At 46.9% G+C, this 72,089-nt stretch overlaps 2 protein-coding genes across 3 annotated transcripts; both read right to left on the bottom strand.

The window, feature by feature from the left end:
• Positions 1-10,062: 10,062 nt before the first annotated feature.
• LOC115464298 (oocyte zinc finger protein XlCOF6-like) lies at positions 10,063-11,786 on the bottom strand (the record flags this gene model as incomplete). The annotated part of the gene is made up of 2 exons (XM_030194718.1): positions 10,063-10,072; positions 10,786-11,786. Coding segments are annotated over 2 exons (1,011 nt in total), but the record flags the coding sequence as incomplete, so codon positions are not given.
• A 31,112-nt stretch (positions 11,787-42,898) lies between these two features.
• LOC115464605 (zinc finger protein 585A-like) lies at positions 42,899-71,799 on the bottom strand. 2 transcript variants are annotated; one of them, XM_030194968.1, is made up of 4 exons: positions 71,681-71,799; positions 63,925-64,051; positions 46,725-46,841; positions 42,899-46,450 (listed from the first exon to the last, which is right to left on the bottom strand). In XM_030194968.1, the coding sequence occupies exons 1-4, from the start codon at positions 71,723-71,725 to the stop codon at positions 43,542-43,544; spliced, it is 3,198 nt and encodes a 1,065-aa protein (XP_030050828.1). In that variant the 5' UTR covers positions 71,726-71,799; the 3' UTR covers positions 42,899-43,541. The 2 variants fall into 2 exon arrangements, with proteins under 2 accessions (XP_030050828.1, XP_030050835.1); XM_030194975.1 differs by lacking the exon at positions 71,681-71,799 and adding an exon at positions 71,326-71,356.
• Positions 71,800-72,089: the final 290 nt, after the last annotated feature.

Below are 72,089 nucleotides of genomic sequence, written 5' to 3'. Positions count from 1 at the left end.
GGGATTCACAATCTCCACTGTAATGTCAGATGAACCATCATTGAACTGAGCTAACTACTCAAACAGAGCAGGTCAGATCCAAACGCGTCCGATATGGAGGCGCGGTAAGTTCTACTACGGGGTCGAGAAGTTGCCCCAGTAGGGTGCGAACACCCATACCAGAGGCAGCATCGGTGAAGGAGACCAGGTGAAAAGCTAGATGCCGCAGGAGGCGGTAGCACCCATGGCATCCAATGGTACCCATGGTCCCGAAGCCAAGGACAAAATCTGGAAATGCAAGGGAATCGAAACCAGACTGCTAGACCATGGCACCGACGGTACCGATGATACACATGGTACCGATGGCCCCCGGTACCAATGGTACCCATGGTACTTGGTACCGATGATAGTCATGATATCTGGTATCGATGGTACCCATGATACCTGGTACCGATGGTACCCATGACATGTGGTACCGATGGTACCCATGATATCCGGCACCAACAGCACCGACGGTACCGATGGTACACATGGCACCGACGGTGCTCATGACACCTGGTACCAATGGCACCCATGGCACTGATGGTACCTGGTCATGATATCTGGTATCGATGGTACTCATGTGCCGACGGCATCCATGATACCTGATACCCATGTATCCACGGTACCGACGATACCTGATACTATGGTACCGATGGTACTCATGATACTCGGTACCGATGGGCGATGATACCTGGTACCGATAGTCGATGGTGCCCATGATACCTGGTGCCGATGGTGCCCATGATACCCGGTACCGACAGCACCCATGGCACCGATGACACTCGGTATCGACAGCACCCATGGTACCGATGATACCCGGTGCCGACGGGACCCATGGTACCGATGATACCTGGTACCGACGGGACCCATGGCACTGACCATGGTACCAATGTTCCTGGTACCGATACTCCTCGGTACCGACGCACCGATGATATTCGGTACCGACAGTACCCATGGCACCGATGATACTCGGTACCGACGGTACCGAAGATACTCGGTACCGACGGTACCCATGACACCCGGTACCGATGGTACCCACGGCACCGATGATACCCGGTACCGATGGCACTGATGATACCTGGTACCGGTGTATCGACGTCCAATGCCAGGATACCTCCATAACAGAGGGAGCAACGCTCTCGGCACCGACTGATGTCTGAAGCCCGGATACCTCCATAACAGAGGGAGCAAAGCTCTGGGCATCTCCTTTGGGCATCCCTGGCAGAGTAGAATACGTCTCGTCTTTGAGACACTACTTGCGCTTCACAGGGAGATGATCCGGCCCAAGACACATCCGCCGATGCGCCCGAATGACCTGCCAAGCAGGAGGCGCCGAGGCAGGTGGAGACCTATTCGATGCATAACTATACCCAGCGTGCATCGGTCTCTGTCGGACTCCAGAATGATCTCCTTTGGGCATCCCTGGCAGAGTAGAATACGTCTCGTCTTTGAGACACTACTTGCGCTTCACAGGGAGATGATCCGGCCCAAGACACATCCTCCGATGCGCCCGAATGACCTGCAGAGCAGGAGGCGCCGAGGCGGGTGGAGACTCACTTCAAAGGTTACACCACTGATATTGTGTCACCAGGTTGCCCATTCAGTGGCTGACCAGGGATGCACCTGCTTAGGTTCCTGTTTTTTCCTGTGACATACACCTTCACCACTTGTGGGGCTTAAAGACAGTGGTGTGCTGAAGCAGGCTCTCACAGCTCTGGAGAGCCATTTGTAAAGTTTTAATAAATGGATCCTAAAAATGTGGGCTTGTTTAGTTTGCTGGCGAGAGAGAGCCCACAGATAACAATATACCAGCACTTTTATAAGAAAAAAAGAAAAAGAGAAGCTTATATGCTTTGTTTTCCTTTCAGGCACAGCCCCTTGTGACTCTGGCAACTACTTAACTTTTCCTTGCCCCAGGTACAAAAAGTACCTGTATATATAAGCCACAATGAGCCTGCCATGAAAGAGTACAAATGAAAAAATAAAGAACACCCAAAAGGGTAAAATAAGAAAAGAGATTTTACTCCGAGGACCTGAAGAAAACACGAAGCACTAACGAACTCCGTGTCTCCTCAGACGCGGAAAAAGAAAAACTGAGGGGCGTGTCCGCACAGCGAGCGGGAAGAGGTGTGCGCACATGCGCAGTGCGATCGCTCGCGCGACGGAACGCCGTAGAAGAGATTTTTAGATTTTGCTTTAAAATCCTCCGGAGCCGACGTGGCGTCACCCACTTGTGAGAATATCAGCCTGCTTGTCTTTGGAGAATCACCCGCAAATGCGCAGTAGAGACCGAACGTTCAAGGAGCAACAATCCAAACCCCGCCTCCACCAGCAGCTCCTGTTCCTGTACCGAACGTAATGCAGCCAATAGGGAGGGGAGGGGAGGGGCGTGGAAATCGGAGGAGGACGTAATGCAGCCAATAGGGAGGGGAGGGGGCGTGGAAATCGGAGGAGGACGTAATGCAGCCAATAGGGAGGGAAGGAGGGGGCGTGGAAATCGAAGGAGGACATAATGCAGCCAATAGGGAGGGAAGGAGGGGGGGTGGAAATCGGAGGAGGACGTAATGCAGCCAATAGGGAAGGAGGGGGCATGGAAATCGGAGGAGGACATAATGCAGCCAATAGGGAGGGGAGGGGGCGTGGAAAACGGAGGAGGACGTAATGCAACCAATAGGGAGGGAAGGAGGGGGCGTGGAAATTGGAGGAGGACGTAATGCAGCCAATAGGGAGGGGAGGGGGCGTGGAAAACGAAGGAGGACGTAATGCAGCCAATAGGGAAGGAGGGGGCGTGGAAATCGGAAGAGGACATAATGCAGCCAATAGGGAGGGGAGGGGGCGTGGAAAACGGAGGAGGACGTAATGCAGCCAATAGGGAGGGAAGGAGGGGGCGTGGAAATTGGAGGAGGACGTAATGCAGCCAATAGGGAGGGGAGGGGGCGTGGAAAACGAAGGAGGACGTAATGCAGCCAATAGGGAAGGAGGGGGCGTGGAAATCGGAGGAGGTCGTAATGCAGCAAATAGGGAGGGAAGGAGGGGGCGTGGAAATCGAAGGAGGACGTAATGCAGCCAATAGGGAGGGGAGGGGAGGGAGCGTGGAAATTGAAGGAGGACGTAATGCAGCCAATAGGGAGGGGAGGGGGCGTGGACATCGGTGGGGGAGGGAGGGAGGATGGAGAAGAGAACCACCATGTACAAGGGCACAGCCGGAACAACCAAGTGGCCGAGGCAGCAAAAAAACCCACAGCAGAAACCAAGCAGGGATCAAAAAACGTTCTGGGGCCAACAGAAAAAGGTAAACAGGTGCATTCACTCGCAGCACACACACACACACACAAGTCCTGCTTTGCAGCAGAAGGGGCGGAACAACAACAACATGTATGGGGGGAGGGAGACCGGCACAAGACTGAAAAAACGAGCCTGCCTTTCAAACTGCTCTAACAACTGACTAAAAGGAGACACTGAACCTCCACTGCCACACAGATCCAACAACTGACTACAAGGAGACACTGAACCTCCACTGCCACACAGCTCCAACAACTGACTACAAGGAGACACTGAACCTCCACTGCCACACAGCTCCAACAACTGACTACAAGGAGACACTGAACCTCCACTGACACACAGCTCCAACAACTGACTACAAGGAGACACTGAACCTCCACTGCCACACAGCTCCAACAACTGACTACAAGAAGACACTGAACCTCCACTGCCACACAGCTCCAACAACTGACTACAAGGAGACACTGAACCTCTACTGCCACACAGCTCCAACAACTGACTACAAGGAGACACTGAACCTCCACTGACACACAGCTCTAACAACTGACTACAAAGAGACACTGAACCTCCACTGACACACAGCTCCAACAACTGACTACAAGGAGACACTGAACCTCCACTGCCACACAGCTCCAACAACTGACTACAAGGAGACACTGAACCTCCACTGCCACACAGCTCCAACAACTGACTACAAGGAGACACTGAACCTCCACTGCCACACAGCTCCAACTACTGACTACAAGGAGACACTGAACCTCCACTGCCACACAGCTCCAACAACTGACTACAAGGAGACACTGAACCTCCACTGCCACACAGCTCCAACAACTGACTACAAGGAGACACTGAACCTCCACTGCCACACAGCTCCAACAACTGACTACAAGGAGACACTGAACCTCCACTGACACACAGCTCCAACAACTGACTACAAGGAGACACTGAACCTCCAATGAGACAGGGAGTACTAACAGCTCACAAGCACTCTCTCTCACTCACTCACTCACACACAGAGACACACAAGCACACACACTAGCTGCTCACTCTCACACTCACTGTCTCTTTGGGAGGGCAGGGAACAGAGGACGGTGGCTTGACATGGGGTGAGAGAAGAGGACAGAGGAGGGTTGCTGGACATGGGGGGAGGACAGGGGACAGAGCAGACTTGCTGCACATGGAGGTGAAATTAAAAAAACTCGCCCGTTTTAACGGGCTTAACGGCTAGTGAAGAAATATACTGTCACTTGCTTGAAATACAGGACAATGGCTCAGGGCTCAGGCTAAGAGCTAGGCTTTTAAAAATCAGAGATCACCTTTGACACAGTTACATTTCACTGTGGCAAGTGCTGAAATGAGGTAATTGAGAGCTGGCAAGGGAGGGGGCATTTGCTCTTGTCCACAATCCTGAGACTGGCACCTACAGGACGTCACGAGCAAGATTGTTGTGGTTATATAGAGATAGTACTGGGTTAGCTGCACCCCGGGTGAGAACATCCAAAGGAGGGGGCTAGGGGAAGGTTTGGGGAACATGTGGAGTCATCTAACAAGATGCGCTCTGAGCATATCTTGTTTATACTTAGAGCTTGATAACATGTGAAGTCATTCTGATCAACTGATAAGGGCCAAAGAGCTCTGATGAGAAAACTGTGGTCCATTGGAATCAATGAGGTTGAAATAGTATATAAGGAGCAGTGGCGTACTAAGGGGGGGCGGTGGGTGCGGCTCGCCCCGGGTGCACGCTGCTGGGGGGGGTGCTGCGCGCCGGTCAGCTTCGTTGTTTCCATGCTCCCTCTGCCCCGGGGCAGAGGGAGCATGGAAACAACGAAGCTGACCGGCGCGCAGCACCCCCCAGCGGCGGCGTGCACCCGGTGGGGGGCTCCTTCGCTGGATTTGTCCACCTTTAGATTTTCAAGTTCATAAACACTCTCTTCCAAGAAATAAGCAGTGGATTTTCCCAAGTTCATCTTAATAATGGCTTATGGATATTTTTTTTAGGAAGATAGCCAAACCTTTTTTAAACCCTGCTAACTGCTTTTGCCACATTCTCTGGCAACAAATTCCAGAGTTTAATTACACGTTGAGTGAAGGTAATCAATAAAAATAAAATGTAGAAAAGAAAATAAGATGATACCTTTTTTATTGGACTAAACGTATCATCTTTCTTTTCTATGTTTTATTTTATTTCTATTGATTACCTTTAAAGGTGGACTAAAACAGCTACCACATCATTCTACGTTGAGTGTAGAAATATTTTCTCTGATTTGTTTTAAATTTACTACTTTGTAGTTTCATCGCATGCCCCCTAGTACTTGTCACGATTGTGGTCGTGACCCCTCTCAGACTCACCTTTTTTCCGGCGGTCAGCTTCTGAGCTGGCTTCTGTCTGTTCATCCTGAGTTAGCTCTGTCTCTGTGTGCTGGCTGCTTCCAGCGTGGCTCTGATTACTCCACTACACTGCACCTGTGTGTGTTAAGCCTCTCTGTGCTTCAGTATGCTTTCTGCCTGTGTCCTGTAATGGTGACATCATCAGTCAGAGTCTTTGCAATGCCAAAGGTTGAGGTTTGTGTGCTTGTGCACTTCTGCCTAGTCTTGCTTTGCCTTGTTTCTTGTCAGTATTCCTAGTCTTAGTCTGTGTTCCTAGCTTGTTTGAGTCTCCTGAGTCCTGTCTTGAATCCTGTTCTGGTTGCTCCTTCCCTGTCTGCTTTTGGCTTCCTTCCCTTTCTGTTTATGAACCTTGTATCTTGTCTGTTTGAGACCCTGTATCTTGAATCCTGCTCTAGCCAAGCTTGTGTTTGTATCCTACCCGTATGAGACCCTGTATCTTGAATCCTGCCCTAGCCAAGCTTGTGTCTGTATTCTTGTCTGTTTGAGACCCTGTATATTGTATCCTGCTCTAGCCAAGCTTGTGTCTGTTTCTTGTCTGTTTGAGACCCCATGTCTTGAATCCTGTTCAAGCCAAGCTTGTGTCTGTATTCTTGTCTGTTTGAGACCCTGTATCTTGAATCCTGCTCTAGCCAAACTTGTGTCTGTATCCTGCCTGTTTGAGACCCTGTATCTTGAATCCTGTTCTAGCCAAGCTTGTGTCTGTATTCTTGTCTGTTTGAGACCCTGCATCTTGAATCCTGTCTAGTCTAGCTTGTTTCTACCTACTTGGTCCAGTAAGTCCTGCCGGCTGCCCGCACCTAGGGGCTCAACCCCTAGGGAATGGCGGTCAAGCGCAGGTGAAGTCCTGTTCCAGTCATATTAGTTCCTGAATTCTGTTCTAGCCAAGCTTGACTGTCAATCCTGAATCCTGCTTGTGTTTCCTGAGTCCAGTCCCTGCCAAGCCAAGTCCATTCCGGTTCTGCTTATTCCTGCCTCGCCTGCCTACAGCTTCTATGGTCCAGTCCTGTGTGGAGGGCTTTTGCCTGCTGCTGCCACTCGTCAGCAGCCCAAGGGCTCACGTTGCTCCGGAGTCTGTGCCTGTTGGGTTCTCGAGGGCCTTTGCATTCTGTCAGGTCCCTCGAGGCAGGATCGGAATTTGTGAGCCCTTGGGCCACTGCAGATGAGCGGCAGCGGCAGGCAAGACCACCCTGGAACGGGATACACAGAAGAGAAGGACTGGAACTTTGGACTGGAGTAGTGCTGAGGCAGGCAACTAGAACAGGCAGAACAGGAACAGCTTCACCTGCGCTTAGCCACTGTTCCTCCGGAGTTGAGCTTCGGAGTGCGGGTGGCCGGCAGGACTTGCAGGATACAGCAGGAACTGAAGATCCAGAGGACCCACCCTGGGTCTGGGATACACAAGGGAGGCTGGGCACGGCACGAGACTAAGACTGAGAGCTGCACGCAGCCACTAAGCTAGAAACACCAGACAGACTAGGAGACAAGACGTACACAAGGCTAGGCGGGAGCAGGGGCAAGGAATACACTCAGGACAACACGCTAGCTAGGCAGAGACAGGTTTCAGGATATATACTCAGGATAAACACACTAGCTAGGCAGAAGCAGGGTTCAGGATATACACTCAGGATGTACACACTAGCTTGGCAGAAGCAGGGTTCAGGAGATACACAGTAGCTAGGCAGAAGCAGGGTTCAGGATATACACTCAGGATAAACACAGTTAGAAATTCATTTTATCATCTTCGAAGACTAAGTTCAATAAGAAACTCAATTGATAAAGCTTCACTATGTACGCTAACACATGCATATATCACAACACTCCTGGATTACTGTAATATCATCTATACAGGACTAACTACGACAAACATAAAACGTTTGCAGATGATACAGAATACTGCAGTGCGTGTCATCTGCAGGGCTTCAAAACACGATAGAATTATGCCATTTTTGTTCCAACTTCACTGGCTTCCAGTGGAAGCCAGAATAAAATTTAAAATCCTTACACTGACTCACAAAGCTCTATATTTACTAATTCCATCGTATCTTGCTCTGACCCGGAACAGGAAGTAACCTGTTCCAGGGCAGAGGGAGCTGCAGCGAACGCGCGAAGTCAGGGAACTCAGAGCAGGCGCACGCCGCGGCACCCCCCAGCGGCGTGCACCCGGGGCAGACCGCCCCCACCGCCCCCCCCCCCCTTGGTACGCCACTGGCATAAGGGGATCCTTCACATTCTCATCCTCAAATGTGCAAAAAATGTGAAGAAGGGAGGTATATTAGAGAAACAAGCCAGATGCTATAGAATCAATTTACATTTTTTGCATAAGGGTGGGATACAAGAATCCATAAATAAATACAGACATCATATTTATTTTCAACAGTTTTTATTGATGATTCAAGATATAATTTAACCATGAAATATGACATTTGAAATAAGACAGCATACTTATATACATATCCAGAACTGTATCATCAATATTTTATCATTTTCTCCCTCCCTTCCCTCCCGTCATTGTGCCATAACCAATAGACTTACATTTGTATTATTAAACGAGTAGAAAAAGAAATCCTATTAACAACATGACTCGACTAACATAGCTTCTAAAATTCTACAAGCAATTAGTTTAACAACTTAGCCTTCTTATGTGATTAAACCAGGAACGTGTTTCATCAATGTCCTGTATGATTTTCTCCTCCTCCTCTCTCAAATCAGTATCTCCAGAGCCTACATGGATGTATATTTTGTAAAATGGTCATTACCTAGAATATTAATTTCAATTAGAATCTCATATTATGCAGTATTTATATTGCTACTGATTCATATAAATATCGCGCCCACACATGTAAGTCTGGGAACCAAGAACTGAATTTCCTAACCAGGTATCCTATCCCACCATCTAAAACTCCCTCTCTCCCCCCTCCCCTTACTTCTATCCAACCCCCCCCCCCCTTCCCAAAGGAGAAAAGAAAAGGAGAAAAAAAATACAGACATCATATTAAACACAGTGCCAACCAGGATGTTACCAGTACACTGTATCAATGATGTTATGGTGAGAATACTAAAAGGAAACTTTAAGACAATCCAGGAATGTAAGAATTTTGAAGTCAAAATGAATAAATATTTTGACACCCACCAAACAGCACTTAAAAAAGATCTGGGTTTTCTAGCCCATTATAAACCATAAAATTATATTGCTTTGTCACTCTCTTTGTTACAAGAAATGATATATTTTGGGGAAAGAGCTCTAGAGAGCACTCGCTACAGTTTATAATTTAAGAGCAGGTGCTGTATTTATAAGTTTTAGGATATTAATTTCTCCACCAATCACCAAAGGTGATAATTGCAATAAATTAAATAAATTAAGTATATATAAAAGATACCATATACTCAGATAATCTGTGCTTAAGTAAGGCAAAGTAGCAGGTCTAGATCAAAAGTTATAACTTACAAAGCAGTCTGTTGCAAAGCATTTTGTGGTCCATTGAAGAGCCATGAGGCAGGTGAACTGCAGATCAGGAGCAAGGCATCTGGATTGGTGCTGAAGAGAGAATCTCCTGGAAGGAGAGTCTTGAAGAGAGAAGAGAGAGAGCCTCTGCAGTGAGTGGATCTGAGTTGCTTGCAGTTGAAGAGAATCTGACTCTTGGGAAACAGCTTGTCTTTTTATACTCTTATTTTGCAGGGAAGCAGGCCATGTGCATCTGGTTGCTGGCTTCCTGGTTTTTTGCACACGACCCCTGAGTCCTGGTCTCATGTTTGCACACGACCCCTGAGTCTTGGTCTCATGTCTTATGACATCACGAGACTTGCTGTCTGGATTTTGCTGACAAATGGTCTTTTGATGTACAGGGCTTCCTGCTTGATTCTCTGTGATACATAAGATTTGTCTGGGGCAGCCAGCAGGTGCCCTTTGTCTTTAAGTTGGATTTCACACCTTTCCCTGCCTGTCTCCTTGCATCCTCTGGTTAGGTCCAATCTTTGTTGTGTTGATCAGAGGAATAGAGTCAATTTAAAACTTTAAAGCAGTCTTAAGTCTTTTGTTTAAGGAATGAGAAAAGGCAAGGTGAGGTCCCTGCCACTGCAGCAGTACCTTTGTCTTGTAAATATTCCCCAAAGGGAGAGGGAAGAGGGCTTTTGGAATGAGACTATTTTCTCTGCTGCAGTGTCAAATATATATATATTTAAAAGCTGCACAAATATATTGGTGTATATATAATCCAGCAAAATATAATAAACTGATACCATTACATCTTAACTACATGCATCTCTCCCTGTTTCTCACTTAACCTACCCCACCTTCCTGTGGGACTGTCACTGGAATGCTTTATATGTATGTATGTATTTATTAGGATTTATTTACTGCCTTTTTGAAGGAATTCACTCAAAGCTGGTGTACAAGAAGAATAAATCAAACATAAGCAATAAACAATTACAGAAGTAGAAATATTTGAATTACAGTACAAAGTATGGCATAACATTCTGCATTACAATGTCAGTACAGTATGTAATAAAACATTTTAATAGACAGCATAGGATGTAAGCAAAGATGGAACATAGATAAGGCAGAAAGTTATTTATTTTATTTCATTTATTTATTCATACTTGTATTTAACGGTTGTTAGAGATCACATTGATTCAGTTACATTTGTATGATGCTGTGTTTTACAGCGGTTGGCAAGATAACTATTAGTACGCATGGAACAGTTCAATGGGTTTCTTATACACTCAGTGCAGATGAATGGTTTCATTCCTGTGTGGATTCTCTGTGTTCTGTGAGGTATTGCTTCCGACTGAAGCTTTTATTACACTCAGTGAAGATAAATGATTTCATTCCTGTGTGGATTCTCTGGTGTTTTGTGAGGTGTCCCTTCTGAATGAAACTTTTATTACATTCAGTGCAGATGAACGGTTTCACTCGTGTGGATTCTGTGGTGTTTTGTGAGGCTTGTTTTATGAGTGAAGCTTTTATTACACTCAGTGCAGATGAATGGTTTCATTCCTGTGTGGATTCTCTGATGTATTGTGAGGTCTCCCTTCTGCCTGAAGCTTTTATTACACTCACTACAGATGAATGGTTTCACTCCTGTGTGGCTTCTCTGGTGTATTGTGAGGCTTGTTTTCTGACTGAAGCTTTTATTACACTTAGTGCAAATAAATGGTTTGATGCCTTTGTGGATTCTCCAGTGTCTTCTGAGTGCGTCTTTCACAGTAAAGCTTCTACCACACTCAGTACATGCAAAAGGCTTTACTCCAGTGTGGATTCTCTGGTGTATTGTGAGGTTCACCTTCTGATTGAAGCTTTTATTACACTCAGTGCAGATGAACGGTTTCACTCCTGTGTGGATTCTCTGGTGTTTTGTGAGGTCTCCCTTCTGCCTGAAGCTTTTATTACACTCAGTGCAGATGAATGGTTTCACTCCTGTGTGGATTCTCTGGTGTATTGTGAGGTCTCCCTTCTGCCTGAAGCTTTTATTACACTCAGTGCAGATGAATGGTTTCACTCCTGTGTGGATTCTCTGGTGTACTGTGAGGTCTCCCTTCTGCCTGAAGCTTTTATTACACTCACTACAGATGAATGGTTTCACTCCTGTGTGGCTTCTCTGGTGTATTGTGAGGTTCACCTTCTGATTGAAGCTTTTATTACACTCACTGCAGATGAATGGTTTCACTCCTGTGTGAATTCTCTGGTGTTTTGTGAGGTCTCCCTTCTGCCTGAAGCTTTTATTACACTCACTGCAGATGAATGGTTTCACTCCTGTGTGGATTCTCTGGTGTATTGTGAGGTCTCCCTTCTGCCTGAAGCTTTTATTACACTCAGTGCAGATGAATGGTTTCACTCCTGTGTGGATTCTCTGGTGTATTGTGAGGTCTCCCTTCTGCCTGAAGCTTTTATTACACTCAGTGCAGATGAATGGTTTCACTCCTGTGTGGATTCTCTGGTGTATTGTGAGGCTTGTTTTCTGACTGAAGCTTTTATTACACTTAGTGCAAATAAATGGTTTGATGCCTTTGTGGATTCTCCAGTGTCTTCTGAGTGCGTCTTTCACAGTAAAGCTTCTACCACACTCAGTACATGCAAAAGGCTTTACTCCAGTGTGGATTCTCTGGTGTATTGTGAGGTTCACCTTCTGATTGAAGCTTTTATTACACTCAGTGCAGATGAACGGTTTCACTCCTGTGTGGATTCTCTGGTGTTTTGTGAGGTCTCCCTTCTGCCTGAAGCTTTTATTACACTCAGTGCAGATGAATGGTTTCACTCCTGTGTGGATTCTCTGGTGTTTTGTGAGGTCTCCCTTCTGCCTGAAGCTTTTATTACACTCAGTGCAGATGAATGGTTTCACTCCTGTGTGGATTCTCTGGTGTATTGTGAGGTCTCCCTTCTGCCTGAAGCTTTTATTACACTCAGTGCAGATGAATGGTTTCACTCCTGTGTGGATTATCTGGTGTACTGTGAGGTCTCCCTTCTGCCTGAAGCTTTTATTACACTCACTACAGATGAATGGTTTCACTCCTGTGTGGCTTCTCTGGTGTATTGTGAGGTTCACCTTCTGATTGAAGCTTTTATTACACTCACTGCAGATGAATGGTTTCACTCCTGTGTGAATTCTCTGGTGTTTTGTGAGGTCTCCCTTCTGCCTGAAGCTTTTATTACACTCACTGCGGATGAATGGTTTCACTCCTGTGTGAATTCTCTGGTGTTTTGTGAGGTCTCCCTTCTGCCTGAAGCTTTTATTACACTCAGTGCAGATGAATGGTTTCATTCCTGTGTGGATTCTCTGGTGTATTGTGAGGTCTCCCTTCTGCCTGAAGCTTTTATTACACTCAGTGCAGATGAATGGTTTCACTCCTGTGTGGATTCTCTGGTGTATTGTGAGGTTTCCCTTCTGACTGAAGCTTTTATTACACTCAGTACAGTTAACTGGTTTCATTCCTTTGTGGTTTCTCTTGTGCATTGGGAGGCTTCTTTTCCAGCAAGCACTTGTACCACTGTCCTCAAACGTCACCCGCATCTGAAACACAGTCAGGGACACGGGGAGGTGCTCAGAATGCATTAGATTTCAGCTCCTGCCTTTGTTTTTGGGGTTGTAACTGTGCAGATTTTTTTTTTTAATTCAGCTTTATCTATCTTTTTGTGTAGAATTCCCCTGGCATTAACACCCATCTCTTCTGTTCTCCAGGACTGACTCCGCCTAAGCTGTCTCCCAGCTCAGGCATGATTACCCCATCACCTCAGTAATCTCAGTCTCCAACTAGTATGAATCACTCCCTAAGAAGGCTGACCCCCCCTCCCACCCAGCAGTTTTCTCTGCCCCGAACTTTATTTCTTTTTTTTTTACTCATTCCAAGAATCCCACTTCCCCATTCCTCCCAGAGCACACAAATCCCATACCTCTGTCAATCTGCAGCTCCCCCCCCCCCCACCCCCAGCAGTAAAAATACCAAGAGCTCTCTCTCATACTGCATACACTGGTTCTCTTTCTGAAATCCCTCTTGCCCCCAGCACATATACTTCCACAGCTCTCTCAGAATACCCCCCAACCCAGATAGCCCCTAGCTCACACCCTCCACTGTTCTCTCAACATCCTCAGTACTCACGCAGTGTTGCCAGATGGAAAACATTTTCCATGCCCCAAACCAGCCCAAAAACCACACTCTGACATTCATCTCTCCTAGGAAGGACTACAGCTCCCAGAGTGCACATTGACTCGCCTACACAGTAATCTCTCCTAGGAAGGACTACAGCTCCCAGAGTGCACTCTGACACTCCTCCACAGTAATCCCTCCTAGGAAGGACTACAGCTCCCAGAGTGCACTTTGACCCTCCCACACACTAATCCCAACTAGTAAACTCAACTTCAGACTCCCCTCAATCACACTTTCTCTAAATAAAGTTCAAATCAATCCTTTCTCTCTCAGAGATCACCACGATACATCCTCTCACTCTCAGTGCTTTCACCTTGTCTCTCAACTGTCAGCACGGCACACCCATTGCTAGGGCAACCAGAACTTTGATAGCTCAGCTGAGCTCTCTCAGCCAATAGAAAAAGTTCTTGAGAACCTATTTTTTTCCTAATCCCTTAGAATGAATCTCCATTTTCTTTCTATCTTTTTCATAGAAATCAATGGAAAAACCCCCAATTACTGGATTTTAATGCCAAACATTAGTTAAATTGTCCCAGATTCACTACCCTTGTTGTACACTACAGTTCCCACCCAGCTATGGTTTCACTTTTTAAATTAAACCAAATTTAATAGGAGTCCCACAATTTTCTCCCATAAAATTTGTCAAAAATCCCAAAACACACTGAAATACCCACACCTTTCACACAGACACAGCTTTAACATTTTCTTTCCCAACTATTAAACTCACCTTCAGACTCCCTTCAATCACACTTTAAATCCTTTTACATTTTTTTCCCATTTAGTACATTTACCAACCAGAATGACAGTCCCTCACCAGTCACCCACAACCAGTGCCTCAACTATTCTCCTCCTCAGCAGGGTTGCCAGGTGGAAAATTTTTTTCCAGCCCACTGGAGCCCAAAAAACAGCCCAAAAACCGCCCAAACACAAACCCCGCCCCTGACACCCCCGCCCCCGCGTCATCACCCCCGCCCCCGCCGTCATCAACCCCACCCCCGCCGTCACCGGCCCCGCCTCCCACGTCACCGGCACCGCCTCCCCGTCATCGGCCCCGCCTCTCACGTCATCGACCCCGCCTCCCCGTCATCGGCCCCGCCTCCCACGTCATCGGCCCGCCTCCCACGTCACTAACCCCGCCCAAAACGTCATTAACCCCACCCAAAAACGTCATTAACCCCGCCCCCCCGCGGCCGAAAAAAACCGCCCGAAGCACAAAAACCAGCCCAAAAAACCGCAACCCGCCGCGGGCAAAAATTTCCCGCGGCGGGTCGCGGAAAACCGCCCAATTGGGCGGTAAAACCGCCCACCTGGCAACACTGCTCCTCAGCCAGGGTTGCCAGTTAAAAAAAAAAATTCACACACAAAACCACGCCCCCGTCGTCATCACCCCGCCCCACTGTCATCAGTCCCACCCCCGACGTAACCAACCCCACCCCCGACATCACTAACCACGCCCACTGCAACCCGCAACGGTCAAAAACATCACGCAGCGGGTCGCGGAAAGCCGCCCAATTGGGCGGGAAAACCGCAACCTTGGCAACACTAGTGTTGCCAGATGCAAAACATTTTCCATGCCCGAAACCAGCCCAAAAACCACACTGTGACATTTATCTCTCCTAGTAAAGACTACAGCTCCCAGAGTGCACTCTGACTCTCCTACACAGTAATCCCTCCTAGGAAGGACTACAGCTCCCAGAGTGCACTTTCACCCTCCCACACACTAATCCCAACTAGTAAACTCACCTTCAGACTCCCCTCAATCACACTTTAAATCCTTTTACATTTTTTCCCATTTAGTACAATTACCAATCAGAGTCACAGTCCCTCTCACTCTCACCAGTCACTCACAACCAGTGCCTCAACTATTCTCTTCAGCATTTATACTTTCTCTAAATAAACTTCAAATCAATCCTTTCTCTCTCACAGATCACCACAATACGTCCCCTCACTCTCAGTGCTTTCACCGTCTCTCTTAACCAGTGTTGCCAGATGGAAAACATTTTCCACGCCCCAAACCAGCCCAAAAACCGCACTGTGACACTCTTACACATTAATCTCTCCTAGGAAAGACTACAGCTCCCAGAGTGCACTCTGACACTCCTCCACAGTAATCCCTCCTAGGAAGGACTACAGCTTCCAGAGTGCACTGTGACATTCTTACACATTAATCTCTCCTAGGAGAACTACAGCTCCCAGAGTGCACTCTGACACTCCTCCACAGTAATCCCTCCTAGGAAGGACTACAGCTCCCAGAGTGCACTTTGACCCTCCCACACACTAATCCCAACTAGTAAACTCACCTTCAGACTCCCCTCAATCACACTTTAAATCCTTTTACATTTTTTCCCATTTAGTACAATTACCAATCAGAGTCACAGTCCCTCTCACTCTCACCAGTCACCCACAGGGCCGTGCCAACACAGTAAGCGAGGTAAGCACTGCAGGGGGGTGCCGACCTCTGGAGGGCGCCTGAGGTCTGCTCAGTTGCAAAATCTTTTACCTGAAGTTGTGATTCTCCTCTCGCCCCTGCCCTCCCCTCTTCAGGTAGCAGTGCTCACTGAGGCAGGCAGGCTCTGCTAAAGTTGTTTGAAAGAATACAACTAGTGCTATATATGTCTTTGGTGTAGGAAAAACTCCTTAGTCAGAGTGAGCTTGAACAACATTCAAATTAAAGAGAACAGGTTTGGAGGGAGGTGTGCAAGTGAGACTGGGGAGAGATAAAAAATAAATAGTGTAATTGTTAAAATCTGTAAGTGGTTCAAAGTTTTTCTGAGCATGTACACCGAGAGGAGGGCATCATGACTGCAATGATGTGTGCATAATTATCAGGTAACCTGAGATAGCTAGAGCTAAAAGCCATTTCATTAGCTGATGGTTCCAACAGTAGTTTCAAAGAAGTTTAGCTGACTGTTTAGTGTTTGAAGAGCTGGTAAGTGAAAATCTGATTGCTTTTTTTGTGTTTGTTTTATATAAAACATTCTCCTTGGATAGGAAGAGTAAAGAGTTTGTGATATGTGAAAATACATTTAGCTTTAATGAAATTGTTCAACTTTAGAGTCAGTGGTAGTGATAATTTTCACGGTTAAAAATCATAAAAAATTATTTGCGATCAAGTATTTTGCAAGAAAGGCTTGTAAGCCTTGCCATGATTGCTATTGAGAATGATATATGTGCCCAGTTACAGGGCCGTGCCGATGCGGTAAGCGGGGTAAGCACCGCAGGGGGGCGCCCACCTCTGGAGGGCGCCGCCGCGGTGCTTACCTTCGCCCCGCGCCGCCGAGGCCTTTAAATCTTTTACCTCGGTCTCAGCAGCGTCAGTGAAAGCGCTGCCGACGTCTCCCCTTGCACTTGTTGGTTCCCTCAGTGTCCCGCCTTCTTCTGACGTCAGAAGAAGGCGGGCACTGAGGGAACCAAGAGCGCGAAGGGAAGGGAGATGTCGGCAGAGCTCCGCTTTCACTGACGCTGCTGTGACCGGAAGTAAAAGATTTAAAGGCCCCAGGGCGCAGAGGGAAGGGCAGAGAGGCATGGATGGGAGGGCAGAGAGGCATCGATGGGAGGGCAGGGCCCAGGGAGAGGACAAATTGCTGGAAGGGGAGGGGAGAGAGGATTGCTGGCTATGGATGGAGGAGGGAAGAGCAGAGAGGGACAAGGATGGACATGGGGGCCCAGGGAGAGGACAATTTGCTGGAAATGGAGGGGAGGGGAGAGAGGAGGCGAGGATTGCTGACTATGGATGGAGGAGGGAAGGGCAGAGAGGGACAAGGATGGACATGGAGGCCCAGGGAGAGGACAATTCGCTGGAAATGGAGGGGAGGGGAGAGAGGAGGCGAGGATTGCTGGCTATGGATGGAGGAGGGAAGGGCAGAGAGGGACAAGGATGGACATGGGGGCCCAGGGAGAGGACAAATTGCTGGAAATGGAGGGGAGGGGAGAGAGGAGGCGAGGATTGCTGGCTATGGATGGAGGAGGGAAGGGCAGAGAGGGACAAGGATGGACATGGGGGCCCAGGGAGAGGACAAATTGCTGGAAATGGAGGGGAGGGGAGAGAGGAGGATTGCTGGCTATGGATGGAGGAGGGAAGGGCAGAGAGGGACAAGAATGGACATGGATGGGAGGGCAGGACCCAGGGAGAGAGGAGAAATTGCTGGAAATGGATATAGAGCAAGAAATGAAGAAGAAAGGAGAAAAGTAAAGAAATAAATGGAAAGGAAGCCCTGGAAATGGAGTTAAGAGGACAGATAGCAGCAGAATCAGATACTGGACCAGCATGATCGGAAAAAGAAAGTCACCAGACAACAAAGGTAGAAAAAAAATCATTGTATTTTCATTTTAGCGTTTGGAATATGTCCACTTTGAGAATTTACATCTGCTATCTTATTTTGCAATGTATAGCAATTTGTTTCTAAGAATATTGCTGACAATTCCTTTCAGTGTGGCAAGTGGTGAGCGATCATTTTCATGGGGGGGGGGGGGGGGGGGGGCGTGATCATTTTCACAGGGGGGGGGGGGGCGCCAACTGATAGTCTGCAGGGGGGCGCCAGAGACCCTAGGCACGGCCCTGCCCAGTTAGATATCAAAGATTTAATTACCAATTTCATGAACATGAAAGCCCGAAAAGCTAAGTGGTTGTAAACCCTTTATTTGTTCAGCAATCCCACAAAGATGCACTCCATCTTTCAGCTCCTATTTCCTTTGCATCTTGTGCCACACGGGGGGGGGGGGGGGGCAACTGATAGTCTGCAGGGGGGCGCCAGAGACCCTTGGCACGGCCCTGGTCACCCACAACCAGTGCCTCAACTATTCTCTTCAGCATTTATACTTTCTCTAAATAAACTTCAAATCAATCCTTTCTCTCTCAGAGATCACCACCATATGTCCTCTCACTCTCAGTGCTTTCACCTTCTCTTTCAACCAGTGTTGCCAGATGGAAAACATTTTCCACGCCACAAACCAGCCCAAAAACCGCACTGTGACATTCTTACACATTAATCTCTCCTAGGAAAGACTACAGCTCCCAGAGTGCACTCTGACTCGCCTACACAGTAATCCCTCCTAGGAAGGACTACAGCTCCCAGAGTGCACACTGACACTCCTCCACAGTAATCCCTCCTAGGAAGGACTACAGCTCCCAGAGTGCACTGTGACATTCTTACACATTAATCTCTCCTAGGAAAACTACAGCTCCCAGAGTGCACTCTGAAAGTGCGTTCGGTGCAACCGGGCAGTCTCAGGTTCTGATCCACACGCGTGGTGTATTCAATGCCTTGGGCCTGTACATCGCCCAGCCGCCTGTAAATTGTGTCTCAGTCTTAGGAAGAGGACACAAGCTGCGAGACAAGCTCAGTGGGACCGTCTGTTTGGAGCTTTGCCCGGTACTTCGGTGTCGACGTCGACAAGGGTACCGAGTTCGGCGGTATTGATGTCGGCACCGGAGCAAGCATCGACGTCGGGAGTGCAGGTAATGGCTGTCCGCAGACCACTGCATGCTGGGAGTAATGAGCCGTCGAGTGGGTCTCCACCTGTCTTGAAGGCTCCTGCTTCGCAGGCCCATCGGGACTGACCATCTTCGGACCTGACCCCGAGGAGGCGTTTGGATTCGACGTCCTCATCATCGGTACCAAGGAGTACCGATGCTGTGCCTCGGGCGAAGGCCAAGAAGCATCAGCATCGGTTTCCTTCCAGGCATGGTACCGGGAGCTCTGGAACGTCGAGAGATTTGGCCCCCGAGAAGTGTCGATATCGAAAGGACCGCTCTCCCTCTATCCAAGAGGTGTCGATGTGTCGGTCATCGGACAGCCCGGTACCGCCTCCTCTTCCTTTACAGGTTCTGCCTCTGACTCCTGCACCAGCTTCCCTGCCTTTTCTGGTAGAGACTCTGGACGAGCGCCTCTGAGCTGTTCTTTCGGGTCTCCTGGAAGGGCTGACGCGCCAGTCTGTTGGAGGAAGCTTCATCGCCGCCGCCGAGGGAGTCGACTTTTCGACTACACCATTGAGGACATTGTTCCTCGGAGTCGAGACGGGCCCGGTTTCGGACTGCTGTTTGGGACCTTTTGTCTGACACCGAGGAGGAGGCCTCGTGGGGGGAGGAAGAGGACCCCAGGTATTTCTCATCTGAGGTGTCTTGTGGTCTTCCTTATGACCACACTCCCTCTCCTGCAAAGAAAGCTTTCTCCACCAGAATCTTTCTTTCTCCTCTTTTGTCCGGGAAATGTCTGTGGGCATTCCCTTCATGGCGGTTACTGAGGATGAGCCCAGGACCGAGATGCTGGAGGTCCTCGACTATCCTTCACCACCTAAGGAGTCGTCCACTGCTCCTTTGCATAAGGTTCTCAAGGAGACTTTGCTTAGGAACTGGACGAAACCCTTAACTAATCCCACCATCTCTAAGAAGGTTGAGTCCCAGTATCAGGTCCATGGAGAACCTGAGTTGATGAGGACCCAGTTACCTCACGACTCTATGGTTGTGGACTCTGCCCTGAAGAGAGCTGGCAGTTCTAAAGATTTTGCCTCGGTACCCCAAGGGCGGGAATCTAGAATTCTCGACTCCTTTGGGAGGAAGGCCTACCAGTCCTCCATGCTCCTGTCCATCCAGTCGTACCAGCTCTACACGAGCATCCATATGCAGAACAATGTGAAGCAACTGGCGGACCTGGTGGATGAGCTCCCTGTGGAGCAAGCCAGGCCTTTTCAGGAGGTGGTCAGGCAACTGAAGGCGTGTCGTAAATTCCTGTCCAGGGGTGCTTATGACACTTTTGATGTGGCATCCAGGTCTGCTGCTCAAAATATAGTGATGCACAGACTCTCATGGCTGCGTGCCTCTGACCTGGACAGTAGGACCCAGCAGCGGCTCGCGGATGTTTCTTGCTGGGGGGATAACATTTTTGGTGAGAAGGTCGAGCAGGTTGTAGAACAGCTCAACCAGCAGGTAACCGCCCTCGACAATCTCTCCCACTGAGCGCCTTCAGCATCTACCTCAACTGGTAGATGTTTTTTCAGGGGCAGGAGGAGTGCTCCCTATTCTTATAATAAGCATAGGTACACTCCACCTGCCCGACAGCCTTCTCAGGCTCAGCCCCAGCGTGCTCATTCTCGTCAACAGCGTGCGACTAGACAGGCCCCTGCAGCTCCCCAGCAAAAGCAAGGGATGGGCTTTTGACTGGCTCCAGATGAGTATAGCCACAGTAAACGTGTCCGTGCCGGACGACTTACCAATCGGGGGGAGGTTAAAATTTTTTCACCTCTCATAACCTCTGACTGGTGGGTTCTTCAAATAGTCCGGTTAGGATACACCCTCAATTTGGCTTCTACACCTCCAAATTGTCCACTGGGAGCTCAGTCCTTCAGCTCCCAGCACAAGCAGGTACTTGCAGAGGAACTCTGCCCTTCTCAGCGCCAGAGCGGTCGAGCCCGTGCCACCCGGGCAAGAAGTGCTGGGATTCTATTCCAGGTACTTCCTTGTGCAAAAGAAAACAGGGGGGATGCACCCCATCCTAGACCTAAGGGCCCTGAACAAATTCCTGGTCCAAGAAAAGTTCAGGATGCTTTCCCTAGGCACCCTTCTTCCCATGATTCAGGAAAACAATTGGCTATGCTCTCTGGACTGAAAGGATGCTTACACCCACATTCCGATACTTCCAGCTCACAGGAAGTATCTTCGATTTCGTCTCGGAACGCAACACTTCCATTATTGTGTGCTGCCTTTTGGCCTGGCCTCGGCACCCCGGGGTCTTTACAAAATGTTTGGCGGTGGTCGCAGCGTCGCTACGCAGACTGGGAGTGCATGTGTTCCCTTATCTTGACGATTGGCTGGTGAAGAGCACCTCGGAGGCAGGAGCTCTACAGTCCATGCAGATGACTATTCAACTCCTAGAGCTACTCGGGTTTGTTTTAAATTACCCAAAGTCCCATCTCCTTCCAGTTCAAAAACTAGAATTCATAGGAGTTCTGTTGAACTCAACGACAGCTCATGCCTATCTTCCCGAGACGAGGGCAGACGATCTTCTGTCTCTCGTTTCCATGGTTAGAGCGTCTCAGCAGATCACGGCTCGGCAGATGTTGAGACTTCTCGGTCATATGGCCTCCATAGTCCATGTGACTCCCATGGCACGCCTTCATATGAGATCAGCTCAGTGGACCCTAGCTTCCCAGTGGTACCAAGCTATCAGGAATCTAGAGGATGTGATCCAATTGTCCATTGGGTTTCGCAACTCTCTTCGGTGGTGGACCATTCGATCCAATTTGACCCTGGGACGTCCCTTCCAAATTCCTCAGCCACAAAAGGTGCTGATGACGGATGCATCTCTCCTGGGGTGGGGAGCGCATGTAGATGGGCTTCACACTCAAGGAGTTTGGTCCCTCCAGGAATCAGGTCTCCAGATCAATCTCCTGGAGTTGCGAGCAATCTGGAATGCTCTAAAGGCTTTCAGAGATAGGCTGTCCAACCAAATTATCCAAATTCAGACAGACAACCAGGTTGCCATGTACTACGTCAACAAGCAGGGGGGCACTGGATTTCGCCCCTTGTGTCGGGAAGCCATCCAGATGTGGCTTTGGGCTCGTCAACGAGGCATGTTTCTCCAAGCCACGTATCTGGCTGTAAACAACAGTCTGGCCGACAGATTGAGCAGGATAATGCAACCTCACGAGTGGTCGCTCAACTCGAGTGTGGTGCACAAGATCTTCCAAGCGTGGGGCACCCCCTTGGTGGATCTCTTTGCCACTCAGCTCAATCACAAGGTCCCTAAGTTCTGTTCCAGACCACAGGCCCATGACAGACTAACATCGGATGCTTTTCTCCTTCATTGGGGGAAGGGTCTTCTGTATGCATATCCTCCCATACCTCTTGTGGGGAAGACTCTGCTGAAACTCAAGCAAGACCGGGGAACCATGATTCTGATTGCTCCTTTCTGGCCGCGTCAGGTTTGGTTCCCTCTTCTTCTGGAATTATCCTCCGAAGAACTGTGGAGATTGGAGTGTTTTTCGACCCTCGTAACTCAGAACGAGGGGGTGCTTCTGCATCCCAACCTCCAGTCTCCGTCTCTCACGGCCTGGATGTTGAGAGCATAGAATTCGCTTCCTTAGGTCTCTCCGAGGGCGTCTCCCGAGTCTTGCTTTCTTCCAGGAAAGATTCCACAAAGCAGTGTTATTCTTTCAAATGGAGGAGGTTTGCCGTCTGGTGTGATAGCAAGGCCCTAGATCCTCGCTCTTGTCCTACACAGACCCTGCTTGAATACCTTCTACACTTGTCAGAGTCTGGTCTCAAGACCAACTCCGTAAGGGTTCATCTTAGTGCAATCAGTGCTTACCATCAACGTGTAGAAGGTCAGCCAGCTCTGCACAGCATTTAGTTGTTCGCTTCATGAGAGGTTTGCTTTTGTCAAAGCCCCCTGTCAAACCTCCAACAGTGTCATGGGATCTCAATGTCGTTCTCTTCCAGCTGATGAAGCCTCCTTTTGAGCCACTGAATTCCTGCCATCTGAAGTACTTGACCTGGAAGGTCACTTTCTTGGTGGCTGTTACTTCAGCTCGTAGAGTCAGTGAGCTTCAAGCCTTGGTGGCCCATGCTCCCTATACTAAATTTCATTATAACAGAGTAGTCCTCTGCACTCACCCTAAGTTCTTGCAGAAGGTGGTGTAGGAGTCCCATCTGAACCAGTCAATTGTCTTGCCAACATTTTTTCCCCAACCTCATACCCGCCCTGCTGAGTGTCAGTTGCACACATTGGACTGCAAGAGAGCATTGGCCTTCTATGTGGAGCGGACAAGCCCCTTCAGACAGTCCGCCCAAATGTTTGCTTCTTTTGATCCCAACAGGAGGGGAGTCTCTGTTGGGAAAAGCACCATTTCCAATTGGCTAGCAGATTGCATTTCTTTCACTTATGCCCAAGCTGGGCTGACTCTTGAGGATCATGCCACGGCTCATAGTGTTAGAGCCATGGCAGCGTCAGTGGCCCACTTGAAGTCAGCCACTATTGAAGAGATTTGTAAAGCTGTGATGTGGTCTTCAGTCCACACATTCACATCTCATTACTGCCTTCAGCAGGATAGCCAACGTGACAGTCGGTTCGGGCAGTCGGTGCTGCAGAATCTGTTTGGGACTTAGGATCCAACTCCACCCCCCTAGGCCCATGTTTGTTCTGTTCCAGGCTGCACTCTCAGTTAGTTTTTTCTTCGTAGGTCAATCCTTGTTATGTCCTTGCCGTTGTGAGGTCCAATTAACCTCTCTTTGTTGTTTTGAGTGAGCCTGGGGGCTAGGGATACCCCATCAGTGAGAACAAGCAGCCTGCCTGTCCTCAGAGAAAGCGAAGATACATACCTGTAGCAGGTGTTCTCTGAGGACAGCAGGCTGATTGTTCTCACAAACCCGCCCTCCTCCCCTTTGGAGTTGTACCTTCTTTTCCTCTTTGCTCTTTCATCTAACTGATGTCCCCGCGCGGTGGGCGGGAACATGGCCACACATGCGCGGTGTGCGCGCCTGCGCGCGCCTGAAGGCTCTAGCAATCTTTTGTTGCTAGAAAGATTTCCGGACCTCAGGGCTGCCGTGGACGTCACCCATCAGTGAGAACAATCAGCCTGCTGTCCTCAGAGAATACCTGCTACAGGTATGTATCTTCACTTTAGCACTGATTGGCTATTATAATGAGTTGGTTAGTATTTACTGGAAAAGCTAATAATGGACTAGCTCTTCTTAGAAAGCTAGGTCATTTTCCTGAGGAGTTATCTTGTTCTGTCAACTGCAGAACATCTGTGACCACCATGTTGCTAAACCATGTTACTCTGTTTTTCCACCTACGCCCGTTCCTCATTCTGCTGCATGAGCGTGTCACAACAGATCATGAGTTCTGCAGCAGGGGCGTAGCCAGACAACAGATTTTGGGTGGGCCTAGGCAAGAATTGGGTGGGCACCAAGTGTTCTCCCCCCCCCCCCCCCCCCCCAAAAAAAAAAAAAATCTCAGCTGGTGGGAAAACGCTTCTTTCCATCTTGGCAACAAGAATACACTGAAAACTGAGCATGAGCAGGTGCCGATGTTGTGGAGAGTAGCGTTTTCGTTACCATCAGGGGGAAATCTTCAGCTGGCAGAGCTTGGGATTCCCACCAGTTACCACTAAACATGTGCTACTGTTGGGTGGGCCTGAGCCATAAATGGGTGGGCCCTGGCCCACCCAAGCCCACCTGTGGCTACGCCACTGTTCTGCAGTCACACTGGAGTTCAGGTTAGAGTCATGGGCCTGTAAGGTTTTCTCTCATTTTAGATCCTGAACCAAAGTCTCAGGCCTTGAATCAAAGCTCTTAGCTATGATGATAATATACAGTGTGAAATTCTGATCATAGAAAGTCTCTATACAGAAAGGCACAACAAGGTGGTCTGTCCCATCCGTTAGAAATTTTGCAAGTACTACACTATCACTATATTAGAAAAGCACTGGGATCATGAGCCTAAGAGAATCATGGAGAATGAAGAGGTTGTGATTACCTGAGACATCCCCATTCCAACAGATTAAAAAAAAAAAAAAAAAGAGTGCCAGGAAACTGGACATAGTGGTGAAAGAAAAAAAAATCACCAAAATGGCCTTAATTATAGAGTTGTCAGTCCCAAGTAATTGCTTGGTGAATTGTGTAGAGAGAGAAAAGATCTTTTAAGTATAAATAAAAGAAATCTGAGATCAAGAAAATGTGGCAGAAGGATTCAAAAATATTTCTTATCGTTTTGGGTGCCACAGGCCTCATTAAAAAAATGTCCAAGCACACCTGGATAAATTGCTGAAACATGTCACATTGTATGAACTCTGGAAGGACGCGGTTTTTAGCATGATGCAAATACGAACTGCTCTGGATGCACTTCTGTCCCAGTGAGGAAAAAAAATGATATATTGATAAACAGATATAAGCTTCAAAGGTGGGGACAAAGAGGTGGCCGGGAAGCTGTAGCTAATTTACACTTATGTTTACTAAGCGGCGCTATGGCTGCGTTAGCGTTTTTAATGCATATAAATGGTTTACGTGCATTAAATGCTAACGCGCCCTTAGAAATGTATAGGCCTTAAATTTACAGGCGCGTTAAAACGCTAACGTACCTTAGTAAACATACCCCTTAGTATGTCCGGCCAATGTGTAATCTTACGGTGGGAGGCCAATTAGTCACCAAAACACAAATAATACAGACTTTTCAGGACCTTTAACAAAGTAACTGGATGTGCAAGGGCAAAATGTATTTTAACGGGATCCAACTTGTCCCACATAGCCCCAGAGGAGGCAGAATGACGGAGGCTGAGCACATTGTAAAAGATTTTATCTAGTATCAAAAGATTAAAATTGGGGGAAACACCTGACCATGATGGGTATAGAGGGGAATACGATAAAGCCATGGGGGATCTAGTAGTGGAACCTCTGAAGCAAATGTTCTTTTGTAGCGATAACACAAAGGAAAGTGGCACAGTGACTCAGCAGAAGCCACTAATAGTGTAATGTCTAGGGCAGTGATGGCGAACCTATGGCACGCGTGCCAGAGAGGGCACGCAGAGCCCTCTCCCTTGGCACGCGCGCCGTCGCCATCGCTGGTCCGCCCAATCTCCCTCCCTTTGGCCTCCCTCCCGCCCTCCCTCCAACCCAACAAGCATCGGGCCGCCTGTCCGTCCTCCCTCCCTCACTCCCAGCACCAGGAACCCCCCTCCTCCTAAAATTTAAAAAGCGTACCGTCTTCGGAGTCGGGGTTTAGGCGGGACCAGAGCTTGAGAGACAGGAAAGACCAAAGGCGCGTCGAGCGAAGGACACGCGCTTCGCTGCCGCTGCCGACGCATGCCGCCTTAACCCCGACTCCGAGGACGGTACGCTTTTTAAATTTTAGGAGGAGGGGGGTTCCTGGTGCTGGGAGGGAGAGAGGGAGGACGGGCGGGAGGGCGGCCCGATGCTTGTTGGGTTGGAGGGAGAGCGGGAGGCCAGCCTGGTGCTGTCTGTGTGCTGCTGGGTGGGAGGGAGGCCTACTGCTGCTGCTGCTGCGTGCTGGGAGGGAGGCCTGATGTGGGTTGCTGGGTGGGAGGGAGGCCTGATGTTGGGTGCTGGGTGGGAGGGAGGCCTGGTGCTGGGTGGTGCTGGGAGGGAGGGCAGGGGGGAGAGGAGGGTGGCTGGACATTTGTGGCTGGAGGGGAGAGGATGGTTGCTGGACATGGATGGAGGGCAAGAAATGAAGAAGAAAGGAGGAAAGTAAAGAAATAAATGGAAAGGAAGCCCTGGAAACGGAGTTAAGAGAACAGATAGAGAGCAGCAGAATCAGCGACTAGAACCAATATAGATAGAAAAACAAAATCACCAGACAACAAAGGTAGGAAAAATCATTTTATTTTAATTTTAGTGTTTGGAATATATCGAATTTGAGAATTTACATCTGCTGTCTTATTTTGCACTGGGTATACTGGAGCTGTAACAGCTTGCAGAAATGATTTATAATGGAAGAAAATCATGCTATTTTTTTCTCCTATACTAGTATAATATTTTCAATGATGTCTGTTTATATGCGCCATGGCTGGTGTAAGGGGTGTGGCTATCATAGGGGTGGAGTCATGTGGTGACCTTGCCCATAATAAGTACTGGCACTTTGCGATAAATAGTTCGATTTTGGTTGCTGTTTGGGCACTCGGTCTCTGAAAGGTTCGCCATCACTGGTCTAGGGTGTGCTATCACAGGTCCCTCTGTATTCAGGATGAAATGACTGGACTATGCAAGCTCTGGCACAAATAATAAATCTGTTTTATTGTAGATAACAAGGAACAGTAGAAAAATAAAGCTGGCATGCAAAACTATAATTCTTTGGCAACAAATAAATCACTAAATAGATCTGATCTGATAAAATGCACTAATAATTCCTGAGTTACAATCATTGTTTTTCCTTAGAGAAAACTAAACACTACATAATACCGTCCACATACATGCCGATTAGCTCTAACTTCCCTTCTGCCTTACAAAGATATTTCTAGATAACCCAAACCATAGAAGTTGCATTTCTTAACTGGGGGCCCTTGTACTAAGCCATACCAGAAAATGGCCTGCGCAGGTGTAGGCGCGTGTATTGGACGTGCGCAGGTTAATTTTTCAGCGTGCCTGCAAAAAAGGCCTTTTTTTCTGGCTGAAAATGGACATGTGGCAAAATTAAAATGAGCCATTTTGGGCCTGACACCTTACCGCCACCCATTGACTTAGTGGTAAGGTCTCAAACGTTAACAGGACGGTAAATGTCAGCGCGTGTACACTGCCAATTCCTGCCCAGTTAATGCCACGTGGTAGAAAATATTAAATAGTTTCTGCCACGCATTTGGTACGCGCGTCAAAAATATAATTACCGCCCAGGACACGTGGTAGCTGGGCGGCAGTTCTAATTTGATGCTCATTGGATACGCATAGGCGCCTGCGTGCCTTAGTAAAAGGGTCTCTGTGATTCTTAAGCTAGCAAGGGCTGGCGACTCTGCTTAGACTGCACATGACCTTTTCCCCTCCCTCTTCGGTTCCACTTTTCTGTTGATTAAATGGAGTTCTCACCTCCATTCTGCCTCTTTGCATTTCTCCTCTTCTTTCCACTATAATTTTAAATATTTTCTTTTAATTTTGTTAAACTGCCTGAAGTAGGGTTACCATATTTGCTCCCCCCAAAAAGAGGTCACATGCCCTGCCCCCGCCATACCACGCCCCGCCCCGCCCGCACCACACACCCCACCCTGCCCAATCACACCCCCTATGGGTGTCCTATCCTCCCCTTACCTTACTGTACTGCCCTGGTGGTCTAGTGATCTCTTCGGGGCAGGAAAGAGCCCCCTTGTTCCTACCCGGAACGGCTGCAGAGTGTTTCTTGCTGACTGTGGTCCCGGTGCCAATTCAAAATGGCCACCGGGAGTGACATTGCAAGATTTCTGTAGAAGTCTCGCGAAGCCGCTTCAACGGCCATTTTGAATCGGCGCCAGGACCGAAGGCAGTAAGAGACAGTCTGCAGCCGCTCTGGGCAGGAAAGAGGGGGCTCTTTCCTGCCCTGAAGGGCAGTAAAGTAAGGGGAGGAGAGGATAGGACACCACTAGGCCCACCCGCCAGCCTGCCTGGTTGCCCGGCAATGTCCTTAAAAAAAGGACAATTCCAAGTAAAACCAGACGTATGGTAACCCTAGCCTGAAGGCCTGGCCATAAGACAGTATATCAAACTGTTAATTAATTTGAAACAGGATTCCAATAGTGAGCCAAGTTTGATTAAGCAAGATGGTCCGGAATGTGTCAAACGCTTCTCTCAGCCAAGAAGGTCAGAGGTCATCGGTATATGGGGTTCCAGGTACTGTAAATTTCCTCTTTTTGCGCCTGCAGTTTCTCTTGGAGGCTGTACAATCAGAGAGATTGAGAATTTAGGGCCCATTTTACCAAGCTGCGGAAAAAGGGGGTCTGCACTGGCATCAGCGTCTGTTTTTGATGCGCGCCGAGGCCCCCTTTACCACAGCAGGTAAAAGGGAAGTCTCTCTTTCCATTGAGGTGGCGGTAAGGGCTCCCGCGCTAATCCAGCAGTAACTGGGCAGCACGTGGAACTGCCCAATTACCGCCAGGTATACTCCGGCTCTACAAAAATAAATATATATTTTTGTAGCGCCGGATATGACGGCATGCTAGGGGTGGAAAGTACCGCTGGGCTTCTGCAGTAGTCCAGCAGTACTTCCTGTTTAGCCTGCATTGGGCTTACTGCTGCTTAGTAAAAGAGGCCATAAGTACATAAGTATTGCCATACTGGGAAAGACCAAAGGTCCATCAAGCCAAGCATCCTGTTTCCAACAGTGGCCAGTCCAGATCACAACTACCTGGTAAGATCCCAAAAAAGTACAAAACATTCTATACTGCTTATCCCAGAAATAGTGGATTTTCCCCAAGTCCATTTAATAATGGTCTATGGACTTTTCCTTTAGGAAGCCGTCCAAACCTTTTTAAAACTCTGCTAAGCTAACCGCCTTTACCACATTCTCTGGCATCGAATTCCAGAGTTTAATTACACGTTGAGTGAAGAAACATTTTCTCCGATTCATTTTAAATTTACTACATTGTAGCTTCATCGCATGCCCCCTAGTCCTAGTATTTTTGGAAAGCGTAAACAGACACTTCACATCTACCCGTTCCACTCCACTCATTTTATACACCTCTATCATATCTCCCCTCTGCCGCCTTTTCTCCAAGCTGAAGAGCCCTTGCCGCTTTAGCCTTTCCTCATAGGGAAGTCGTCCCATCCCCTTTATCATTTACGTCTCCCTTCTCTGCACCTTTCCTAATTCTACTATATCTTTTTTGAGATACGGCGACCAGAATTGAACACAATATTTGAGGTGCTGGCTCTCATTTGGTCTTCCATCCTCCTTTTTTAATACGTGGAATATATTTGGCCTGGGCTTCCAGGATGGTGTTTTTAACAGCATCTATGCCTGTTGTAAATTTTTGACCCTTGCAGCCGCTCCTCTAATTTTTTTTTCACCGTTCTTCTCATTTTATCACAGTCTCCTTTTTTAAAGTTAAACGCTAATGTATTTGATTTCCTATGTATACTTACTTCAAGACTAATATCAAATCCGTAAAACACATGCCAGCGCTGGCCCCCTTTTGCCGCAGTTTGGTAAAAGGGGCCCTCGGTGTGAGTTCATTTTTCTCCCACCCCCACCTCTCCAGGCTGCAATTCAGTAAGTGCCTGTTATTTTTTTACCTGCTGCAATAAAACTGTTGGAATTTTAGACAAAGTGTCTTCGCTGGAGATTGGTACCAGATTTAGCTGAATAATTAGCAGTACACGGTTCTGTGAGATCATTGACATTACTACTACTTATCATTTCTATAGCGCTACTAGACAATACTGAATATCGTCATACACATTTATGAGCACTATGGTACTGAAGTAACTCCAGTTACGTTCAGTGGTTGCATGTAGTTTTACTCATGTTTTTGTATTCATTTTTATTTGGTATTTATTTTGTTTCATATAGAATTGCAACAACCCTGATGCCAGTACGGGCCGGGGCTGTGAGGCCTTTTTTCAACCTTATTTCCCTACTCTTTTGCTGGTACATCAGGTCATTCCATAACTCTGATGTTCTTCTTTTCCAAATTCTCCTGTATATGGTGTAGCCCATTCTGCTCCCCTACCAGTGTCTCCAGTATATGTCTGTTTCAGACTCAGCTGCTGGCACTTAAATTACTAATTCTTTTCCCCAGTTCTAAATAATTTATCTTTAAATCCTTCTTTTGTGTTTTTCTTCAACTCTCTGCAGCAGGGGCGTAGCCAGAGTTCGGCGGGAGGGGGGTCCAGAAACCGAGGTGAGGGGGCACATTTTAGCCCCCCCCCCGGCGCCGCCAACCCCCCCTCCGCCATTTTTGACCCCCCCCCTCCACCACCACCACCTTTGACCCCCCCCCGGTGCTAACCCTTTCAACCCCCTCTTCCTGCCGCCGCCAGCCCTCCCCCACTGCCACCGTCGGGTACCTTTGCTGGTGGGGGTCCCCAACCCCGGCCAACCAAAGTCCTCTTCTCCGGCGCCACCAGCACCAACCCTCCCCTGCCAGCAAAGGTACCCGACGGCAGCGGGGGAGAGTTGGCAGTGGGGGGGGGGGGGGGTTGAAGGGGTTGGCGGGGGGCAGTGCCAAATCTACGGGGGGCCTATGCCTCCGTGGCCCCACGTAACTACGCCCCTGCTCTGCAGTATTTTTTGCTTCAGCTGTTATTTTCAATTTATTTTTGGAGCATGAATTTAAACTCTTCCTCTGTTCATACACATGTGACAATTCTGGAACTTCCTCATTATGGGGCCTTTTTACTAAGATGCGTAGGCGCCTACGTGCATATACCGCAGGTCAAATTGGAACTACCTCCCGGCTACCACGTGCCGGGGCACTAATTTCATTTTGGATGTGCGTCTAAAACATGCAGTAGAAATTTTCTACCCCATGGCGCTTACCCGGCGGTATACGCACTGACAATTACCGCCTGGTTAACGCATGAGACCTTATCGCAAAGTCAGTGGGTGGCGGGAAGGTCTCAGGCCTAAAATGGACACGCGCTGAATTTAATTTTGCTGCACATCCATTTTTGGCCGCAATAAAAAAAAGGCTTTTTTCGCAGGTGCGCTGAAAAATGGGCCTGTGCGTGTCCGGAACATGCGCCTACACCAGCGCAGGCCATTTTTTGGCACGCCTTAGTAAAAGGGCCCCTATGTTTGGTGATCTTGATCCTAACAGATGTCTGCTCACCATGAAATTATTTTTCCTTCGGTGCATTTTTTTCTAAAGTCGAGGACTCATTGATAAAATTCTCTCAGCAATAATTTTGACTGCTCAGTATTATATTTGGTTAATGGCCTTATTCATTTTTACTCATTATTTATTTAATTGTTGCATTTCCCACCTATTTTCCCACCTATTTGCAGGCTCCATGTGGCTTACAATTTTCTGTCATGACGTATGTCATTTCAGAATACAGATACAATTGGTAATATATATAGAACATGAATGCTAAATGAACAGTCGGGTAAAAAAAGGGAAAATATACAAATGGTATTATACTCTTTAGCTGGTAAATTCAACTTGGTTAGTATTTTCATTTTCGGTAACCCAGCAGTCGTCCATTTCCAAGTAGGCCAGTAATTCAATTGTTAATTCCTCCACCTCTGGCTCTTTCTTTTTCACATTGTTTCCTCTTCTATTGGCTTTTTGGCCGTTTTTTCTCTCGCTCTCTTGCATTTCCAGCTCTCCCCTCTCCATCTCTATCACAGATACCTCACCCGCTGCCTTATCCTGTGGCTGTTGTGGCACCAGTCTGACTGCACTCCTTCCAACTCCATTTTCTTTCTTTCTGAATTTCTCATTTGTGCTATGATTCCCATATTTACATAAGTACATAAGTAATGCCATACTGGGAAAAGACCAAAGGTCCATCGAGCCCAGCATCCTGTCCACGACAGCGGCCAATCCAGGCCAAGGGCACCTGGCAAGCTTCCCAAACGTACAAACATTCGATACATGTTATTCCTGGAATTGTGGATTTTTCCCAAGTCCATTTAGTAGTGGTTTATGGACTTGTCCTTTAGGAAACCGTCTAACCCCTTTTTAAACTCTGCCAAGCTAACCGCCTTCACCATGTTCTCCAGCAAAGAATTCCAGAGTTTAATTATGCATTGGGTGAAGAAAAATTTGCTCCGATTTGTTTTAAATTTACTACACTGTAGTTTCATCGCATGCCCCCTAGTCCTATTATTTTGGAAAGCGTGAACAGACGCTTCACATCCACCTGTCCCACTCCACTCATTATTTTATATACCTCTATCATGTCTCCCCTCAGCCGTCTCTTCTCCAAGCTGAATAGCCCTAGCCTCCTTAGTCTTTCTTCATAGGGAAGTCATCCCATCCCCGCTATCATTTTAGTCGCCCTTCGCTGCACCTTTTCCAATTCTACTATATCTTTCTTGAGATGCAGCGACCAGAATTGAACACAATACTCAAGGTGCGGTCGCACCATGGAGCGATACAACGGCATTATAACATCCTCACACCTGTTCTCCATACCTTTCCTAACAATACCCAACATTCTATTCGCTTTCCGAGCCGCAGCAGCACACTGAGCAGAAGGTTTCAGTGTATTATCGACGACGACACCCAGATCCCTTTCTTGGTCCGTAACTCCTAACGTGGAACCTTGCATGACATAGCTATAATTCGGATTCTTTTTTCCCACATGTATCACCTTGCACTTGCTCACATTATTTTATTTTATTTTTGTTACATTTGTACCCCGCGCTTTCCCACTCATGGCAGGCTCAATGCGGCTTACATGGGGCAATGGAGGGTTAAGTGACTTGCCCAGAGTCACAAGGAGCTGCCTGTGCCGGGAATCGAACTCAGTTCCTCAGTTCCCTAGGACCAATGTCCACCACCCTAACCACTAGGCCACTCCTCCACTGTTGCTACTATTTGAGATTCTACATGGAATGTTGCTAGTGGAATAGCAACATTCCATGTAGAAGTTGGCCCTTGCAGATCACCAATGTGGCCGCGCAGGCTTCTGTTTCTGTGAGTCTGACGTCCTGCACGTACGTGCAGGACGTCAGACTCACAGAAGCCGAAGCCTGCGCAGCCTTCTGCATGGAATGTTGCTAGTGGAATAGCAACATTCCATGTAGAATCTCCAATAGTAGCAACATTCCATGTAGAATCTCCAATAGTATCTATTTTATTACATTTGTACCCCGCGCTTTCCCACTCATGGCAGGCTCAATGCAGCTTACATGGGGCAATGGAGGGTTAAGTGACTTGCCCAGAGTCACAAGGAGCGGCCTGTGCCTGGAATCGAACTCAGTTCCTCAGTTCCCCAGGACCGAAGTCCACCACCCTACCCACTAGGCCACTCCTCCACTAAACGTCATCTGCCATTTAGCCGTCCAGTCTCCCAGTCTCATAAGGTCCTTCTGTAATTTTTCACAATCCTCTCGCGAGTTAACGACTTTGAATAACTTTGTAACATCAGCAAATTTAATTACCTCGCTAGTTACTCCCATCTCTAAATCATTTATAAATATATTAAAAAGCAGCGGTCCTAGCACAGACCCCCGAGGAACCCCACTAACTACCCTTCTCCATTGTGAATACTGCCCATTTAACCCCACTCTCTGTTTCCTATCCGTCAACCAGTTTTTAATCCACAATAGGACATTTCCTCCTATCCCTATCCTCCTTTCTTTAATTTGCACAATCAAGGATCTTATAGATGCACTAGTAAACAAGGCCCGTTTCTGACACAAATGAAACGGGCGCTAGCAAGGTTTTCCTCGGAGTGTGTATGTTTGGGAGAGTGTATGTGAGAGTGACTGTGTGAGAGACAGAGTGAAAGTGTGAGTGTGTGTGTGTGAGAGAGAGAGAGAGTGAGTCTGGGTGTGAGTGTGTTTGTGAGAGAGTGTGTGTGTGAGAATGAGTGTGTGTGCAAGTGTGTATGTGAGACACAGTGTGAGAGAGAGTGTGTGTGTGTGTGCGAGAGAGTGTGTGTGAGACACAGATTCTCTGTGAGAGTGAGTGTATGAGACCAAGCGAGTGTGTGAGTGACTGTGTGGCACATAGAGAGTGAATGTGATACAGTGTGAGACAGAGTGTGTGAGAGTGAGAGTGAGAAAGACATTGTATATGAGAGAGTGTGAGCCCTGCCCTCCCAATCCATGCCCATCTGTCCCCTGCCCCCTCCATTCATCCTTTTCCAGCAATTCCCCTCTCTCCCTGAGCCCTGCCCTGCAATCCATATCCATCCATGCCCATCTGTCCCCTCCATTCATCCCTATCCAGCAATTCCCCTCTCTCCCTGAGCCCTGCCCTCCCAATCCATATCCATCCATGCCCATCTGTCCCCTCCATTCATCCCTATCCAGCAATTCCCCTCTCTCCCTGAGCCCTGCCCTGCAATCCATATCCATCCATGCCCATCTGTCCCCTCCATTCATCCCTATCCAGCAATTCCCCTCTCTCCCTGAGCCCTGCCCTCCCAATCCATATCCATCCATGCCCATCTGTCCCCTCCATTCATCCCTATCCAGCAATTCCCCTCTCTCCCTGAGCCCTGCCCTCCCAATCCATGCCCATCCATGCTCCTCTGTCCCCTGCCCCCTCCATTCATCCCTTTCCAGCAATTCCCCTCTCTCCCTTCCATGACCCCCCCTCGCATCCATGCTCCTCTCTCTCCCATGTCCCAGCCTGGCCCACCCTCTTCTCCCCCCCCCCCTCGCATCCATGCTGTTGGTTTTCCCTTGCCCTCCTGCTCCCATTGTTCAACTTTACTGCCCACCCTCTTCTCTCCCCCCAACATCCCTTTTCTTTTGTTTTCTTTTTAAATTTACCTCCGTGGTGGCGGTTCCGGCAGCGCAGCGTCAGGTAAGGAGGCGGCGCTCCCGACGTCTAGCCTTCCCTTCGCTTTGTTCCGCCTTCTTCTGACGTCATCCTTGATGTCAGAAGAAGGCGGGACACAGCGAAGGGAAGGCTAGAGACGTCGGGAGCGCCGCCTCCTTCCCTGACGCTGCGCTGCCGGAACCGCCACCACGGAGGTCAATCTAATATAATAAAACGCACCGTGCGTGGGTGCGATCCGTTTGTTGTTTTTTTTTTTCCGCCCTCGCGATCCGTTTTTTTTTTTTTTCCGCCCTCGACGTCATGACGTTTGACGCGAGGGCGGGGCAGAGACGGCTGGCTGGCTTCACACCATGAATCCACGAACCCTACAGCCAGGGAGTGTTTGAGTGACTTCAGAACGTTGTCTTCAGAACGTTCACGGTGCGTTTTATTATATTAGAAGATTAGATCAGTCGTCTTTTCCATTGGTATTTTTCCCTGTTCTACCATTTTCTAATGATCTTTTTGTGTATCCTCTGTAACCAAATGCAGGTTTTTAGAATAGGAGTAACAGTACATTATTTCCAGGAGTCCACTGAACAGTTTTCAGTTCTATTAACTCTTTAATTAGTTTCTGTGGTTCATCTTCTGCTGCAGTGGGTCCATGAACACAACATCCCTGGTGGAGCAATATTGGTGAATATTCTTCTGAAGGTTTTGGAATCTCACCACCACCATCATTAGCCCTAGTTAGGGCCAGCCCAAGGCAAGATGCCGCCCCCCCCCCCCCCCCCCCCGGTGTTTTACCTGGTCACGGTGACTTTCCAAACCCAGCAGCGGCAGTGATTCCCATACGCTGCCCTGCTGCTGCCGGCACCCGCCTCTTCCCTTTACTGTGACTGCCTGAGCAAAATAGGAAGTTACTTCAGGCGGCCGTAGTAAAGGGAAGAGGTGGGTGCTGGCGGCAGCAGGGCAGCATATGGGAATCGCTGCCGCGTTTGGAAAGTCACCGTGACCAGGTAAAACACCGCGAAGCCGCACCCGGAGATGCTTCTCCTAAAGAGGCCCCTGCCTCAGGTGGCCTAATGGTCGGGCCACCCCTGGCCCTAGTGTATAAGCTGTGGGTGGGTATATTTTTATCCTGGATAATATGTAGCCAATATAGATTCTTTATTTCCTCTTCTTACCATACTCTGCCGTACTGCCTTACTAAAATTTGGTACGTGAAGGGACTCAAAAAGACATGGGAAGAAACGCTCATTTTCTCCACCACAGTGATACACAACGATTCAGCAACTTGATGAATTCACTATTGTACTCTTGTGTGTATCTCCTGCTGTTTTCTGAGGATTATTTTGTATTTACTACACTACATATAGTTTCTTTTGTGTGAATTTTCTGGCGCTTTGTCGCTTTCTTTTGACAGTATTTAGGGCATGAAATGTTTTCACTGCTGAAGGGATTCTCAGGTGCCTTCTGAGGTTTCTTATCTGAATGAAGTGTTTGCCACAAGTCATAGCTTTCTGCCTCGCCTCACCCTATGCTTGGAATAAACTCCCTGAGCCCATACGCCAAGCCCCCTCCCTGCCCATCTTCAAATCCTTGCTCAAAGCCCACCTCTTCAATGTCGCTTTCGGCAACCAAACATTGTACCTCTATCCAGGAAATCTAGACTGCCTCATCTTGATTGACTGCACTTTTTGTCCTTTAGATTGTAAGCTCCTTTGAGCAGGGACTGTCCCTCTTTGTTAGATTGTACAGCGCTGCACAACCCTAGTAGCGCTTTAGAAATGTTAAATAGTAGTAGTAGTAATATCTCTAATGCACGGTGAAGTTTATATTTTTTTTTACCATGCTCAATATCTGTAAATGGTTTGACTCAGGGCAATTTCTCCAAATGTGTTTTGTGCATACAACAGGAATGAACCTCACTCTTTAGCTAGGGTATATAGAGTATGATCTCAGTCTCTCTAATTTACTGCTAACACTCGTCGTAAAACTTGCATCATGTTAACGAAGGTGTCCCTTTGGCGTTTGTAAGATGGGAAATATTTCTGTTATCTTTCTGCCACATTTTCTGTTTGGGGTGCGCGCAGAATTATTTTTCAGCGCACCTCTAAAAAAATGCCTTTTTAAAAATTTTTGCCGAAAATGGACGTGCGGTAAAATGAAAATTGCCATGCATCCATTTTGGGTCTGAGACCTTACCGCCAAGCGGTAAGATTTCATGCGGTAACCGGGTGGTAATGGTCTACGTGCGTAGAATGACCATTACCGCCCGGTTACCGCCCACACACCAGAAAGTAAAAAAATATTTTCCGGCGCGCCTAGCGAGCGTGCATCAAAAATGAAATTACCACAAGGGTCACGCGGTAGCCGGGCGGTAACTCAAACTTGATGCACTTTGGGTGTGCGTAGGCGACTACATGACTTAGTAAAAGGACCCCTTAGTACGTGAGGATCTTTTCTCTCTGCACATGATTCACAGAGGAATCACTCAGAATTGACCCCTCTTTGGTTCACTCTTGTGTGAATTCTCTGGTGCTGGATGAGCTCTGCCTTCGGCCTGTAGCCTTTACCACACTCACTACATATGAATGGGTTTACGCATGTATAAATTTGCAGTGAAGCCTGCCCCGAGGTCTGCCTTCCAATTCAGGGGCCCTTTTACAAAGGCACACTGAAAAATGGCCTGCGGTAGTGTAAACGCGTGTTTTGGGCACTCGCAGAATCATTTTTCAGCGCACCTATAAAAAAGGCCTTCTTAAAAATTTTTGCCGAAAATGAAACTTGCTGCACGTCCATTTTGGGTCTGAGACCTTATCGCCAGCCATTGAACTAGTGGTAAAGTGTCACACGGTAAGCAGGCGGTAATGACCTGTGCGCGTCCAAAAATAAAGATTCGGGGGTCTTTTACTATACCATAGGAATAAAATGGGCCCTGCTGCAGATAACTTATTTTTCGGACACGTGTATCGGATGCGCGCCAAAAATGAAATTACCGTAAGAGCCACGCGGTAGCCAGGTGGTAACAATGAATACAAATATAATTCATCTCCTTGGCCACTTACCCTATGGGAACTCCAAAGTATGTTCATCGATTTTGAGCAAAGGTAAAAGCGGAAAGGTTTAAATAGCTCAACTACATTGGCACGCCACAATGTAACGCGCTGTGACGTAGCAACATCACTGCACCTGATGCCGTTCCTTCATTTTAAATTTATTTATTTGTTACATTTATATCCCACATTTTACCACCTATTTGTAGGCTCAATGTGGCTTACATAGTACCGGAGAGGCGTTACAGACTCCGGTGTAAACAAATACAAAGTGATGTTGTGGTAAGATAAAGTTCATGTGGCACAGCCACACTAGGGAATCGTACAGCGGAAGAGTTGTGTTATGTCCATTACGTTCTTTAGTTTTGTTGTGTTGCAGAGATCAGGCATTATGTTGGATCGGTAGGGTATGCCTTTTTAAACAGGTTAGTCGTTAGTGTTTTCCGGAGGTTTGGATGGTCATTCGTAGTTTTCAAGGCTCTTGGTAATGCGTTCCAAAGTTGTGTGCTTATGTAGAAAAAACTGGACGCGTAAGTTGATTTGTATTTGAGTCCTTTGCAGCTTGGGTAGTGCAGATTTAGGTACGTTCGTGTTGATTCGGATGTGTTTCTAGTTGGTAGGTCGATCAAGTCTGTCATGTATCCCGGAGCTTCACCGTAGATAATTTTGTGAACCAGAGTGCAGATTTTGAAAGCAATGCGTTCTTTGATTGGGAGCCAGTGTAGTTTTTCGCGAAGGGGTTTTGCACTTTCAAATCATGTTTTTCCGAAGATAATTTAAAGAACCATCCCATTTAAAGCCATTCAACTTCACGAATTAAGCCATTTGAATATACAGTATTCCACATATATATGAATCGTTGTTCTTTAGTAACTAATATCTCAGATATAATACTTAATATACTTTATGTTGTACTAAGGTTTATGTTTGAAATTACATGTTTAAGGATAACTGCTAACTCCAGGCTCCATTCCTTCTATCTCGCTGCTCCCTATGCCTGGAATAGACTCCCTGAGCCGGTACATCAGGCTCAGTCTCTGGCTGTCTTCAAGTCTAGGCTTAAAGCCCACCTCTTTGCTACTGCTTTCGACTCCTAACCATGACTCTCTTACTCAGTACCCTCACTTATTGCCCTCCTTTATCCTCACCTCTTTATTCCCCTACCCTTAATTGTTCTGTCTGTCTCATGTCTTATCTAGATTGTAAGCTCTTTGAGCAGGGACTGTCTTTTTTTGTGTATGGTGTGCAGCGCTGTGCATGCCTTGTAGCACTATAGAAATGATAAGTAGTAGTAGGTATAAGTTGCTGTTGTTGTTATGTGATTTATAGCTATTTCCTCCTGACGAAGATTTATTGAAACTCAGCTGGAATTAGTATTGAGAAAATTGTGAAGCTGCTTGAGTAGAGAATAAACAGGATGGGGCTTGTTGTCTTTTTTTCATCATTTTTGGGAAAAAATGTCTTTTTGTTTTACAGTTATTTATTCGGGGGAGCACTTCCTGGACTGAGCACTGATCCAACCTCGTGATATTGGCGTTATCACAGCATTGAGGGAATCTGCAGATAAGTACTTCTATATGGCGGATCAGCTGTGTGATTTCTACTTATTTGTATAAGGGGGTTTTACATCATTAGGTGACACAGTAAGATGATTATTTAAAGCTATACAGATGTGCCGTTCTGTTACTAATTTAGTAGAGTGTTCTAGCCTACACAGCATCAGATATTACTATCGAATATTTAACATCAGTTGTACACACTTATACAATTACTAGGACAGCGTTTGAAGTTATTAATTGATGCCTTTTTGCTGATTAACATCAAGGGGTCTATTGTAATTGGACCCGGACGTTTGAGAACGCCAAGAGTGCGATGATGGTTCTCTACTCAGCCAGTCACTTTTATAATGGGTGAACTGAGCACTTTTCGATTCATATTCAAAAATTGATTTTTAGAATATATTTAAACCTAATTTTGAATTAAAAAAATTTTTTGTTAGTTTTTATACCTACAATAATGTACCCGAAATAATGGGAAATAGTTCTGTATCTTTGCTAGACATTTTCTTTGTCTCAGTCTCAGACTGCACTTCTTGGTACTTGAGAATCTTCCCTCTCTCTATGCGAGTCACTGAATAATCACTTGGGACCTGGCATCTCTATAATCAATGGTGCCCTAGTGTTTTTCTATTTTACTACTATGTCTGGTTTTCTTGCATCCAGCTTTTTATCTGTTGGGATGGGGATGTCCCAGGTGAACATAACTTTTTTGTTTTCTCCAATTCTCTTAGGGTTGTGATCCCAGTGCTTTTCCAGTACATTGGAAACTCTGTAAGCATTATAACCAGTGGCGTAGCTACGTGGGGCCTGAGGGGGCTGGGGCCCCCGCAGATTCACCCCCGGACCCCCCTCCCGGCGAACCCGCCGCCGCCTACCTTTACTTTTGCTGGCGGGGGATCCCACTCCCCGCCAGCCGACGTCTTCTCAGTCCTTCCTGCTCTTCAATTTGTTTGCTGACGTCAGACTCAGAGATCAGTTCTGTTCTCTGAGTCTGACGTCCTGCACGTACAACGTGCAGGACGTCAGCAAACAAATCGAAGAGCAGGAAGCGACTGAGAAGAAGACATCGGCTGGCGGGGAGTGGGATCCCCCGCCAGCAAAAGTAAAGGTAGGCTGCAGCGGCGGCGGGTTCGCGGCGGGAGGGGGGGCGGCAATGTCGGCGGGGGGGGCGGCGCCGGGGGGAGGGCTAAAATGTGCCCCTCCCCCTGGGCTCTGGACCCCTCCCCCACGGAAGGCTGGCTACGCCCCTGATTATAACATCAATGAATGAGACGTGTTATGTTATGTTTTATTATCAGAGTCTTATCCCATCATGGAAATACTTTTAAAACAAATAGGAGGAAATATTTTTTTCACTCAATGAATAGTTAAGCTCTGGAACTCTTTGCCGGAGGAGGTGGTAACAGCAGTTAGTGTATCTGGGGTTTTTAAAAAGTTTGGACAAATTCCTGGAGGAAAAGTCCATAGTCTGCTATTGAGGCAGACATGGGAAGCAACTGCTTGCCCCGGGATTTGTAGTATGGAATGTTGCTACTCTTTAGGGTTCCAGAATCTTGCTGCTCTTTGAGATTCTTCATGGAATCCTGATATTTGTTATGATTCCGGAATCTTGTTCCTCTTTGGGGTTCTGGAATGTTGCCATGATTTGGGTTTCTGCCAGGTACTTGTGGTCTGGCTTGGCCACTGTTTGGAAAACAAGATACTGGGCTAGGTGGACCATTGGTCTGACCCAGTATGAAACACAAATCAGGATGTAACAAAAAAACAATTATACATTATTAAAAAAGAAAAGACAAGATATATCAATTATTTAAATTAGAAAAAAGATATGTTTTAAGGCTTTCCGAAATGCAAAAAGATTTGTTATAGAACAATTCCACAGATAAGTAGCCCCCCCCCCCAAAAAAAAAGTTAGAGAATAATGCTTTAAAGCAAATACATTTTACAGATGGAAGTGTCAAAAGTAAGAAATGACATGATCTCGATGAAGTAAAGGTTTTTAAAATCTTAAAATCATCCAAAAATGATGGAACTGGCACCACATAAAAATTTAAAAACAAGACATAATACTTTGAAGGGAATTCTAGCTCGAACTGGTAACCAATGTAACTTGGCCAACAGAGGAGAAACTCGCTCAAATTTTGAACAAAGAAAAATCATTCTAGCGGCTGAATTTTGAATCATCTGAAGTTTAGACAATTGTTTAACCATTCGTTTGGCGGCTTTACTGGCTTGCCCGATGCTTACCACAGTTTGGCGTTGCAGGGAGCTCTTCCCCTGACGAAGCCCCAGGTGGCGAAACGGGACCGTTGGGGAGCCCCTGGTCGGAGCAGCAACAAGCTAAGTAGCTGTGGTGTTTGATATTTGTTAATGACGTGTGTGATAGTCAGCACCGTTATAGAGTAGAAGCACACAAACGAATATTGAGGGAGGAGGTTGGCAGAGGCCCAGTGATTATGCGATTACGACCACATGAATATCATTCTATTGATTAAAAAGGTGGCACTGGTCTGAGGTCCTCTCCTCCTCTGTTTCTCATTTATTGTTTCACAATTGTTATTTAACACCCGCTGTTTGCAAGTTGTTAACCATTAGTCCCAAATACAAAGAATTACCAAAATCAAGTAGTGAAAGAACATTAAGTTTAAAAAGTTCAAATAAGAAATACAAACGTAACTGTTTTAATTTGAAAAAAGCTTTACATTTAACATTCTTTTTATCTGTAAATTCATTGAAAGTGAAGAGTCAAGAATTACTCCTAGGACTCTTGATTCTCAGTCAACCTTAATGGAAAGCCCATTATCTAATGTAATAATTTGTTGTCCCGTTCTGTATAAAATGTTTCTGCCATCAGCACTTCACAACCAGCCATGAGTAATTGTTTCTAGCTCTTTCATACAGATCTACAGATGTCTGTTGCAACAGTTTTTTCAATGCTTGCTGTAAACCATCTTGTCCGAAATCTGCTTCCTGAGCTGCAATTATCAATTGCTCATCCTTAGTAACACAGTAGTAACTGTACGGTTCATCCAGTCTGCCCGTGAAGATAAATTCATTACATAAGGTATGAGGCGATACAACATATGTATACCTCATCTTGATTTGTCCATGCTATTTTCAGGGTATAGACTGTAGAAGTCTGCCTAGCACTGTCCTTGTTCTAAAACTTTCGAAGTTGTTATCAAAGCCCTTGAAATGCTCCATTCCAGCCCATCCAAATCTATGCAGCCATGATCAGGGTACAGACTGTAGAAGTCTGCCTAGCACTGTCCTTGTTCTAAAACGTTTGAAGTTGTTATCAAAGCCCTTGAAATGCTCCATTCCAGCCCATCCAAATCTATGCAGCCATGATCAGGGTACAGACCGTAGAAGTCTGCCCAATATAAATTGTTTCTCTCCTATGTGGATTCTCATGTGCCTGGTGAGGGTTGTGTTCTGATTGAAGCTACTAGCACACTCAGTACATGTGTATGGTTTCATTCCTATATGGATACTCTGGTGCACACTGAGATGTGTCTTCTGCCTGAAGCTTTTATATGTACTGAGTGTAGACTCAGTACATATAAATGGCATCATTCCTGTGTGGCTTCTGTTGTGCACAGTGAGGCTTAATGTACGATTGAAACTTTTAACACACTCGGTACATTTAAATGGTTTCACTCCAGTGTGGATTCTCTGGTGCGGTGTAAGGTCTCCCTTCCTATGGAATCTCTTACTACAATCAGTACATATAAATGGTTTAACACCTGTGGAGTCTGTTGTGCACAGTGAGGTTTGTCTTTGCCCTGAAGCTTTTACCACAGTCAGTGCATATAAATGGTTTCACTCCTGCATGGATTCTCTGGTGCAGGGTAAGGCCTTCCTTCCTACGGAAACTGTTACCACACTCAGTACATATAAATGGTTTTACTTGCGTGTGGCTTCTCTGATGCATAGTGAGGTTTGTCTTTGCCCTGAAGCTTTTTCCACAGTCAGTGCATATGAATGGCTTCACTCCTGTGTGGATCCTCTGGTGCAGGATAAGGCCTTCCTTCCTACGGAAACTGTTACCACACTCGGTACAAATAAATGGTTTCACTTCTGTGTGGATTCTCTGGTGCATAGTGAGGTTTGTCTTTGCCCTGAAGCTTTTACCACAGTCAGTGCATATGAATGGCTTCACTCCTGTGTGGATTCTCTGGTGCTGGGTGAGGTGTGTCTTCCGTCTGAAGCTTTTACCGCACTCAGTACATATGAATGGTTTCACTCCAGTGTGGATGCTCTGGTGCTGAGTAAGTTCTCCCTTCCTATGGAATCGTTTATTACACTCAGTACATATAAATGGTTTAACACCTGTGTGGATTCTGTTGTGCATACTGAGGCTTGTCTTTGCCCTAAAGCTTTTACCACAGTCAGTGCATATAAATGGTTTCACTCCTGTGTGGATTCTCTGGTGCAGAGTAAGGTCTCCCTTCCTACGGAAACTGTTACCACACTCAGTACATATAAATGGTTTCACTTCTATGTGGATTCTCTGGTGCATGGTGAGGTTTGTCTTTGCCCTGAAGCTTTTACCACAGTCAGGGCATATGAATGGCTTCACTCCTGTGTGGATTCTCTGGTGCTGGGTGAGGTGTGTCTTCCGTCTGAAGCTTTTACCACACTCAGTACATATGAATGATTTCACCCCTGTGTGGATTCTGTTGTGTAGAGTAAGGTTTTTCTTTTGCCTGAAGCTTTTACCACACTCAGTGCATATGAATGGCTTCACTCCTGTGTGGATTCTCTGGTGCTGGGTGAGGTGTGTCTTCCATCTGAAGCTTTTACCGCACTCAGTACATATGAATGGTTTCACTCCAGTGTGGATGCTCTGGTGCTGAGTAAGTTCTCCCTTCCTATGGAATCGTTTATTACACTCAGTACATATAAATGGTTTAACACCTGTGTGGATTCTGTTGTGCATACTGAGGCTTGTCTTTGCCCTAAAGCTTTTACCACAGTCAGTGCATATAAATGGTTTCACTCCTGTGTGGATTCTCTGGTGCAGAGTAAGGTCTCCCTTCCTACGGAAACTGTTACCACACTCAGTACATATAAATGGTTTCACTTCTATGTGGATTCTCTGGTGCATGGTGAGGTTTGTCTTTGCCCTGAAGCTTTTACCACAGTCAGGGCATATGAATGGCTTCACTCCTGTGTGGATTCTCTGGTGCTGGGTGAGGTGTGTCTTCCGTCTGAAGCTTTTACCACACTCAGTACATATGAATGATTTCACCCCTGTGTGGATTCTGTTGTGTAGAGTAAGGTCTCCCTTCCTACGGAAACTGTTACCACACTCAGTACATATAAATGGTTTCACTTCTATGTGGATTCTCTGGTGCATGGTGAGGTTTGTCTTTGCCCTGAAGCTTTTACCACAGTCAGGGCATATGAATGGCTTCACTCCTGTGTGGATTCTCTGGTGCTGGGTGAGGTGTGTCTTCCGTCTGAAGCTTTTACCACACTCAGTACATATGAATGATTTCACCCCTGTGTGGATTCTGTTGTGTAGAGTAAGGTTTTTCTTTTGCCTGAAGCTTTTACCACACTCAGTGCACATAAATCGTTTTACTCCTGTGTGCTTTGTGACGTGCATAGTAAGGTGTGCCTGCCACCTGAAGGTTTTACCACACTCAGAACATGTAAATGGTTTTATTCCTGTGTGAATTCTCTTGTGTTTGGTGAGATAAATCTTCTGACTACAACTTTTACCACACTCAGTAGATGGTTTTACTCCTGAATGGATTCTAAGGGGCTCTGTGCGTTTTCCTGTGCAATGGATGCTTTTAATACAGTCAGAAGAGGTGCGCACTGTCTTATCTTTTTGAATTTTCTGATATTTTGAGAGGTTTCTCTTCCTATAAAAGATTTTTTCAGATTCAGTAGAAGAGACTGGTTCTACACCAGTTTCAGTTATTTTAGGTTCTGTGAATTCTTCACTGTTACTGAAGCTTTTCTTACATTGTCTACCTAAAACTGGCCTCTCTCCTGGGTGGAATTTTTTGAAGTTGTCTTCCTGGTTGAAGTTTTTGACACAACCAGGATATGATGATATTCTCTTATCCGTGTTGGTTTTCAGGTATTTTGTAATATTTGATTCACTGATAAAGTTTTTCCCGCAATCTGTACTTGTACACTTTCTAGTTTCTTTATTATTTTTCTTTATTTGCTCTTTCTTCTTACTAAGCTCAATTCCATGCTCACAACATATAAAATGTGTCTCCTTTACACACGCTTTCTCTTCTCCCTGTAGTTCTAAGGCTTTCACACAGTCTTTACAATGAATTGGTCTCTCTTTAGTATCAGCTCGCTGATGTGATTTCAGAGCTCTATGATTGCTGAGGAATATTTTACAGACATCACACACACACCTTTGATCTCTCATCTGGTTTCTTCGCGTCTCCTCTGTATTCACAAAATTGCTGGTACTGTACTCTAACAGAGCCGAGCCGCCGGTTGATTTGTTTGGTTTATTTTTTAAGATCCACTGATTTTTTACCTTTCTTTCCCTGTCAGAACAGGAAGAGGTTTCTTCTTTGTCTCTGTCTGGTAACATCGTTTCCCTTTCAGGCTTTTCACTGAGTTTCCAGCAAGGTGTCTCTGCATTACTGTTTTTGGGACTATCTTTTTCTACATTAAAAAAAAAATTTAAACATTAGGCATTAATTGTAGGAAAAGAACAGTTTAACCAGTTCAGCCCCCCTCCTCCTGCTGTGCTAGTGATTACCTCCCAGTGAGTCAGCCAAATCCTCTATCAAAAAGATCTCTTGGAGGGGCAAAGAATGTCGCAGTTTGATAAAACTACTCCTTACAGTATTTGGTATTGCTCACCCGTGTGTTGTAATAACTCCTCTTACTCTGTAGACAACTGATACTCTGTACAGTATTTGTTATTATTACTCACCTGTGTCTGAGTGAGTAACTTCTCTCTCTCCTGACTCTTTTGGATCCCATACAGGCGACTCTTCCTCTTGTTTAATCCTTGATAATACTTCAGGATTGATGCTTTGGTGGTCTATACCTAGGAATTACCAAGAAAATTGAGGTTTATTTCCCTTAAGTTCACAGAAAATACTCAGCAGTAATAGTCAGGATGCAGCACATGATGGAGGAGGGGGAGGTTCTTCTACTGTCATCCAGCCAGGGGCGTAGCCAGATAGCAGATTTTGGGTGAGCCTAGGCAAGAAGTGGGCGGGTACCAAGTGTTCTCCCCTCCCCCACTCAAAAAAAAAATATCTCAGCTGGCGGGAAAATGCTTCTCTCCGCCTTGGCAGTCTGCAGCAGGCATGCGCTGAAAACGGAGCATGCGCCGGTATCAGTAGCGTGGAGAGTATCATTTTTGTTACCATTAGGAGGAAGTCTTCAGCTGGCGGAGCTTGGGATCCCCAAAAGCTACTGCTAAAAGTGTGCTACTGTTGGGTAGGCCTGAGCCCACCCAGGCCCACCTGTGGCTACGCCAATGCATCCAGCATAAGCAGAGAGATCTGGGGGTCACTGCACCAAATGATCTTGAAATGATCAGCCATTATTGTGGAGTGGAGGAGTGGCCTAGTGGTTAGAGCACCAGTCTTGAAATCCAGAGGTGGCCAGTTCAAATCCCACTGCTGCTCCTTGTGATCTTGGGCAAGTCACTTAACCCTCTATTGCTTCAGGTACAAACTTAGATTGTGAGCCCTCCTGGGACAGGGAAATATCCAGAGTACCTGAATGTAACTCACCTTGAGCTACTACTGAAAAAGGTGTGAGCAAAATCCAAATAAATTATTTGAGATTCTGTTGCTACTATTTGAGATTCTACATGGAATGTTGCTATTCCACTAGCAACATTCCATGTAGAAGCCTGCCCTTGCAGATCAGCCACGCAGGCTTCTGTTTCTGTGAGTGTACGTGCAGGACGTCAGACTCACAGAAGCCTGCTCGGCCACGTTGCTGAAATGCAAGGGCAGGCTTAGGCTTCTAGCTAGTGGAGGAGTAGCCTAGTGGTTAGTGCAGTGGAACATTGAACGTTGCTATTATTGGTGATTCTACATGGAATGTTGCTGAGTGGAGGAGTGGCCTAGTGGTTAGAGCACCGGTCTTGCAATCCAGAGGTGGCTGGTTCAAATCCCACTGCTGCTCCTTGTGATCTTGGGCAAGTCACTTAACCCTCATTGCCTCAGGTACAAACTTAGATTGTGAGCCCTCTTGGGACAGGGAAATATCCAGAGTACCTGAATGTAACTCACCTTGAGCTACTACTGGAAAAGGTGTGAGCACAATCCAAATAAATAAATTATTAAGAAGGGAGAGCCAATGGCGAAAGATATATAAATAACCAGCACAAAGGAGGAGGAGATAATATCTTGCTACAAATCATTTTTGAGACCTCATCAGGGGTACTATGTCCAGTTCTGGCAAGATCCCAAAAAGCTTCTATATGTCAAGCTGCTTAGCCCCTCTAGGAACTTGTCCAAACCTTTATTATTATTGAAATTTCTGTAATATTACATTACAAATGAACATACCAGGAAAAATAAGAAATAATGCTATAGAAGCATCAAAACAAAATCAAAGATTAAGGCAATAGAAAAACTCTGCTTTTTAACATATTCATAAATGACCTAGAGATGGGGGTAACTAGTGAGGTTATCAAATTTGCCGATGACACAAAGTTATTCAAAGTAGTCAAATCGCGGGAAGATTGTGAAAAACTAAAGAGGACCTTACGAGACTGGGAGACTGGGCATCTAAATGGCAGATGACATTTAATGTGAACAAGTGCAAAGTGATGCATGTGGGAAAGAGGAACCCAAACTATAACTACGTCATGCAAAGTTCAGCGTTGGGAGTCACAGACCGAGAAAGGGATCTAGGTGTCATCACTGATGATATGTTGAAAACGTCTGCTCAATGTGCTGCTGCGGCTAGGAAAGCGAATAGAATGTTGGGTATCATTAGGAAAGGGATTGAAAACAAAAATAAGGATATTATTCTGCCATTGTATTGCTCCATGGTGCAACCGCACCTCGAGTATTGTGTTCAATTCTGGTCGCCGCACCTCAAAAAAGACATAGTGGAATTGGAAAAGGTGCAGAGAAGGGCGACAAAGATGATACAGGGGATGGGACGACTTCCCTATCAGGATAGGCTGAAGAGGCTGGGGCTCCTCACCTAGATTAAAGGCGGCTGAGGGGAGATATGATAGAGGTCTATAAGATAATGAGTGGAATGGAACGGGTCGATGTGGAGCGTCTGTTTACGCTTTCCAAAAATACTAGGACAAGGGGGCATGTGACGAAGCTGCAGTGTGGTAAATTTAAAACGAATCGGAGGAAATTTTTCTTCACTCAACGCGTAGTTAAACTCTGGAATTCGCTGCCGGAAAAGGTGGTTAAGGCGGTTAACTTAGCAGACTTCAAAAAAGGGTTGGACGGCTTCCTGGAAGAAAAAGCCATAGAATGTTATTGAATGGATGAGGGAATAGTACAGTATTTCTAGGATGGGCGGGACAAATTGCTTGTTCTTTTGGCTGCTGTCGGTGACAGGATGCTGGGCTCGATGGACCCTTGGTCTGTCCCAGCATGGCGATGCTTATGTACTTATTATGAGAAGAGAAAGATATAAGACCAGCCATCAACTACTTACCCAGAATACAGCTTTCTTCCCCTCCCCCCCAAAAAAAAACAGAATGGAAGGTAACAAATATAATCCATTAAACAGATTTGCCTATTAGAAAGGTTTCCAATTGTATAGGTTTAAGAAAAACATAATTGGTCCCCTGATACTTAACTAAGCATGAATGGGAGGAAGTGACGTCACCGGGAAGTATGGCTGCCTGAAAGCCGAGCTCCCCGATAACCCGCAGCTTTAAGCTATAATTCCCCGGTTACCGGCGCTCGGTTTGGGTTGAATCGAGGTGCCAGGAACGTTCTGAGGGCGAGTGACTGGACGAGGCGATGCAGAAACGGGCCGAGTCAGTCAGCCTCTCTCAATTCGCATTTGCAAGTAACGCAGGCAAAAAGCACATGGTGGCGCATCAGGGAGAGACCGCGGAGGAGCAGGAACTGTTCGGAGGCTCATCTTTGGGGGATCTGTTCTCGACACAGGTCGGGTTGACCCCGAGGTAGGAGGCTTCCCGGAGCGGCATTCTTGGCTGCAAGAAATCCGATCGGACCTGAAGGCGGTTCGATCTGAATTGGCTACACTAGGGGCTGACTTGAGGGGCGAAATAAAGAAACTGAGACATAGAGTGGAGTGGAGGAGTGGCCTAGTGGTTAGGGTGGTGGACTTTGGTCCTGGGGAACTGAGGAACTGAGTTCAATTCCCACTTCAGGCACAGGCAGCTCCTTGTGACTCTGGGCAAGTCACTTAACCCTCCACTGCCCCATGTAAGCCGCATTGAGCCTGCCATGAGTGGGAAAGCGCGGGGTACAAATGTAACAAAAATAAAAATAGAGTGGAAGAAGTAGAAGGCCAGCTCGACGAACACTCAGAGGGTATGGGATCTTTGGATCGGCAGCTCACAGATGTCCGCATAGGACAACAAAAGATCAGCATGTGTAACTGTATAATTCAACATGTGTAACTGCATAGTCTTAAAACTTCTAGACTGTCTTATAATGTGTTATAATGTCTTTCTGCTCGAACGCCCTCATCTATCTTACTACCATGTAACAGAAAACCCTCTGTAAACCAAATGTATATTCAATGCTACTTCCAGTATCCATAACGAAATGTAAGCCACATTGAGCCTGCAAAGAGGTGGGATAATGTGGGATACAAATGCCATAAATAAGCTGGAAGATTTAGAGAATCCGAGCAGACACAAAAACGTACAGTTCCGAGGCATCCCGGAAACCCCAACTTACCAGGATAGTGAATCAGTGGTTCAACGAATGGTTAGTGCGCTGCTGGCGGATTCGGACTCGCCCACTGCCCGGAGAAGGTAATTCTGGAAAGATCCCACTGAGCCATGGGGCCACAAAGGAATAACCTTTCCAAAGACATTATAGCTTGTTTCCAAGACTTCAAATTGAAGGAACTGGTTATGCGAGCAGCACGTCAAGCCAATGATTTCAAATGGGACACATATAATGTGGAGATTTATCAAGACTTAGCATCAGCCACTTTGAAAAGTCGAGCTGAACTAAAACTGGTTACCTTCAAACTTCGCGATATGAGCATCCGATACAGGTCGAGACACATCTTTGCTCTGGTGTTCTACAAAGCTCCTTCCTGCTTGTTCCAGTCCGTCTGTTCCAGCCACCTGTTCCAGCCTGTCCCGGTCCGACTGATCCAGCTTCTTCCTGCTTGTTCCAGCCCGCCTGATCCAGCTTCTCCCTGCTCGTTCCAGTCCATCTGCTCCAGTCGCTCCAGCCCGCCTGATCCAGCTTCTCCCTGCTTGTCCCAGTCAAGCTTGCTCCAGTCCGCCTGATCCAGCATCTCCAGTCTGTTCCGGTCCGCCTGATCCAGCTTCTCCCTGCTAGCATGTTCCTGCCCTAGTGTGTTCCAGTCCGCCTGCTCCAAGCCTGCTCCTGTCTGCATGATCCCATCTCGTGATCCCAGCTTGTTCCAGTACGCCGATCCCAGCTTGCTCCAGTACGCCGACCCAGCTTCCCCTGCTTGCTCCAGTGTTCCAGTCAGGCTTCTCCCTGCTTGCTCCAGTACACCTACTTGCTCCAGTACACCTGCTCCAGCCTGCCTACTCCGGTACACCTGCTCCAGCCTGCCTACTCCAGTACATCTGCTCCAGCATGTTCCAGTCCGCCTGAACCAGTTTCTCCCTGCTTGTTCCAGTACACCGGCTCCAGTCTGCCTGAACCAGCTTCTCCCTGCTTATTCCAATACACCTGCTCCAGCCTGCCCGCTCCAGTACATCTGCTCCAGCGTGCTCCGATCCACCTGAACCAGCTTCTCCCTGCCTGTTCCAGTCCATCTGCTCCAGCCTGCTTGCTCCAGCTTCTCCCTGCTCATCTGCACCAGCTTGTTCCAGCCTGCCTGCTAGCTTGTCAGCCATTGACTTACTCGCCTGCCTGCTAACTTGTCAGCCCTTGGATTATCTGCTCTCCAGAATCTCCCTGCTCGTTCTTGTCCACCGGCTCCAGCATGCCCCAAACCGGCCTACTAGCTTGTCAACCACTGATTTACTTGCCTACCTACTAACTTGTCAGCCATTGACCTACCTACCCCCCCAGCCTCTCTCTGCTCATCCCTGTCCATCCGCACCAGCTTGCTTCAGCCCGCCTGCTAGTTTGGCAGCCACTGCCTCACTTGCCTGCCTGCTAACTTGTCAGCCATTGACTTACCTGCTCTCCAGTCCATCTATCCCTCCAATTCCAAGCCTCCGACTCTCCGCTCTATCTATCTACTTCTCACCTCAGTCTCTACACTTACACCGCAATCACTACTTATGGCCCCGACCACATCCTCTTCCTTGCCCTGTCCCTTCCTAATCTTCTTCCCCTCCCCTTACCGCTGTCCACTGCTGGAACTCATTGCCCACCTGTGTTCCCTCCCAACCTGCCCACTACGGCAATACCCTATCCACCCCATCCCTCACCACCTCACCATCTCTCTTGTCCCCCTCCTCCTTCCTAGCCCTTAATCTTCAACACCTACTTCCTACCATTAACCCTTCACCATTCCTCCTAAGTGCACCCCGTCTTCGTCGCCCGACCTCCCCCACCCTCCTCCGCACTCTCCTGCTCCTCCTCCTGCTATCCGCGGGAGACATTAATCCTAATCCAGGCCCCCCTCACCTGTCCTCCTCCTATCCACACAAACGATTCTTTGACGCCTCCAATCTCGTCTCTATTCCCCTCCTCCCCCCCCTCTTCCCTCCCCTTCTCATGTGCCTTGTGGAATGCCCACTCGGTCTGCAATAAACTGCCCTTCATCCACGATCTCTTCATCTCTCGCTTCCTTCAACTACTCGCCCTAACCGAAACCTGGCTCTCCCCTGACAACTCTGCCGCAGTTGCCGCCCTTTGTCATGGAGGTTATCTCTTCTCCCACACTCCCCGCCCAGATGGCCGCGGCGGAGGCGTCGGGCTACTTCTCTTGCCCTCCTGTAGTTTCCAACCCCTCCTCCTGCCGCAGTCTCACTGCTTCTCGTCCTTTGAAGCTCACTCCAACCGACTATTCTACCCATTACCACTCAGAGTTGCCGTCATCTACCGCCCCCCTGATAAGCCCCTCTCTTCATTCCTTACTGACTTCGATGCCTGGCTCACCGTCTTTCTTGATCCCGCATCTCCATCCCTCATTCTTGGTGATTTTAACATTCACGTTGACAACCCATCCAACTCCTACGCTTCTAAATTCCTTACTCTGATATCCTCCTTTAACCTCCGACTATCCTCTACCGCCCCTACTCACCGTGATGGCCATTGTCTCGACCTCGTTCTCTTCTCTTCCTGCTCACCTTCTAATTTCTGCACCTCAGTCCTTCCTATCTCAGATCATCACCTAATCACCCTCACACTTCATCACCCTCCCCCTCAACCTCGCCCAACTATAACCACTACCTTCAGGAATCTCCAAGCTGTCGACCCCCCTACCCTATCCTCTCACATCTCCAATCTCTTCCCGTCCATCTCGTCTTCTGAATCTGTCGACACGGCTGTCTCTACCTACAATGAAATTCTCTCCACTGCTCTGGATACCCTAGCACCATCTGTCTCTCGCCCCACTAAGCGCATTAATCCTCAGCCCTGGTTAACCCCATGCATCCATTACCTTCGCTCCTGCACCCGATCTGCTGAACGACTCTGGAGGAAATCTCGCACCCTGTCAGAATTCACCCATTACAAATTCATGCTATCCTCCTTCCAGTCCTCCCTATTCCTTGCCAAACAGGAATATTATTCTCAATTAACCAATTCTCTTGGCTCCAACCCTCATCGCCTCTTCGCAACCCTCAACTCCCTACTTAAAGTGCCCTCCGCTCCCACCCCCCCTCACTCTCTCCTCAAACATTAGCTGACTACTTCCGCGATAAAGTGCAGAAGATAAACCTTGAATTCACCTCCAAGCCTTCTCCTCCCTGTGACTTCTTAACCCACTCCCTCAACCAACCTAACCTGTCCTCCTTCTCCTCCTTCCCTGAGATCACCGAAGAGGAAACTGCTCGCCTTCTTTCTTCCTCTAAGTGCACCACCTGTTCCTCTGACCCCATTCCCACCAATCTGCTTACCAACATCTCTCCTACAGTTAAACCCTCAATCTGTCACATCCTCAACCTCTCTCTCTCCACTGCTACTGTCCCTGACACCTTCAAGCACGCTGTAGTCACTCCACTTCTTAAAAAACCATCACTTGACCCCACCTGTCCCTCCAATTACCGCCCCATCTCCCTTCCTCTCCAAATTACTTGAACACGCTGTCCACAGCCGCTGCCTTGATTTCCTCTCCTCTCAGGCCATCCTTGATCCGCTTCAATCCGGCTTTCGCCCACTACACTCAACAGAAACAGCTCTCTCCAAAGTCTGCAATGACCTGTTCCTTGCCAAATCCAAAGGTCACTACTCCATCCTTATCCTCCTCGACTTATCTGCCGCCTTCGACACCGTCAATCATAATTTACTTCTTGACACACTGTCCTCATTTGGATTCCAGGGCCCCGTCCTCTCCTGGTTCTCCTCGTATCTTTCCCAACGCACCTTCAGAGTATTTTCTAATGGCTCTTCTTCCACCCCCGTCCCGCTCTCTGTTGGGGTTCCTCAAGGATCTGTCCTTGGACCGCTTCTTTTCTCAATATACACCTCTTCCCTTGGCTCACTGATCTCATCACATGGTTTCCAGTACCATCTCTATGCCGATGACACCCAGCTCTACCTCTCCACTCCCGACATCACAGTCGAAACCCAGGCCAAAGTCTCGGCCTGCCTCTCAGATATCGCCGCCTGGATGTCCAACCGTCATCTGAAACTGAACATGGCAAAGACTGAGCTCCTTGTCTTCCCACTCAAACCCTCCTCTCCTCTTCCCCCACTCTCTGTCTCTGTTGACAACGCCCTCATCCTCCCCGTCTCATCAGCCCGCAATCTCAGAGTCATTTTCGACTCCTCCCTCTCCTTCTCTGCCCATATCCAGCAGACAGCTAAGACCTGTCGCTTCTTCCTCTATAATATTAGCAAAATCTGCCCATTCCTCTCTGAACAGACCACCCGAACCCTCGTCTACTCACTCGTTACCTCTCGTCTTGACTATTGCAACCTTCTCCTTGCTGGTCTCCCGCTTAGCCACCTATCCCCCCCTTCAATCTGTCCAAAATTCCGCTGCACGTCTTATCTACCGCGTGAACCGATACTCTCATATCACCCCTCTCCTCAAGTCGCTTCACTGGCTCCCGATTTGCTACCGTATTCAGTTCAAACTTCTCCTAATGACCTTCAAATGCACTCAATCTGCAGCCCCCCATTACCTCTCTACCCTGCTCTCTCCCTATGTCCCCACCCGTAACCTCCGCTCTCAGGACAAATCACTCCTATCTGTACCCTTCTCCACCACCGCTAACTCCAGACTCCGTCCCTTCTGCCTCGCATCACCTTATGCCTGGAACAGACTCCCCGAGCCCATACACCATGCGCCCTCCCTGCCCATCTTTAAGTCCTTACTCAAAACCCATCTCTTCTCCCTTGCTTTTGGCGCCTAACCACCTTCCCCATTCATGATACACTGACTACACTGACTACATAGTTTGTTACCTTTAGATTGTAAGCTCTCTTGAGCAGGGACTGTCCTTCCCCATGTTTTAACTTGTACAGCGCTGCGTAACCCTAGTAGCGCTATAGAAATGCTAAGTAGTAGTAGTAGTAATAGTAAAATGCATCAGATTACATCTGTTTCGGAAGCGCAGGAGGTCATACCAGAGGGAGACCTGCCAAAACACTAAGGCCGTCTGGAGGGTCCCGATCTGAGTCTGCCCTGAGATCTCACCCGAAGTGGCAGCGAGTGGGGCACAAGCGTTTGCAGCAACAGCAATCAGCCGGCCGCCTCACCTGAAGAAGGGCCTGGAGAAGATTAGGTGGTTATACCTTGCATGGACATTGACAGGAACCCTTGATTAGGTGCTCTGTTCTTTGTTATATATGAAGGAAATGGTTTGATCGTTAAGGCTGGAAAGCGGCCAGTTGATGTTTGAGGATGTTGATATCTTCAGTTGGGGGATATATGGTTGTGAAATGTTAGGAGCAGTTGTTATTGAATAGGAGAAGGTAAGATCTGATTATATGAGAGGCTGCGGGAGTAGGGTCACACTCCTCTCTTAAAGCACCTATTCTGAAATGGATGGGGTGCTATGGTTTAGCAGGGGTTGGATAGGGTGGGGGGGAGGGAGGAGGGATAATCTATGGAAAGTGAGAGGAAATTTTAAGAAGAGGGGGAGGCCAGATACGGGGGATGGGGTTCTGTATGGGTACGGGAGGAATTGACATGGAGGTTGAATGGAGGTTGGGGGAGGTGGAACTGGGATGGGAGTGGAGGGGATATGAATGGTCAGAGTGGGGCGAGGAAACTGTCAAGATGTCAGATCTGAAATTAATGCTCCTTAATGTTAGGGGCCTAAATGTGTATATGACGCGCCAGCTGCTATTTCGGGAGCTGGTCCGTTTAAAGGTGGACATAGCCCTGATTCAAGAGACACAAGCCACAGCATGAACGCCTGTGTCAGAATCGTAAATATCCTCATATATACTTTGCATCTAATCGTATGGGGGGTAAGACTAAGGGGGTTTTGATAGCATTTAATGACTCTCGTCTTTGGCATATTGAAAAAATCATTCAAGATAAAGCGGGTCGTTTTATATTAATAGTGGTTTCAGTGGGGACACATAGATACACTATAGTAAATGTCTATGGCCCTAATACGGATCATAAGGAATTTTTTCATCAGTTGGATCAGCTATTGTTGGCACATGGGGAGGGGTCAATGATAATTGGGGGGGGATTTTAATCTCACATTCAACCCCCGGTTAGATAACTCAACTCCAACAATACAATATGCCCAACAGGGTTGCTCAATGCTCCACGCATTTTTGACTAGAAGGCACCTGATAGATTTTTGGCGTCACACGAACCCCGTACAGAGAGAATACACGAACTTCTCTCCAGTCCATCGCTCTTATTCCCCTATAGAGTTTTGGTTAGGAGATGCTTCAATACTTCCCTGCATCTCTGATCAGCAAAGAGAATCACGCACATGGTCAGACCATAATCCGGTTATTCTGTGTCTTCGTCCTCAGAGCTGATCAACAACTACCCCATATTGGCACCTGGATGACGCTCTGCTCTCTGAGATGACAAATGTCCAACAACTGGAGCGCTGGATTAAAGAATATATACAATTAAATTATAATGGGGAGGTTTCAACGGTGGGACTGTGGGAGGGGTTTAAAGCGGTTATGCGAGGGCACCTTATTGCCTTAAAGGCTCATGTGCGCAAAGAAAAACAGCAAGCAGAGAACTCTTTACGGGGACGCTTGGAGGGGGTGGAAACACTCATAAGGGTGCACCATTGTGGCTCTGCTCCGAAATCATTACTAGACCAAGCACTTAAACTCCGTCAGGAGTTATAAGAGTTGCAATTAGCCGATATCTCGGAGCAGCTGCAGAGGATCCGACAGACGCATTTTGAATTTGGGAACAAAGCAAGTAGACTCCTAGCCCATAAGCTGAAAAAACAGGGGAGTAAAACACAGATCTCGTACCTGAGGGATGGTAGTGGCGTAGTAACCTCGGATCCAGTGGAGTTGCAATCAACGTTTCAGCAATTTTATACTAAACTCTATACTCCCAACATAGACCCGTCAAAGTAGGATATATCTGCTTTCTTAGGTCAGATCTGTTTACCGAGGTTACTAGATGGGGGCCCAACAAAGACTATCTAGACCTATTGAGCTTGATGAAATCTTAGAAGCAATTAAGGCTTTGGCTCCTTCCAAGTCTCCGGGGCCGGATGGCTTTACGAATAAGTTTTATAAGACTTTTAGTGGGCTCTTGGATCCTCCGTTGTTGAGGGTGTTTAATTCACTGCAGGAGGCACAGACACTTCCGGAGACCTGGAATATGGCCCTTATCACAGTCCTGCCTAAACCAGGCAAAGACCCACAGCTTTGCAGCTCCTATAGGCTGATCTCCTTACTGGGGGTGGACTATAAGATTTTCACCCAGATATTGGCCTCTCGTTTGCAACATTACCTTCCACTTTTAGTGCAGGAGGATCAAGTGGGGTTTGTTCAAGGGCGCCAAACGTTTGATAACATCCGTCGAGTGCTTCACCTTATTCACTACGCTCACTCTTCGAAAACTCCCATGTGCTTACTATCATTAGATGCCGAGAAGGCGTTTGATAGGGTGCATTGGCCCTTCTTATTTGCAGTCGTGGAAAAGATGGGAATTTCGGGAGGTTTCCTTCATTGGCTACATCTTTTATATAAGGGGCCTAGGGCAGCTGTACGTGTAAATGGTAGTCATTCTCCCCCGTTCCGCCTGTATCGGGGAACTCGACAGGGTTGTGCTTTATCCCCTCTTCTATTTGCAATGGTGACTGAGCCTTTGGCTATCTACATTCGCACACATCCAGATATTAGGGGGCTACGGCAGGGGACTATTGAATCACGAATTCTTTTGTTTGCAGATGACATATTGCTTACTTTGACCGAGCCCAGCACATCTTTCTCGGTCTTATCATCGGTACTGCAGGACTATGGGAAGATGTCGGGCTTTAAGATAAATATGGATAAATCTGAGGCCCTGAATATCACAATTCTGGATGATCAGGTAATGCCACTCAGATCCAGCTCTCCTTTTCGATGGGCAACGAGATTTATTAGATATTTGGGGATCAATCTAACTAAGTGTATAGAGGACCTTTATGAGGCAAATTTCCCTGGGAAGGTGCGGGAGCTATTTTTAGAGCTGGAGAGAGGGGCTGAGGATCTCCTGGCTTGCATGCATTAATGCGGTTAAAATGATTTTGCTTCCCAAATTATTGTATTTGTTTATGGTAGTTCCCATTCACATACCCAATACATTTTTTTCAAGGCCTGAATAGGAGAGAGTTCTCCTTTATCTGGAAAAAGAGACCACCAAGGGTACGTCGAGTGGTAATGTGTCAGCCCCGAGCCCATGGGGGAATGGGAGTCCCCTCCTTCTTTCTTTACTATCAGGCAGCTCATCTGAGAATCCTGGCTGAGTGGCTTCAGGGGAGGACAAAGATATAGTAACATAGTAACATAGTAGATGACGGCAGAAAAAGACCTGCATGGTCCATCCAGTCTGCCCAAGACAAACTCATATGTGTATACCTTACCTTGAATTTGTACCTGTCCTTTTCAGGGCACAGACCATATAAGTCTGCCCAGCAGTATTTCCCGCCTCCCAACCACCAGTCCCGCCTCCCATCACCGGCTCTGGTATAGACCGTATAAGTCTGCCCTCCCCTATCCTCGCCTCCCAACCACCACCCCCTCTTCCCCCCACCTGCTCCGCCACCCAATTTCAGCTAAGCTTCTGAGGATCCATTCCTTCTGCACAGGATTCCTCTATGCATATCCCACGCATGTTTGAACTCCGTTACCGTTTTCATCTCCACCAATGTTCAGTGTTAGAACAGACCTGGCTTGACCAATATCCATTGCGGGCTATTCCTTGGTTGCCAGAAGGACTATTGAGGGGGGTGGTCAAATTGGCCCTGCCACTCCTTCAGTGGCACCTTAGGACCTGGTGCACGATTAGAGGGCACTTTTTCCCAGGGCGTGTGCATTTTTTGCAAATGCCCATACGATTTGCTTTTGGGTTCCCTCCTTGTTATGGGAGATGGGAGCAATTAGGTTTACAAGAGTTGGGGCAAATGTGGGAGGATGGGAAACCAGTGGCATTTGAGGTACTACGGGAAGAATACGGGATACCCTCAACCAATGCATTTCAATATCGCCAACTGTGAGACTTCATCCTTAAGACGAGCAAAGGGGGAATTAAACTTAGTAGAAACGCAATTGGAATGGGCAATGGCTGGTGGGGGGGGGGAAGGGGGGAATATCGAGAATATATAAGGCACTACTTCAGCAGACTACACCTGTTACCTACTACACACAGAAGTGGGAAAAGGCACTGGGGGTATCTTATGCATACATAGAGTGGGAAAAGGTGAGTTTAAAGGGGGTCTGGATAGATTCCTGAAGGAAAAGTCCATTGATCGTTATTAAATTTTGGGTTTTTGCCAGGTTCTTGGGGCCTGGATTGGCCGCTGTCGGAGACAGAGTGATGGGCTTGATGGACCTTTGGTCTTTTCCCAGCGTGGTGGTGCTTATGTGCTTATAATCCCTGCTCAAGGTATCGGTGTCCAGTTCCTTGGTAGAGAATGGGTACAAGATACTTTATTGCTGGTACTAGACTCCCAAAAGATTAGCTAGAATGTTTAAGGGAGGGTCGGCCTTGTGCTGGCACCAATTTGGAGGGGAGGGGGATATGTATCATATTTGGTGGTCCTGTCCCTCAGCACAAGAGTTCTGGACTAAAGGTTTAACCTGACAAAGATTAGTTACCCTATGAAAATGGAGCATGTTAAACCACAAGGTGTGAACTCAAACATTCACCGGTTAGTGACTCAGGTGTTTGTGGCTAGCAAGTTAGTACTGGCGGCAGCATGGAAACAACAGTCTCTGCCTGACTTAGCCTTGTTAAAAAGCAAGCTGGACTATATCCATTTGATGTCTAAACTTACAGCATTGTGTACAGGCACTATAATAGCTTATCACCACATCTGGGACCCATATATTTTATGGAACGGCTTCACCAGAACCTCAGAAGGGGGGAGGGGGTGGATAGGTATATTAAGATAAAAAGTAAAGTCAGCTATGTTAGTACATAAGAACATAAGTAATGCCACACTGGGAAAAGACCAAAGGTCCATCGAGCCCAGCATCCTGTCCACGACAGCGGCCAATCCAGGCCAAGGGCACCTGGCAAGCTTCCCAAACGTACAAACATTCTATACATGTTATTCCTGGAATTGTGGATTTTTCCTAAGTCCATTTAGTAGTGGTTTATGGACTTGTCCTTTAGGAAACCGTCTAACCCCTTTTTAAACTCTGCCAAGCTAACCGCCTTCACCACGTTCTCCGGCAATGAATTCCAGAGTTTAATTACGGGTTGGGTGAAGAAATATTTTCTCCGATTTGTTTTAAATTTACTACACTGTAGTTTCATCGCATGCCCCCTAGTCCTAGTATTTTTGGAAAGTGTGAACAGCAGGCGCTTCACATCCACCTGTTCCACCCCACTCATTATTTTATATACCTCTATCATGTCTATTGTACCTTTTACCTGAATCAAGTATGTGGATGGTTAATATGTTGTATTGTTCTAAGGCAGAAGTTTCAATAAAACTACAAATAAATGGTAAAAAAAAAAAAAAAACTAAGAATGTACATGGATAATGAAAAACAAAATCCAGTTGCCAAAAATCCAATTGGAGAAAGGCTCTCCTACAATTTTGGATGACTTTAGAGACATCTGAAAAAATAGATATCACTTGTTTATAAAATTTCACAACCATTTAAAAACAGGCTTTCAAAACAGTATTATTTCTTGAAGTGTATTTCTCTAGTTTGGCCAGCAGGTGGGTGCATGCTTATGTTTAAAGTTGTTACCCAGAAATGACAGTTTCCTTTTTAGTTAACACAAGATGAGAGGTAACCTGCAGTGATGTGGCCAGCTATTTTTAAAACTTCTTGTTCTGAACTCTGATTGGCCCAGGAACTCAAAATTCATCTACGATGTACTGGCTTTTTATCCAGTCTTAGCCAGGGAGAAAAGAAAGATCTCTTTGTTGAGGCCCTGTGAACAGTTATATTTGATAATCTGTGAGCAGCTATATGTCCTGATCTCCCCAGGTACTATTTAGATAGTGAACAAATGTTTAGTTAGTTTTATAATTGATCCATACTATTGTTTAGCTGATTGCACCTTTTCTGTTCTTTCTAGGAACTACGGGACCACTGGGAATGTGGCTCCAGCAACCTAGAAATCACTGGTGATAATTTGAGAGTGTGAGACTCACCCAGAGGCAGTTGGGACCCAGTCGGTGGGAGGAGGGTGCTTGTGTAGAGTACAAGCGGCAGGTGCAGGTGGACCTGGGCTGTGCTGGGGAGAGACCCTCTAAGAGGCTGCAGTGTAACCCCGGGCAGGTGGCTAGGCGTTTCATGATGGGATAGACGCCCAGTTGCGTCTATCCCATTAGTAGTAAAAATGATGGAGAGCTTTGTGACTAAACAGCTTACGGAATACCTGGACAAATTCTCAATACTATATAATTCACAATCAGGATTCCGATCCCACCATAGCACCAAAACTGTCCTAGTCACCCTCCTGGCCAAATTCAAGGAGGAGATTGGCACAGGCAAAGTTCGACATGTCGAGCACATTCGACATGGTAAACCACAACATACTACTAAGAATACTAGGCCACTTCGGGATTGAAGGAAACATACTTAACTGGATCAAAGGCTTTCTAACCACCAGAACTTATCAAGTAAAATCAAAGTCAAACATATCACCACCGTGGAAAGCAGTCTGCGGAGTACCTCAAGGATCACCATTATCACCAATATTCTTCAACATGATGATGATTCCACTGGCACAGTCCTTATCCAACTGAGGCCTTAACCCATTCATTTACGCAGATGATGTTACAATATACATCCCCTTCAGACATGATCTAACAGAAATAACCAACAAAATCAACGATAGTCTGAACATCATGGACTCCTGGGCAAACTCATTCCAACTGAAACTGAAACTGAAAAAACATATTGCCTCATCCTCTCCTCTCCATATAACAAATACAAACCCACAACCATAAATACTCCAGGACATACTCTCTCTACCTCGGACAGTTTGAAAATACTCGGTGTCACACTCGATTGTGACCTTACCCTCGAGAGCCAAGTAAACTCTGTAACAAAGAAAATGTTCTATTCAATGTGGAAGCTCAAACGATTAAAACCTTTCTTCCCAAGAGCAACTTTTCGATACCTAATACAATCAATTGTCCTAAACCATGCAGATTATTGCAACGGAATCTACACGGGCTGCAAAGAACAACTCATTAAAAAACTCCAGACCACCCAAAATACAGCAGCCAGGCTGATATTCAGCAAAACACACTTCAAAAGTGCCAAGCCCCTCCGAGAAAAGTTGCATTGGCTCCCAATCAAAGAACGGATCATCTTCAAAATCTGCACCTTAGTCCACAAAATCATATACGGCGTAGTCCCAGAATACATGACAGACCTCATAGACTTACCAATAAGAAACAAAGTCAGATCATCAAGATCCTACCTAAACCTACACTACCCAAATTGCAAAGGACTGAAATACAAAACAACTTACGCAGCCGGCTTCTCCTACATAAGCGCACAACTATGGAATGGGCTCCCAAAAGCTGTGAAAACAATCCATGACCACTTGAACTTCAGGAGATCACTAAAAACCAACCTCTTCAAAAAGGCCTACCCCAATGACCCCACATAACCCTCTTCACCTACCAACACAGTATGACTATGATCGAACGGGACAACACGCAATCTTCATCCATTCCGACCCTCCACTTATACCTCATACGATCACTATACAACATTGTATTTGTTAACCACCGACTGGGCAAACGCCTTTGACGGTGCTATGTAAGCCACATTGAGCCTGCAAATAGGTGGGAAAATGTGGGGTACAAATGCAACAAATAAATAAATGATAGGGCACAAATCAAAAATGCTCTCATTTGTCACATTTTGTCATTAGTATTAAATAAAATACACATCATTAGTACTAGTGTCGTGTGTCCTGATGAATACAGCACCACACTTTTGATTAGATTTAAACACCGCTTCAATGTGATCTTTTGAGCAATCTCCCTGGCTTTCAGCCCCGCTCCAAGAACTGAAGATTTAAAGGGAAGAAAACTAGTAAGACACACAAGACAGTCTAAAGGTTCCTCAATCCTGGTTCTAACACAGCCATCCTCAGATAGCAGGGCTGAGACAGGCTGCAATCATACTTGGAAGCTGCTGGATTAGAAGAGGTACTTTTATTAAATCAGCCCCTGAAGATAACACAATCCTTACCTAGTGAGATCAGGGTCTCATAATTCTCCTTCATCACCTCCCTGTAAAGCTCCTTCTGACCTTCATCCAAATACTCCCACTGCTCCCGGGAGAAATAGACAGTGATATCCTCAAACGTCACTGGCACCTGAAACACAGTCCAGGGACAAACTAGAATTCAGCTTTTATTCTTATAACAGTATATTATTGAAAAGAGGACTTCAGGATCCCTAGAAACTGACAGATTTGCTCCCGCATGTATGGCCCTAAACTCAGTTTCTTCTACCAATGCCAAGGTTTGCAAGTCTAGCTATGAACTTAGGTGGACACTTAACAGTATTTTATAGAGAGTAGGCATGTACCTTTCTTTATAGAATAAACTCATGTATTTATAGGTCCAGTTATAGAATTATATTCTTAACATGCCTTAAAGCTGTAAGGGATTGAGAGACACCAGCATTAGAATCGCAGCCAGCCCTTGATCCCCTGAACCTCAAAGGCTCTAATTGGAAAACACCGCTGCCTCCAGGTTAGGTATGTTCAATTTCAAGGCCAGCAAAGCTTTTCTCATGATTTGTGACAAGTATTTACTCTCCGCTTTGCCCAGCAGTTGAAGAGATGAACTTTTGCCTACACTTGAGCAAAGCTGCCAAATTACCCAGTTCAAGAGGGAGATTTTAGGACTGTCCTGGATTTCAGGCAACCCTGTCCCCGTGCACTATGGAGCCTGTAGCATTGATTTCAATGGGTAGAATCAAGAACTACAAACAGCACTGCTTTTGGGATGCTAGTTCAAAAGCAGGACTACTCAATAAAATATACCTCCTGCAGGTGGGTAACTTGGCAGTTCTGCTGCTTTGGTTGAGGAAGGGTATCACATGGAAGCCTTGAAATACCAGCCAGCCTTTTCTCCTGGAGTATGTGTTTAGAGGGCTTTCTGGTCACAACCCTGCTACAGCAAGGTGCACGACAGGAATTAAGTGCTTTGGCTGATCTCTGCAGTGACGGAGCATGTCCCTACCAGATAGGAATAGGGGGCACGCGATGAAGCTACAAAGTAGTAAATTTAATACGAATTGAAGAAAAATTTTCTTCACTCCACGTGTAATTAAACTCTGGAATTCGTTGACAGAGAATGCGGTAAAGTCAGTTAGCTTAGTGGGGTTTAAAAAAGGTCTGGACGGCTTCCTAAAGGAAACGCCCATAGACCATTATTAAATTAAAATCCACTGCTTATTTCTGGGATAAGCAGCATAAAATGTATTGAACTTTTTCAGAATCTAGCCAGGTATTTGTGACCTGGATTGGCCACTGTTGGAAACAGGATGCTGGGCTTGATGGACCTTTGGTCTGTCCCAGTGTGGCAATACTTATGTACTTATGTAACAGCAGAGGATGCTGCGTGGCAGGAACAATGTGTGTTTGGGCGAGGGAGGGGGGATCTCTACAAACTGTCCACCGATCAGAACCTACTACTACTACTACTACTATTTAGCATTTCTATAGCGCTACAAGGCGTACGCAGCGCTGCACAAACATAGAAGAAAGACAGTCCCTGCTCAAAGAGCTTACAATCTAATAGACAAAAATAAATAAAGTAATCAAATCAATTAACCATAACACAAACTAGATGGACAGAAAGGCAACATCCTGCTCACCCCAATACCAAAAGACACCCAGAAAAAAACAAACGACATTACAAACTAAACCTATCCCTAAAATGGCGGAAAAGGAGCTCTCTACACACACGAGAACACACAATCCATACCACGAGAGGCCAAATAGACCCGGATACTGTCTGGCAACAGATATACAACAACAATTGGACAGCACAAACGGACTCCATATACTACCTCTCAGAATGGGATAAAAGATGCAGACACAGGGGGGTAGGGGTTTAAAGTTGGGGTAGATTTAAATGTAAAATTATAAAATGGTTGAAGTATTATAAGCTGCATATTTGACAATGTTAATCTGTTAGTAGTGTTGCAAGTGATATTGAGTAGCGTCACCTGGCTTGATTGTGCATCATCATATTTAGCTGCTGTTATGTAAAGACGGTCAAGCTTGTGTTCGATTGACAAAACTGAATAAAGACTTCTATAAATTAAAAAAAAAAAAAAGATGCAGACACATATTAGACGAAATAGCACCCTAACAAACAAGAACTTCACGTAGACACAACTTGATACCGTGGTTCAACGAAGAATTGAAAAAATTAAAAACACAAACAAGGAAACTGGAACATGCATGGAAAAAAATAAAAGACGAACACACACTCAACGCATGGAAACAACTACAAAACTAAAATTGGGCCGGACTACAAAAACACGAAGGAACTATACCATCTCGTGAACAAACTACTCGACACATCGCTGGTCATCACAACCAACACTGACATCCCATCTGCAGCCAACCTTGCTAAATATTTCAATGAAAAAAATCGCAAATCTACGCAAAACCCTACCTCATAACAACACAGACAGAGAAAACTTCATCAATGGTCTAGACCAAACCCCTGGTGAATACCCTGCGGACCGAATATGGTCAAATTTCGCTCTCCTCAGCGCCGACACAGTTACCCAGATGATTAAAAAATACTCCAACAGCCACTGTCAACTGGACACCTGCCCCAGCTACCTAGTACAATCTGCCCCCACCGTTTCATAACAGATCTCACATCCCACTTAAACTTCATGCTTCAGCAGGGTATCTTCCCTAAAGAAAAAGGCAACATCCTGCTCACCCCAATACCAAAAGACACCAAGAAAAAAACAAACGACGTTACCAACTACCGCCCAATAGCATCTATCCCATTAGTAGTCAAACTAATGGAAGGACTGGTGACCAAACAACTTAATGACTACATAAACAAATTCACTATACTACATGAGTCACAATCAGGATTTCGACCCCATACACAGCACCAAATCAGTACTACTTACTCTCCTAAACAAATTCAAGCAGGAAATAGCAATAGGAAAGAGCATTTTCCTCCTCCAATTTGATATGTCAAGTGCATTTGACATAGTTAACCATAACATACTGCTAAGCAGGGGCGTAGCCAGACCTCGGCGGGAGGGGGGGGGGGGGGCAGAGCCCGGGGAGGGGGGCACTGTTTAGTCACCTCCCCCCTGCCGCTGCCCCCCCCCCGCAACCGCAAACCCAACCCCCCGCCACCACCTTGGACCCCCGCGCCCCACCCCACCACCACCGCATCAGGTACCTTGTTTGCTGGCGGAGGTCCCCAAACCCCACCAGCCGAAGAGTTTTCTTCAGCGCCAGTCAACTCCGGCGTCTTCGTTGTGAGATCTTCTGTTTCTGATGCCTTACGTCCTGCACAGGGCTACATGCACGGTGCAGGACTTAAGGCGTCAGAAACAGATGATCCCACAACAAAGGTGCCGGAGTCGACCGGCGCTGAAGAAAACTCTTCGGCTGGTGGGGTTTGGGGACCCCCGCCAGCAAACAAGGTACCTGATGCGGTGGCGGGGCGGGGGGCAGGCGGCGACGCCGGGAGGGGTCAAATGTAGAGGGGTCCAGGGCGTAATCTACAGGGGCCCATGCCCCCGTGGCCCCACGTAGCTACGCCCCTGCTGCTAAGACTCCTAGAATACTTTGGAATCGGTGGTGATACTCTCAACTGGATCAAGGTTTTTCTAACCACCAGAACATATCGAGTGAAATCAAACACAAACATATCGCCACCGTGGAAACCAGACTGCGGAGTACCGCAAGGATCACCACTATCACCGACCTTTTCAACCTCGTGATGACCCCACTAGCCAAGGCCTTATCCACCCAAGGCCTTAACCCATTTATCTACACTGATGATGTTACATTATACATCCCCTACAAACATGATCTGGCAGAAATCACCAACGAAATCAAGCTCAGCTTAAACATCATGAACTCATGGGCTAATGCATTCCAATTAAAACTCAATACAGAAAAGACACACTGTGGGGCTCATTTTCAAAGCACTTAGACTTACAAAGTTATATAGTAACCTATGGAGCTTTGTAAGTCTAAGTACTTTGAAAATACACCTCACTGTCTCATCATATCATCCCAATACAATACATACAAACCCACAAACATTAACACCCCAGAATACACCCTCCCTATCTCAGCCTCAAAATTCTCGGAGTAACAATCGACCGTAACATCTCACAAGACCCAAGCAAAATCCACCATAAAGAAAATGTTTTTCTCAATATGGAAACTCAAACGCGTGAAACCATTCTTCCCGAGGGAAATATTTCGTAACCTGATACAGTCAATAGTACTAAGCCACGCAGACTACTGCAATGGAATCTACGCGGGTTGCAAGGATCAAATCATAAAGAAACTCCAGACCACCCAAAACACAGCAGCTAGGCTATTTGGAAAAACACATCTTGACAGTGCCAAACCACTCCGAGAAAAACTGCATTGGCTACCAATCAAAGAACGTATCACTTTCAAAATCTGCACGACTGTTCATAAAATTATTTACAGCGAGGCACTGGAATACATGACAGATCTCATCGACCTGCCAACCAGAAACACCACAAAATCAGCACGATCATACCTAAACCTCCACTACCCAAGCAGCAAAGGACTCAAATACAAATCCACCTATGCATCCAGCTTTACCTACTCAAGCGCACAACTATGGAACGCACTGCCAAAGGCAGTAAAAACTACGCTCGACCACCTAAAGTTCCGGAAAGTACTAAAAACAGACCTGTTCAGAAAAGCATACCCCGCCAACCCAACATAAAAAAATACCTGGATACCTGCGACACAACGTAACCAAAGATTGTAATGACACATCCTAACTCTTCCTCTCTATTTCCCCCCAAATGTACCTGCCATACATGTACCTCATTCTACTACAATCTCACCTGTATTCATTCATACCTTGTATTTGTTCAGACCGGAATCGGCTAACGCCGTTAACAGTACTATGTTAACAGTACTCTGCTGCCCGTCTCATCTTCCGCCAGGGTCGCTTTACTCATACTACCCCTCTCCTCAAGACCCTTCACTGGCTCCCTATCCGTTTTCGCATCCTGTTCAAGCTTCTTCTACTAACCTATAAATGTACTCACTCTGCTGCTCCCCAGTATCTCTCCACACTCGTCCTTCCCTACACCCCTTCCCGTGCACTCCGCTCCATGGATAAATCCTTCTTATCTGTTCCCTTCTCCACTACTGCCAACTCCAGACTTCGCGCCTTCTGTCTCGCTGCACCCTACGCCTGGAATAAACTTCCTGAGCCCCTACATCTTGCCCCATCCTTGGCCACCTTTAAATCTAGACTGAAAGCCCACCTCTTTAACATTGCTTTTGACTCGTAACCACTTGTAACCACTCGCCTCCACCTACCCTCCTCTCTTCCTTCCCGTTCACATTAATTGATTTGATTTGCTTACTTTATTTATTTTTGTCTATTAGATTGTAAGCTCTTTGAGCAGGGACTGTCTTTCTTCTATGTTTGTGCAGCGCTGCGTACGCCTTGTAGCGCTATAGAAATGCTAAATAGTAGTAGTAGTACTATGTAAGCCACATTGAGCCTGTAAAAAGGTGGGAAAATGTGGGATACAAATGTAACAAATAAATAAAAGCTGGGGGAGAGGGGCACTGTATGGCAGGAAGTCTCAGTACTGAATAGCAAGCAATACTGCACAGCACAAATGAGATACATTAACAGAACTCTGTGTGCGGACGAAAATCTAGAATTGGAATAAGAGAGAGAGTTCACCAGGGCAGGAATAAGATGTGCATTGCAGAGCAATATGTTTGAGGGTCTTGGTACTGGAATAGCAGAATAGGAAGGGCTGTTACATAGCAGGAATGAGGGGCAATGGTAGAGCTGTGTGTGAGAAAGTCTTGGTACTAGAACAACAGGCTGTATCATGTAGCAGATATGAGGTGCAGTAGCAGAGTTATGTCTGGGGTTACTACTACTACTACTATTTAGCATTTTTATAGCGCTACAAAGCGTACGCAGCGCTGCACAAACATAGAAGAAAGACAGTCCCTGTTCAAAGAGCTTACGATCTAATAGACAAAAAATAAAGCAAGCAAATCAATTAATGTGTAGAGGAAAGAGGAGAGGAGGGTAGGTGGAGGCGAGTGGTTACAAGTCAAAAGCAACGTTAAAGAGGTGGGCTTTCAACTAGATATAAAGACGGCCAAGGATGGGGCAAGACATAGGGGCTCAGGAAGTCTATTCCAGGCGTAGGGTGCAGCGAGACAGAAGGAGCGAAGTCTGGAGTTGGCAGTAGTGGGATAGAAGGAGGTCTGAGCGGCAGAAATGAATTGCATTTCCAGTGCTAAGGAAGGAAGGAAGCAGCCTTGTATTTGGAGGAATGGGCTGAGAGCCAATGAAGCTGAGTTTCAAATATCATTCTCCTGCTGCTGACATTCCTTGTGACCTTGGGCAAGTCATTTAATTTCATATTGCCTGAACCACCGAATTCATAGCTAGGCGTTTCAGCTCCTTCATACATGTTCACTCTGGACACTATCAATTCAAACCTTACTATTTGTACAAAAGGTAATATTCCAGCGGGACACCCCTGATCCAGTAGTTTAGCCATGGGGGGCCCTGGGGGCCTAGCACTCCCAATTTGGATTTAGACCCCATCCCCCCACAAAAAAAACATATTGAGGGGCTGTCCTTGCTTTGGTCTCCAAGCCCCACCAGCGGAAACCCTCCTCTGTGTGAAGCCTGACAGTTGGCTGTGCTTTTCCTTGGCCACTGCTGCGCTGCCTCTCTCCCCCCCCCCCCCCCCCCCCCCCCCCCCCCCCCCACACACACACACACAAGCATGCATGTGTGAAAAAGAGAAACTAGGCTGATCAGGTTCAGTATGGTCCAGTGGGTTATACAGAGGGCTTGAGACTGCAGACAGACCTGGGAAAGGGGAAGCTGGAAAGAGAGAAGGCTGGAGGCTGTGGATGGAAAAGGGAAATGGGGAGGAGGGAGGAGTGTGGAAATCGAATCTGAAGAGACCACAGGAAGCAGAAACTGAGGGAGAGTCATAAAGCCAGGGGAAAGCCAGGAAGAAGAACCTGAGGGGCTGCAGGGAATAAAGAGCAGAACTTTCTTTTCTGGAGCCCCAGGAACGGATTGAGCAGTGCCAGGCTCATTTCTTCTTCTGCTTGTGTATCAGAGGCTGCCTGGCATTGCCTGGCACTGCATCCCCTGCTGCCCACCTCCTGCCAGTCTCCTACCTGCTCCACAGCACCATTTCCAGCCCTGGCTCCCTCTTTGCTGGCTCAGGAGCAGCAGCCCTGTGAAGGGAGGGGAACCAGGAAGAAGAACTTTCTTTTTCGTCTGCTTGCTCCATGCACCATGTGTGTATCAGAGGTTGCATGACATTGCCTGGCACTGCATCCCCTGCTGCCCACCTCCTGCCAGTCTCCTACCTGCTGAGCACAAAGCCCTGCAGCCATTCTCCTGCCCTTCTCCACAGCACCATTTCCAGCTCTGGCTCCCTCACTCCCTGCACCTTTGCTTCCCTCCTAATGGCTTGAGAGAAAGAGAGAGAAAGGAAGGAGGAAGTTTAGGGATAGATCAGAGGAGCAGGAGAGAGGGAGGAGGGAACATGGATCTAAGAGATCAGAGGAAGCAGAAACTGAGAGCTTTATAAAAACAGATTAGAACCACAAAGAAGAACTTTCTTTTTCGTCTGCTTGCTCCATGCACCATGTGTGTATCAGAGGTTGCATGACATTGCCTGGCACTGCATCCCCTGCTGCCCACCTCCTGCCAGTCTCCTACCTGCTCAGCACAAAGCCCTGCTGCCATTCTCCTGCCCATCTCCATAGCACAAATTCAAGCCCTGGCTCTCTCCCTCCCCACACAGCTTTGCTGAATCAGTGCAGGCACTCAACTCTCCTAATGGCTTCAGGCAGAGAGAAAGGGGTAGGGCTGAGGGCAAAGTCTGGGACAGATCATAGGAGAGAAGAGAAGCAGGAGGGAGGGACCTCGGGGGAGAGCTGCCTCTGACTACTGCCATCTCCTGCACCCGCCCAGCACTGACAGCAGGGGAGCTGATCCTGTACAGACTATCTCAGATTCAGATCAAGAATGTGTATTACAGGATACAGGTCAGCAAAACGTATTTAAACATTTCTATTCCACCTACAACTAAGCGGATCACATCAAAACATACATAATAAAATCACAG

The sequence above is a fragment of the Microcaecilia unicolor genome, chromosome 1 (assembly GCF_901765095.1).
Source record: "Microcaecilia unicolor chromosome 1, aMicUni1.1, whole genome shotgun sequence".
NCBI lineage: Eukaryota > Metazoa > Chordata > Amphibia > Gymnophiona > Siphonopidae > Microcaecilia > Microcaecilia unicolor.
This window is presented reverse-complemented; position numbering and strand designations above follow the sequence as displayed.

Coding starts and splice junctions, on each gene's coding strand:
- LOC115464605 (XM_030194968.1), bottom strand. CDS start 71,725: ATGGAGATGGGCAGGAGAATGGCAGCAGGGCTTTGTGCTGAGCAG. Junction 46,842..63,924: donor TGAGACCCTGATCTCACTAG/GTAAGGATTGTG, acceptor GGTAATTCCTAG/GTATAGACCACCAAAGCATC. Junction 46,451..46,724: donor AGTTACTCACTCAGACACAG/GTGAGTAATAAT, acceptor TTTTTAATGTAG/AAAAAGATAGTCCCAAAAAC.